The sequence below is a fragment of the Lutra lutra genome, chromosome 10 (genome assembly GCF_902655055.1).
Source record: "Lutra lutra chromosome 10, mLutLut1.2, whole genome shotgun sequence".
NCBI lineage: Eukaryota > Metazoa > Chordata > Mammalia > Carnivora > Mustelidae > Lutra > Lutra lutra.
In genome coordinates this window covers 19,403,688-19,475,776 of record NC_062287.1, presented here as the reverse complement: position 1 = coordinate 19,475,776, position 72,089 = coordinate 19,403,688, and the positions used below count along the sequence as shown (strand labels likewise).

The window sequence follows — 72,089 nt, the reverse complement described above, 5'->3', positions numbered from 1 at the left end:
AAAACAAAGGTCCAGGGAACAGGATAGTCAAAGACAAAATTCCTATAACAGGCGAAGCAACAAAAATATTGTGAATACTAATGCCTTATTTTTTATCTTCATATAAATGCATCTGTGTGTAAATGGATGGTTGAAGAGAGTGTTCACCCAAATATTAAAAATGGGTCATCCAATCTGGGGTGATTTTTACTTGCTTCTATATGGTTCTGCTCTACTCTTAACAATTTTACAATGAGAATGTAACATTTAATTTTTAGAACTATTTTCTTTCTTGTTTTACATTCAATTAGCCAACATATAGTACACCATTAGTTTTTGATGTAGTGTTCATTGATTCATTATTTGCACATAACATCCAGTGCTCATCATGTGATGTGCCCTCCTTAATGCCCATCACCCAGTTACCCAATCTCCTTACCCACTTCTCCTTCCACAACCCTCAGCTTGTTTCCCAGAGTCAGAGTGGTTTGTCTCCCTCTCTTCACATTCGGTTTTCCCTCCATGCCTCCATGATCCTCTGTGCTATTTCTTATATTCCACATACAAGTGAAACCATATGATAATTGTCTTTCTCTGATTGCCTTCTTTCATTTAGTATAAGACCCTCAAGTTCTATCCACATCAATGTAAATACTAGGTATTCATGCTTTCTGATGTCTGAATAATATTCCATTGTATATTATGAACCACATCTTCTTTATCCATTCATCTGTTGAAGGACATCTTGGCTCTTTCTACAGTTTGGGTATTGTGGACGTTGCTGCTATGAACATCGGGGTATATGTGCCCCTTCTTTTCATTACATCTGTATCTTCGAGGTAAATACCCAGTAGTGCAATTGCTGGGTCATAGTGTTAAAAGAGCTATTTTCAAGAGAAAAAAGAAAATAGACATCTCATTATGGGATCAAGAGAGGCTAATTATGCAAACTGGAAAGTTAAAAAAAGACAATTACTTTGGAGGAAAAACTGGACAGTCATTTCTAAAACCAATAGTGTAACGTGTATTATGTTGTTTATAAATTGTGTCTAACTGATTTGTAATAAAATGTCTTAATCCCATGGAGTGTGGTTCTGTGTTTCTCATCCTCATTAGTTTCTATCCTCAGTTGGCTCTAATTTTCTGAGTGTTCCCAGAAGATACCTGTGTGGGGGCTTTCCCTGAGTCGCAGAATCAAAGTCTGGTTCTCAGGATATGTTCAGGTATGGAAATTCAAACAGTAAAATATTAAGTTCAGTTCTGGTGTCATCAGATCAGGCCAAAGCAGGGCAATAATCTACATACATTCTCAGTAGCATCTCTCTGACCCAGTGACTGTCTTTTCTCCTTTTTTCCTGACCAAGTATCTCAAATTCTGTAGCCCAAAGATCTTCCTTATTTGTTGTCCTCAGTGTGTTCTAACTCGCTCCAACAGCTAGGATTATCTCTTCATATTCCCTCACTCTGATGACACACTCAAATGCAATGCTGCTGAAAACCTTCTTCACATTTCTTCAAGCTCCTCGTAGAGAGACCATCCATCACCTTTACAGTTACCGGCCGGACCCTGAATAATCATTTCCCATTCAGCCTCTCAAGCCTGATCTCACAATTCTCTTCCTCTCTTTCTTTGAGTTCTTTAAGTGGACTGTGCTCCCTTTCAAAGCATTTGCACATACTTTGCCCCCACCTAGAACATACTGTGCTTTCCCCCACCCTGCACCCTTACTCACTCGTAGGTCTCAGATCGGATGGCATTTTCCCAGGGAAGTCCTCCCTGACCTTCAGGGAACACCAGGTAGCTACAAATTATTATGTGCACCTATGTTCTGACAGGTAGGAGGAACATGAGCAAACACAAATACTCTCCCATTACAACTTTTCAATCCATTCAACTTTTCTTCCTAGTATTTGCCACATTAAATAATTATAAGTTATATATATAATTTGATTAATGTCTTTCTTCTTTAACTAGACTGTCAGCTCTTTGCAGGCAGAGACCAAGGACAATCCCTGTTCACCAGAACATAGCAGTGTTATTTTTTTATTTATGAGAGAGAGAGAGAGGGAGGGAGGGAGGGCAAGAGGGTGCACAAGTAGGAAGAGGGGCAGTGGGACAGCAGACTCCCTGATGAGCAGAGAGCCCAACATGGAACTTGATCCCAGGACCCTGATCACATGACCTGAGCCTAAGGCAGAAGCTTAATTGCAGAGCCACGGAGGAGCCCCAGAGATTTTATTTATTTATTTACGTATTTATTTATTTAGAGAGTGTGCACGTGAGCAGTGGGGAGGGGTGAGAAGAGGGGTAGAGGAAGAGGAAGAGAGGGAATCCCAAGCAGATTCCACGCTGAACATGGAGATTTGGGGGCTCTATCCCAAGACACTTAGCCAAAATCAAGAGTCAGATGCTCAACCAACTGAGCCACCCAAACATTCCTTAAACACTGAACCCTGAAGATCAGAAACCATATGGCCAAACGTCCTAAGGATAGACCAAGTCCCAGTTCCTTTAAGAGTGACCTCCATGATTTGTTCTTTTATCCTAACTTTCCTTGTCTATAGAAGACTTCATCAGAGTTTTATGAGGTTAAATTAAGACTATAAAAAACTCTGCCTCACAGACTCAAAAAACTTATTTTTGAGCAGAAGGACTATGACTAACCACAATTTCCCAGATTGTTCTGGTTCTCCTGGCAAATAATCAATGCCTTGCCTGTCATAACTGGTATTTGTTGGAACAAATGGATCCATGTATGCAAAATAAGCAACTGAATGAATGTATTTAATGAGGAATTTGGTAAGTCATTCCTTGCCAAAAAAAAAAAAAAATACTTCTAGAGTATATGAGGAATTTCACTTGGAAGCTTGAACAGATGTCAAGCAATATAAAACAGATGCTTCAAGTGATAGCTACATATTTTCTTGGCCTCTTAGCATGCTTCTTCTCTTTTTTTCCTGGCAATAAGCCTTTCCACTCTCTTTTGGAGAGCTGCCCATCTCCATTCCACTGTACCCTGTATGCTGGCCACAGAGGTAAGCATATGACCCAGCCAAGGAATTCAGATTTTAATCTGGAGCTGAGGCACATGGGAGCAAAAGGCAGCTGAGCCTGACTCATCTGGTGGTGGTGCTCAGGGAGGCCACTCCGTAAATTCCTACTGCTGAGGGCCCTAGAGCTGCCCTAGTTCCCACCCGTCCATGTGACTGGTTTTCCACTCATTTATTTAATTCTCTGGGTTACCCCAGTTACTGTTTGCAATAAATCAATCCTATCATACAGTGCAGTAAAATAATATAATTTGTTTATTATAATAACATACACATAACGTGGACATATATAGTAAATACATATATGTGCATATAAAATGTGTGATATATGCACCAAATGAATATTTCAAAATTATTATTCCACTGAAGTATATTTTACAATGGAAGTCAGAAAATATTTAGTCTTTAATCATTTTCCTCCCCTGCACTCTTTCTCTCTCTCTCTCTCTCTCTCTCTCTCTCTCTCATTTCTAAGGTCCAATTAGTCTAAGTCTCTAATTGCTCTTTTGCTCAATTAGGGTCCCTGACTTGGGGGATTAATACCCAAAGGAAGAGAAAGTTATTTAAAATCTTCCACATTTGGCAAGGATTACAGCTCCCAGAGTCAGAGAGGAGTCTGTGAAGGAATTAAAGTGCATTTAGATTTGTGATATTCTATTTGAAAGTGACTGAAAAGAGAAGAGTTCAGGATATCCACCTGCAGACTATAAGCTGATGGGGATTTAGCAGAGGAGGTCTCCTTCCTTCACTGGGGAAGGAAAGGAAAGCAGCATTCAGTAGCCCCAGCCAGTTACGTCCCCTGATTGCCATGTAAGTCCCGAAACCTTGCCCTTCACTTCTCTTACGTTGGCTCTCACTCCCCTCATAATCATCAAAAAAATAAAAAAATTAGAAGTAGAGATAGATAGATAGATAGATAAAGGGCTTAAGCAATAGCCTTCATGAGTTGATCTATAATTTAAGGATCTTAGTGTATTGGAAAAGTTAAAAGATATCAGCATTTTTCAAAATATGGAACTTGGACAGGAGCCTCCTCTACTACCACTGGGCCTTCTGCTGCCTTAAGATTAGGCTAGTACTTAGCTTGGGTCTGGTTAAACAATTATAGACTCTGGAGACTGAAATGGACACTACCAGTTACTCATTGTGCTAAATTCAGGAAAATGGAGGCTACCAGGTACTCACATGCACTAAAATGCAGAGCATATGGACCCTGTTAATGTAATCTCGTGTTCATGAAGAGCTTTCTGAGACCCTTCTTTGGAGAGTTTCCCATTGTTGACCTCATACCTAAGGAGACAATGTGGGAAGTATTCTGTATCTTTTGTACGTATGGCTTATAGGATCAAAAATGGTTTTTGGAGAGTTCATGTGGGCAAATGGTCTTAAGCAAATATAAGAAACTTGGATGGGTCCTTGTTTGTAACAAAAACATTGAGTCTTCATAGTTATCCTTTTAGAATCGCAAAGCAGCAACTGGAATCAATGTGATTTAATAGTGAACATGAAGATGGAAGATAGGAGACTGGTCATGTAGGACTTCTTGGTGAGATCGTAGTAAGGGGCATCTTTAAATAGGAACTGCACCTGCAGAGAGATACCCAGTATGGAAAGAAGCAAGCAGATGAAGACAAGTCTACTTTGTAGACATCTACATCATCTAGCTCCTTTTCCATTTCACTGGCTTAAGCATGGTTTATTTACATACATATTAAATTTAACCACAGATTTCTTTCCACAGACACCTTAGAGTTGGTTCTTCCATAGAAATGAGAAATCACACAATGGTGACTGAATTCATCCTGCTGGGAATCCCTGAGACAGAGGGCCTAGAGACAGTCCTCTTCTTCCTGTTCTCCTCATTCTATTTGTGTACTCTCTTGGGAAATGTGCTCATTCTTACAGCTATCATCTCTTCCTCTCGGCTGCACACCCCTATGTACTTTTTCTTGGGAAACCTCTCCATGTTTGAGCTGGGTTTCTCTTCAACAACTGTTCCCAAGATGCTGTTATACCTTTCAGGGCAGAGTCAAAGTATCTCTTTTCAGGGCTGCGTGGCCCAGGTCTTCTTCTACCATTTCCTGGGCTGTACTGAGTGCTTCCTATACACAGTGATGGCCTATGACCGTTTTGTCGCCATCTGTTATCCCCTGAGATACACGGTCATCATGAATCACAGGGTCTGCGCCATCTTGGCCACCGGGACCTGGATGGGTGGCTGTGTTCACACCATCATTCTAACTTCCCTCACCTTCCAGTTGTCCTACTGTGCCTCTAACGAGGTAGACTACTACTTCTGTGATATACCTGCTGTCTTACCTCTAGCCTGTGGGGACACATCTCTAGCCCAAAAGGTAGGTTTTACAAATGTTGGTCTTTTGTCTCTCATTTGCTTTGCTCTCATCCTTGTTTCCTACACTCGCATTGGGATCTCCATATCAAAAATTCGCTCAGCAGAGGGCAGACAGCGAGCCTTCTCTACCTGCAGTGCCCACATCACTGCAATTCTTTGTGCTTATGGGCCGGTAATCATCATCTATCTCCAGCCGAATCCTAGTGCCTTGCTCAGTGAGATAATTCAGATATTGAATAATCTTGTCACCCCCATGCTGAACCCACTAATCTACAGCCTTCGGAATAAGGATGTAAAATCAGCCCTGCGAAGTGCATTTCATAAGAGAGGTTTTGCTAACGAGAAAAAGTGAGAAAACCTACAGCTTTGCTGGGCAAAGTTTGAGTTTCTGTTTCTTAGGACAAATTCTCATTTGCAGCTTCCAAGATTTGAGATAAGTTTAAAAATATATGTCTTTTTTCTTGTTTCCCTCTGTTTTATCATGAAAGATGATTAATAGACTCACTTAGCAGACAGTGAACTGATTGTTATGCTGCATAGAACTTTCTCCCAGAACCACCATCCTCCCTAAAGCATTTCTTAGTTGTTTAAATCTCTGAAAGGTAAGAGAACATATTTTTTTCTCATAATCTCAGTTAAAAACACATGCACAAAAATCTAGAGAGAAAGGAGGATAGAAAAAATTTCAAGAATTCCAAGATTAATACAGAATACCAGAACTGAATATTCTTCCTTTTTGTAGAGCATAACCTCCAACTTTCTGTTGCTCAACACCAAAACTCAAACCAAATTAAGTAACATTTAGTTTAAAGTTAGATCTTTCTCATGCATAGTCAAGTGTGGTTCAAAGATTTTTCTAGTGTGTGCATTCTTCCAGGATCTGAATATTCTTCTTGCATTATTAGCTGCCCAAAAGGCTATGAACTTGAATCATTTTCTTGTTAGCTCCTAAAGGAATCCACTTTAGTTTTGTAAAAAAACAAGCAAGCTAATCAAGTTCAAATATGTTACTACATGTTTTTCCAAAACAAGGAACACTGATTTATCTTTGTTAGAGAAAGCCCATGTTAGAATTTTCACTCAAATTCATGTAGCAGTAATAGATTTCCTTCTCCAGGGCACCTAGGTGGCTCAGTCAGTTAAGCCACAGGCTCTTGATTTCAGCTCAGGTCATGATCTCAAGGTCCTGGGATCGACCAGTGTTAGGCTCTGCATTTGGCATGGATCCTGCTTAAGGTTATCTCTCCTTTTCCCCCTGTCCCTCCCCCTGCTCATGCTCTCTCTCTGTCTCCCTCTCTCAAATAAATAGATTAAAAAAAATTTTTTAAATAAATAAACGTCCCTTTCCATTGAAAAGAGCATATTTCTTTCTTTTCTCATAAGATCAATGTAATTTAGTTTGACTCCTTCAATTTCTATGTTCCATAATGCTAAGGGAAAAAATAGATAAATTTTATTTATAGAAGCAACATTAAATTTTGTATTTAAATTTGAAATTAAAAATCTTCTTTTCTTGATTTTTTTCTTTGTATATTTCACCTACCAGTTGTGTATGTCTTCTCTTATAAGCCACTTTAAATCCTTGGAAGGAAGCAGAGAATAAATAATGCACTAAAACAAAAAGAAAGAAGAAAGAGTGAGGGGCAGGAAGGAGGGAGGGAAGGGACGAAAAAGGGAAGGAAACAAGGAAGGAAGGGAGGGAGGAAGAAAGGAGGAAGAAGGAAGTTTTCTTTCATCAAGAATAGTTCCTGAGTCATGCTTTGTATTCCAAGATCTTAATGTTTTTTGAAGATTTTAGGCCTGGTATTTTATAAGACATCCATCAGTTTGAATTTTTCTGATGTTCCCTCCTAATTAGGGTTCAGGTTAGGCATTCTGGGAAGAACTAACTCAGAAATGATGTTTTGTTCTTCCCACTATATCTTACCAGGAGGCTCTTGCTGTGGCTTGGGCTCTTTGTCCTATTACTAGTGGTTAATTTTGAACATTTGGTTAAAGTGGTATCTGCCAGATTACTCAAGTGCAAAGTTGTTACTTTACCTTCCTCATTAATAGTGACCTTTTATGGGGAGGAGGGGTACTTTGAGATGATGTAAAGATTCTGTTAGTCCTTGAATTTTTATCTGCTAGTTTTATCATCCACGTATGGTTCTTGCCTGAATCAACTACTATGATGGTTGCCAAATAGTTATTTTCCAATTTAATCATTCCTACTACACTTACTAATTGGCTTTCTACTGTAAGGGAGAGTTTCTCATCTCCCTTATGTATTTATGGAAAAATGACTCTCTAACAAACTGAATAGAGCATATGATGCCTATCTTGTTGAGAATATGACAAAGGCTGTCAGCTAGAATCATAGGATAAGATGATCATACTAGGACCCTATCTTATTGAGGAGAAACATCTATTTTTTAAAAGAGGAGATATAAAAGCTATCAAAATAAGTTCCTTCCACTGGACTAAATGACTTCCAAATTCTGAAACACTAATTCTTTGATTTCATATAGCTATCTTGTAACTGTGGACCAACTTCTCTGGTTGGGGAAATGGGAGTATGGGTAGAGAAAGGAATGTAAATGGGTGACGAAAGTGGGACATGAAGAAATATTTCTTTCTTGATATGAAATCCTTGCTGAACTATTCAACAAATAAAAAAACAATTTCTCCTTCATTTGCTTGTTGCCAGCTAGTTGAAATATTAGTATGAAATACAAGTCAAGGACACCAATCAAACAAATAACCAGATTTATTTATGTAAAAGATGTAGAAGACAAGTGGCATAATCAGGATACATTCCAGAGACAACAGCAACATTTTTCGAGACAGAAAATGCAAGGTTCTTGAACCTCAATATCACCAATAAACACAGGGTTGTTCATGATAACATAGGAATAAAGCCCTGATGTCAAATGGCCTGGGGCCAGAAGACTTCTAAAACATGGTGGGTTTGTCCATTACCGAATTAACAATAAATCTTCATATTTTGCTTTAAACAGTCATCTTTGAGCAATGATATGTAAGAACCTTTCTAAAACTCACTTACATGGGGCAGAAAACAATGAAATGGCAAATCCCTAATATTTTGATACAATTGTAGAGAATGGGCATTGAGTATTATGTGATACAGTGTTCTGCAGCCAAACTTAGAGCAAACCACCTCTATAGAGGGAAGGCGATTTGGGCTGGGGAGAATACAAGGCCATTTTTGCTCAAGTTACAAATGTGGGGTACTCTGACCATAAGATGAGTTAGAATGACTATACTTCATTCATACATGACAAAACCACAGGCCTCAAAAGAAATGGAAATTAGTAGGTTAAGCATGTATTGGAGAATGTGTTATTAGTCAACAAATATTTATTGATTATTTATTATGTACAATAGTTAGGATCTATACAATCATTAGGAAGTGAATAAAATGAATGTGGGCCCAATCTTTGGAAAACTTGCATCAAAGGAAGGGAGACTTAAGTGAAACCTGGAAACTAGGAGGTCACCATTGTACATTTTTGAATATTGCAAGAAACAGGAATATCTGGAAATCCTCTATTAAAGAAGTATCTCTAGGTGAATCGTTCCCCGGGATATGGCAGCCTAATACAGTAATAAACCTTCCAGGAAGATAGTTCTCACAATTGAATATTGAGTCCAAATCCATGGTTCACAGGCTCCTGGCAACCTACACAGGCTGACGGGCATTCTGACAGCTAACATGAAGATTAATTCTCTTCTCTCACATTTCTCTGCCTACACTCCTCCCCCCTAGGACCACTAAGTCTCTTATGTAGTTTTCATTTAGAATAGCAGTTGGGTTATAACATGTACTGCGTCATGTGAATATTATTTTGTTTGGCATATTACTATATGGCTAGGAATTTGCTTTTGTTTTTAGTATTTTAGGTACTGTCCTGGTTTTGTGAAGATTAATTTCCACATGGAAAAATAGAAATTAATTGAAAGCCTCCATGGTAAGGCAATTCAAATCGGGAAGTCCAAAAGGAGGTTCACCCCATTCCATCAGCAAAGAGCCCAGATATGAGCCACAGAAGAAGGAACCATGACCCTAAATGAGGTCCCTCAACCTTAGAATAAGATGAATATGAAATTGAGAGAAGAATTTTATACCCTTAATTCTTTGCACTTTAATATACAACCAAAGGGTATTTCGTATTTATATTTTACTTTCTTTCTGAAATTTTAATAAGAAGATTCATATTCAGAATGGATACCCATATGCAGTTCAATTTTGTTGGCATTATATGATTTGGCATATTTTCACACTCTTAGGAGCGCTCATTTGACAGTGTCTTCTGTTGGGCTATATTGAAAAACGTGGCTAGACATAATGTGTGATGAGAAATAGATTAGAGAATGCATTTGTAGCTGAGGGTGGAGTGTGTCCTTGATATTGAATCAATTTATGTTCTGTTGTGAAGAGACTGGCAGGATAGTCTGCAGGTTGATCCAGGCAGACCTCTCTAGGTTGCCAGGCAACCAGCAGGTTGAAGTAGGTGTGCTGCCTGCCCCCAGCCAAAGGGGGAGGGCGGATCAAGATGCCTCTGGCCCCAAGGTTTTAGAGGGAGATAGACTATTCTCTTGCATGATCAATCCAGCTTTATTATTAATAAAATCAACATTTTATGTTTACTGTCTAGTGGATCCTTAGATTTATTCATCAGTTTTAGCCCTCAGACATGAGGAAGTGAGCAGAAAGATGATTGATAGACTCCCTTGATATACGTTATTCTATCCTCGGGTGGTTGTGATACTTCACACAGCCCAACTTGCTTACAGATGAATTCATGAATTTGTGCAATGTGATTCGATATTTCAAAATTCTGACGTCAGCCTAATATGTATAAAGAATCATCACAAATGCTTTTCAAGCGGATGCCAAGTAAGCTTTATACTGAGCACAAAACAAAGAAATTCTTTCTGTTTTAATTTATTTTTTATTTTTTATTAACATATAATATATTATTAGCCCCAGAGGTACAGGTCTGTGAATCACCAGGTTTACCCACTTCATAGCACTCACCATAGCAAATACCCTCCCCAATGTCCACAACCAAGAAAAGTAATTCTTTATCAATCACCAGCACCTTTTTAAGTGATTAAAATAGTAGACAAGAGAAATTATCAGCTCCGCTCTTTCCTTCCAATCTTTTGAGTGATGACATTACAACATGCCCAAATCCCCAAATCACAAGGAGCACAATCTACCTTCTCACACTCTCTCTCCGAATCACCCATGAAGTTCCACTACTCAATTTCTTAACTATGTTCTGCTAATTATCATCTGCTCTCCTTCCTAACTGCCACCACCTCTTTTCACACCCCCATCACACGGCATGCCCTCCTAAATGGAATCCTGAGCTTGCCCTAACCTGGGTCCAGCTTCCTGTCCACACTAATTCCTATTCCCCTTCTAGAACTCTGTCGGATCCCACCACTCACCAGCAGCACTCTAGAGTCCATGGTAGGAAGCACAGACCCTCTAGCACAGCATATAAAACCCTTCACAGCCTGACTTCCGCAGAACTTTCTATTCACATGACCACGTACGAAACTGAGTTGTGTTTTCTCGAACGCATGCTGTGGGGCCAAGAATGTTTGATGAATCACGACTAACCTCTTCAATCTAGACTTCTCTCAAATAGTATCTCTTTCTTGATGCCAACCTGGAGAAGCTTATTTTTCCCCAGTTTGTCTAGCATGGATGCACTTTTACTGCTGGGCTTCCTTCAGCATCATGCTTTAGCAAGGGTGAGAAATACAGACTTGGATTAAATTCTCACTCTCGCTGTGTGACATTGGATTTATTAAACTTTCCAGGCCTTAGTTTCCTCCCCTTCTGAATAATAACACCTCCCTCATGTGGACATAGGCAGGATTCAGTAATATTCTAAGCACCTTTCATGACCCATCATCATAGAGCTAACACCATAATTATTAAATTTTTTTTTGCTTTTCCTCTCCTTCCCACCTAAGTTGTAAAGGTTCCTTGATACAATTGTAAATCTTAAGCATCTCGCACAATACTTTCACAAGTATGTTCAGTAAGTGTTCAGAAACGAAATGTGTCATTAACCTGCATCTATAAACCAGAGTCAATGAACATTTAAAACATTTATTAACTATGATATCCAAGGAATTAATTTGCGTGCTTTCAGAGATACAAGGCAACTTAAAATTAGCCTCAGAGAAATAAGAAAGAATCATGTAAAATGGCTATGTGTGCCATGTTATGACACACAACTAAATTGTTCTGACAGCAATAGTCATGATCTTTAATTAAAACTGGTTCTACAAGGAAATCATTATTGGTTTTCATCCCAGAATTAAGTGTTTAATTATTACCAAAGTCTACATTAAGAACTATTTAATCAATCTTTCCACAATAAGAACTATGACTATACACAGAAAATAATCTCAAAGGAAGATCAAGACCACATTTATTTAAATTTTCATAAACTAGTAGAGATTTGTTTCTTACAAAGCAAAATAAACAGAAACTAGGATATCTATCAAAATCTGGATGAGATGTTTTGTGAGAGACTTTATGCTGTGTGGATCCTAAAAATGACACTTTCTGGCCACTCCGTATTTTTTTAGAGACAGTGCTCTTGTCTCCTCCATCATCTTTGATACTCACATGTAATGAGATGTGTTCTGACGTAGGATAAAATAAGCATCTTGTCCTTATGTGAAGACTTTTTAATTATTCTTAATGAAGGGTCTATAGTTTTAATGAAATCAGATAAGCACAGAGATGAGAGCAAAGCTGGAGTACAGGCAGGAGCTAATGGACACAGACTCTGCTGGTCTGCAGTGGGGGCAGGAGCTAATGGGCACAAACTGTACTGTCTTGAGTACTGGCAGGAGGTAATGGACACAGATTATATTGGTCCAGGGTAGGAAAAGGAGGGAGAAGAGGGAAGAATGGTATATGTTGGTTCTATGAATATTTAAAAGATGAAAACATATGGAAAAATGAATTCCAGACTACTCAGAGTCTCCACTTTAGGAATGTGCTAGTGAGGATTTCCTGAAATTAGAGGCCCAAACTTAAAGATGGATACTATAAAGAAGAATAGCCTATTAATCCAAACCATACATTAACAGTATTTTGTATGACTCTTCTATCTCTTACACCTTAAAGTGGTTTCTTTAACAGGATCTTATATATATTATATTATATTATATCATATGTTAATATATTTATATTAAGCAAAACTTTTCTTTCATTGATATTATTCTGTTGACTCTTGTCTAAAATGCAAAGTCACAGAGTGAAGTCTGAATTTATCCTACTGGGAATCACTAAGAGCTTGCAACTGTATTTTATTATCCTGCTCTTATCTTTTTTTTTTTTAATATGTTATTTATTTATTTGACAGACAGAGATCACAAGCAGGCAGAGAGGCAGGCAGAGAGAGAGGAGGAAGCAGGCTCCCTGCCAAGCAGAGAGCCCGATGTGGGGCTTGATCCCAGGACCCTGGGATCATGACCTAGCCGAAGGCAGAGGCTTTAACCCACTGAGCCACCCAGGTGCCCCCTGCTCTTATCTTTTAAATTATGTATCCTCTTGGCAAATGTTATATTCTGAGTTACTGTTTGTTCCTTTGGGCTTCAGCCCTTTTCTTAGCTTTGACAAATATCTCTCTTGTTTGACCTGAGTTTATTTTCAGGGATTGGCTCACCTTGCAAGCAGAGACAAGTCATCCATTGGAGGGGTTCTGCAGCCCATGTTTTCCTTCCTCACGTACATTTTCCCATCCATGCAATGCACTCCCACCGGTTTGCTGCCATTGGTTACCCACCACAATCTATGATCACCAGGAGGCATGAGCTCTATATGCTACTTGTCTCAGGGACCTGGCCAGAAAGCTGGTTATGTGTAAATCTCCTCACTGTTCACCTTACAGTTACCCTAATCCAGTGCTGAAGAGATGGGCTAGCATTGCTGGAACATTCCTGAAGCTAACCTGTGACCCATGCAAACAAGAGGAGAGGGTATGCTTTCCTAATGTTGGTCTTTTGTCCCTCTCTCTCCTGTTTCCATTAGTCTTATATTTGCAAAGGAACAGTAATACCAAAAATTCTCTCAGCAGAGGGCACACATGGAGCTTTCTCAGCCTGCATCGCCCACCAACCTGCAATTCCTTGTGGCCATGGGCAAAAGCCCAGATCCCAACCCTTCTTTTATTTTGAGATACAGCTACTGAATTTGTGTGACTGTCTCATTGAACTCCCTGATCTCTAGCTTGAGAAACAAAACTGTGAAACGAGTTCCAAATAAAATAGTTGAAAGACAAACTTTATTCATAAAGTAAATGAGATTTGGAGGAATCTTTATTCTTCTAGAGGAATCTTTATTCTTTTCTTAGCCATTTCCAAGAACTGTGCTTTAACTAGTACTGTCTTTAACTTTATTCCTAAGTCCAATTTTAAACTGTGGATATTTACTGGAACTTATGCTTTTAAAGTGAATATAGCTCATTATGAGAATGTCAGATATTCAATTGCTATTCACCATGTGATGTTCCCTCCCCAAAACTAAGTAAATTTTTTATTCTTTTCTCATTTGTGTGGAGAAAGCACAGGAAGGGAGACTATGTCACTGCAAAACATTCAGTAAATTGCATATCTCCTTATCTTAGAACATCGGTTTTGAAATGTTTTCTAGAAACCATCACTAAAAACTAAATCTTTTCCAATTCCTATACATGAAACAAAAATAGATAATGTAATTATATATATATATATGTATATATATATACATATATATATATCCCCACTTAATCTAGAGAAAAGCTCACCTCAGTTGGCACAATGGGGTAGTATCTCATTATATTCATGTGGGTGAGAATTATATTATCTCCCACCCAGCTCTTTTCTATTAAAAAGAGAAAAATTCAAGGACTCTTGATTATTTAAAGAAAATTATATTTTTCACGCACACTGACTCTATTACTGAAATAATTTAGCCACTGATGCCTGAGGATTTAATCATGTACTTTCAAAGCAGCCAGTATAAGACAATTGAAAATTGTATGACTCACTATTAAGGCTGTTGCTTATTTTTATAAAAATAATGAGGCAGAACTGAGAGGGAGAATGTAGGGGAAAAAACTGCTAGAATTCTGCCTAATAATGCAAAATACTAACTTCATTGTGAACGAGACAATCTTGCAAATTGTCACAGTTCAAAACATGTATTTCTTCCTTCTCATCAAAAGAGACTTCATTGAGCCTGAGAATTAATGTTTTCACATGGGAGGTTTGTCAGGCATGTGATTCAACAGTTAATTTACAGACATGAAAATAAACAAAGAGGAATATCTGAAAGGAAAAGGAGACAGGGCTCCTAGAGGTGGGGTGATGGAAGTGAGGTAGAAATTGGGCTTTTTAGACATTTGACGAGGAATTAAAAATTTAAAGAATTTTCAGAAGGATGGGGACCTGAAGGGAATGAAGGAAGACTGTGAACTGGGAACATCCAAAAGGAGAGAACTACTCTGCAAAAGGTTTACGTTTTTCAGTGAATTAACCATATCATATGAGAACACTAATATCGAAGTGGAGATTTCTATACTGGAAATCCTTTAAACATCTGGCATAGCTTCACAACTTTGTTGGAGAATATCATAAAGAATAAGGAAAAGAAAAAGGAAGAAGTGTGGCCTGCCCCACTGGAAGGAGGGGGCTTCCCAGCTAGACTTTCAAACTCCCTTCCAGCCCCAGAGATGAACAGGGATCATACTACTTACGAAAAGAATGAGCGTCAACTGATCATAAGTGAGGTGTATTTCTAAGGCTGCCTGCTTCTTTTCAGTGTTTCTCAGAGCAACCGGAACCTGGTTATTGAGATTCTCTATTGTAAAATATAATTCATGTGATCCAGCTGCAGGAAAACTGAGAGCAAGGGTCCATACGATGCCATCTTCCTTGGGTATCTTGCCTCACCTGTTATGTATGTGCATGGCGGGTGCAGTGATGCGGTCTGGAAGGTCTGCCTGGCTGGCAATTCTCACTAGGACGGCTGTGCTTCCTCTCTTGCATCAGTGTTTAAAACCAGATGAGGTTGATCCTGTGAGATCATCAAACTGCAAAGTCCTGAAATCTCTACAGGTGATAACTCCTTCATATTCTGTCCTCTGTGGACATCCAAGTAGAAAGTGAAACAGTCTCTCTAGGGACTCTGTCCAAGAGTTGCAGGTGTTGAAATGATCAGAGGCCATCACAGAAATTAGGAGCAACAGAAGATTCTTGGGGGATAACTTCCAGATGGATAACTGAGATGAGATACTAGCACAAGTCGGTCTTCCCTTGCTATGTACCTAACCCAACAAGAGAGAGGGATGGCTGATACCCAGGCCAGGCTGTGGCCCAAGGATCTCCGAACTACCATATAGTGAAAGAACTTCAAGATTACTCTTTCTATGCCCTTACCTGTCCCTTTTTCCTCTTCTTACTACCCAGTCAAAAAACTCGGGGAAGTTTCTCAGGGAAAACAAAGTTGCCTCCACTGAAGGTAGAGCGAAAAGTCAGATGCTGTCAAGGACTTGTGGATGTGTCAACGGTACAAATCACCAATGAACTCTTTATCATCATAGCAAAAATCTATATAGGAATAAAATAAACAGGGAGATGGTCAGAAAGGAGCATTTACCAAATCACAAGTGACATGAATGGCACAAAAAGTCCTCAGAGATAAATGATAATCTGATGGAGAGGACGATAATCTTGTCAAATAGTGAATGCTGATTTGACATGAAGATCAGTTTCCCCTTATCTCTTTGAGACACTCACCAGATTATTTTCACAGCGGTATGATGGAACATAGTTTGTGGTATTTTCCAGTACATGCCCTGGGGCACCCACACTGGCCTCCAACTCATTAGTACTGTCCTGTGCCCACCCTGGTATTGATATTGCTTGTTATACAACTTCTTTGAATTATTCAAAAGCCCTATAGAATCAACCTGCTGTCCACTTCTATTCCCAACTCCCACTTTTCACTTTTTCCCATCTGGGTTTTAGTCTCTTTAGGCAAAGAATGTGAAAAGACACAAACTTCCCAGTGTATTGAAGCTCCAGTGAGCCAAACCCTCTACTTCATTTTAATTCCAAAGGTTTTACCACAGATTGTTATAGAGTGTAAGCATAAGTATAAAAAGCTTACGAAGTTATAACATAAAAAATTACTTCTTGGGCATCTGATTCTAGAACAAAGAGTAAGTACACACCAAAATTTTGATCTCTTTCTCAAAACACAGAGAAATTATAGAACAACATAGTAAATATATAACTGCAGATGAAAACAAGTAAAAAGAATTCTCTAGGAACAAGAAATTGAAAATACTCAGCCAAGACACCCAGAGCACCCATCTGAAGCTGGGGACCAGAACTGCCCTGTCCAAGTTAGGCTCAGACCAGAGCTGCACAACCCAAGCCAGCTCCAGGCCAGGGCCACACCTACAAAATAATCACCTGTGGGGACTCTATTCAAGGAAACCAACATTCTAAAAAGACATACAAAAAAATAAAAAGAAAAAAAATCGGGGCGCCTGGGTGGCTCAGTGGGTTAAAACCTCTGCTTTCGGCTCAGGTCATGATCCCAGGGTCCTGGGATCAAGCCCCGCATCGGGCTCTCTACTCAGCGGGGAGCCTGCTTCCCCCTCTCTCTCTGTCTGCCTCTCTGCCTACTTGTGATTTCTGTCTGTCAAATAAATAAATAAATAATCTTTTAAAAAAGAAAAAAGAAAAAAGAAAAAAATCAGAAGCTGTAGGAAATTTAAAAATGAAGCATCTAAAAGAATTTAAAATATAAGTATAAAAGAGGCAACTAAAGCAAAAATATTATGAAACAAGAACAAGAAATCCTTCAATCAGGACAAGAAAAGTTATGAAGAAGTTATTTTTCATTATGTTCAGTAAGCCAACATATAGTACATTGTAAGTTTTGGTTGTAGTGTATGATTCATTAGTTGCACGTAACACCCAGTGCTCATCCCAACACGTGCTCTAATAATAAATAGTATTATTAAGTTTAAAAATACAATATGATATATGACTGAATAGTAGACAAAAGAGAATAAATTGCTAAACCAGAAGGCTTAACTCTGAAAATCACCCAGAATACAGCATATACACAAAAAGATTTAAAACAGAAAATGTAAAATCAGTAAGTCTTCTTTTGGTTTTATCACTTTTATTTTTGAGAGTGTGTTGAGAGCTCAATGAGCTTCCTTTCCTTTCATCTAGCTTTATGTAGTGGGCCCAGTAGATTCCATTCATATTAGGGGAGAACAGTTACTGGAAGATTCATTCAAGAGGATTGTTGTTGTATTTTTTTTCTTTTAAGAACTACATAATTTTTTAATAATAAGATGGTAATGATACCATAAACAAACAAACAAAAAACACAAGGAAAAAATGTTTTTTTTTTATCCACTAAAAATCTCACTACCCATTAAAAACCACTGATAATAGAGGTGTCTGGGTGGCTCAGTGGTTCAGCATCAGACTCTTGGTTTTGGCTCAGGTTGTGATCTCATGGGTTATAGCTCCTCAGTCTCCATGCTCAGCAAGAAGTCTGCTTGAAGATTCTCTCCCTCTGCCCCCCACTCCTCCACTCCCCCTATCACTCACATACGTGCATGCACACATGTGGGCTGTCTCTCAAATAAATTGTTAAAAAAAAAAACATAAAAGGACCACTAGTAATAATTTGGTGGACCTCTTCTCCCCAAACACACGTATACATGCCCACATATATACAAATTTAAACAAATGAAATAATATTGTATTATTATTTTATACGCTTATATTCCTACTTCCTAAACATTTTCCATATCAATAAATAAAGATAACCATCTCAAACACAGTAGGTGCCAAAAAAACAATGTTATGGCGTCAGAATGTATATAATCCACTAATGGAAATATTGTTTCTTAACTGTTCACTGTCATAAACCATCTTGTTTAATCCTGCCAACTGAGACACTTACTTTATAAGGCTATTTCATCCATCCATGTATAACCTAGTTCCTTCCCTGGTTTAGGAAGGCAATGTAACATAGCTATAGTCTCACATCTTTTCCCAGAATATTTTTGCATTTCTTAAAAGGGAAATCTCTAATTTTGTTACTTTTACAAAATTTTCTTTGGGTTATGAAATTTGGGAGTGAGCATTCTAAAACACAAAGAAAGGAAACTCAAATTTAAAAACCAAACAGTTCACATAGAGGACATTTAGAAGGACATCCTGAAAGGAAGAAAATTACAGATATCCTTTCCCACAGGGATATGCACCTGAGAAGATGTGGGAGGAAGGCAGAGTCTCGCCCCTCCTTCATTGCTTACACAGTTACTCATGGTCTTACAAGAGCAAAAGGAAAAGGATATAGGACCCTGGCCACCTATTATAATTTGCTTTAACTTCTAAGAGACAAAAACTTCCAAAGACTTTGTTTAAATAAGAAGCACATTGGGCTAATAGGTTTATATTATACCTTTATGAATACATGGAGGAAAGATGTTGGAGAGATCATGAAAAGGATGTGATACAGGTTGAACTTGAGCTGAACCTGGCAATCTGAGGCTCCTCGCCCCTCCCCTGTCCTTGGAATGTGCATCCCACTTGCCTTCCCCACTGCCAGAAGTTGCCCCAAGGTATTCAGCCTTGAGACAGTGATGTGGTAGGGGGCCCAGTTTCATATTATACTGGAAAGGTCCTGAGGTTTTGAACTAAGAAGAGGAAAATAATTCTGCTTGAAAATAAATTGTTGAAGTAGTGATACTTTCAGAAAAATACAAGTGTGAAGTGTGTTTAAGTACTAAAATTAATGCAGCAAATTATCCACCAAAGTAACCAAATGGGAAACCAGACATCTTAAGCAGCAAAAGTTACATTTCAGAGGACATGAAACAACTTCCCCAGTACAAGCGGGTGTCCTAAAAGTTCCCATTATTAAAGTAACACTTACAGAGGCAATTTTATAAAAATCAAAGACAGAAATACGGCACTATACATTTTCTCAAGACCTGGAGTTTTGTGTGTTTTCATTTTATCATTTAACTGAAAGGGACTTGACAATACTCAATGGTATAGATTGCTACAGTTACTATCAAGGAATGATGATAATACCTGGTAACTGAGAAATTCCCCCTGTTATTTCCTTATGTTGAAACTAAAATTATCATCATCACACAATTTCTGGGCTAAAATCAGTCCCTGGGGCTTCTTGATAAAGGAGATGAAGTCTCCATCTATGATAAAGAAAATGCCCAATTCTCTTCCTCCTTTAGTAGCTAAGAGGGGGAGTTAATGAAGGTATGGGCTAGAACAGATATGTGTATTAGCATCAAAGTAGTGTTTTTGCATTGTGTAGATGCAATGTAGATGCAAAAATGTAACCTTTGCCAGCCATATTCCCATCAAGACTTTCTCTCTTCTGACCTAAATTACATCTATGGCACACAGTACAATGCATACAGTGGCACCCACCAGTAAAAATGACAATAATTTGAAGCAGTTTCTCTAGGAAGAGATTTATACGCGGTAGTATCATCAGAAAACCATAAGCTTCCGGAACCTCTCTTGCACAGTTGTTGTCATCATTTCAACCATTCTTTGTCCTTTCAATTCAGTCCCAGGATCTTTTTTGCTGCCTCTCAGCATGCAGAAATGACTCTAGCTTGTCCATGTCCCAATGGTGCCATCTGCCGACCAATATGGGGCATTCACCTTGATTCAGAGGTCAATCTCAATGGCAGGATTCAAAAATCAAGTGTCTTAATTCAATGCATAATCGACTCTGAACATAACTTAAATCAGTTTATTAGGCGTAAAGGCAAATATGTATCATATAGGAATCTACACTAGGTAGAATTAAAAGGTACAAGAATTATTTTATGCCCTGAAATTCTTGATAACATTTCTAAAAGATTTTCATTATTATAATGATCCATTTCTCCTTTCTTCTTATTCAAAACCATGAAGATATATCATCCTGTCACAATGAAGAAATATCCCATCCTTCTTACCTCCTCTCTAGATTTATCACACGTAACTATGTTCAATAGGTTGTTCTTCTCTGTAGTAATTGTCAGGACAAATCTGTGATTTTAAATAGGACCCAGATAGTTATTTGGGGAGCATAACAAATAGCATGGAGGACATAGGGAGTTAGGAGAAGGGAGTTGGGGGAAATTGGAAAGGGAGGTGAACAATGAGAGACTGTGGACTCTGAAAAACAATCTGAAGGGTTTGAAGAGGTGGCGGGGGTGGGAGGTTGGGGGAACCAGGTGGTGGGTATTAGAGAGGGCACGGATTGCATGGAGCACTGGGTGTGGTACAAAAACAATGAATACTGTTATGCTGAAAATAAATTTTAAAAGAATGATTAAATTAAAAAAAAAAGATCCAAATAGTAGTCTCTGAGTTAGCCTTTACTGATTTCCCGTGAAGTATTTATGAAAAATCAGAAATAAAAAAATTCCTAGGAAGACTGAAATATAATAATGACATCCACATTATTTCATTTAGAAGAATATCTCTTAAATGTAAAATTTATGGCACTAAATTGTGAATCACAGCCCATGGCTGACCAGGGCAATCTTCCAAAGATGGTCATCATGCCCCCCCCCCAAGAATGGGGATCAGGATGTTACAAGGTCTACAGTTATTACATGTTACATAAAAGATAAGGTTAAAATATCACGTTTTCTGCAACTAGGGTATCATTGTGTTTATTATACATGGGTTATTAAATCCCAGAAATTTGCATTTTGCAATTTAATTTTGAAATGAAAATCTTTGCTTGGTCTTTAAAAAATTCCATAACATTATATATTATTGGGGGAATTTTGTAAGCTGTGAGAGCCTTCTCTTTACCCATATGAATTTTGCCCACATGAAATTGAGTTTGTCTGGGCTATACCTAGCTTTAAAACTTGACCTAGAAACACTACCAATGTACCATGGTGCAGCTACTCCCTGAAACTTTAAATGGTAACTATGACATAGAGCTGACTATGTAATTGGGAACCAATGAGTGTAATTCCAGAAACATAACCCTGGAATTGGGAGAATGTGGACAGATAGTTGAGTTATCCACAGTATTGCACGTGAGATCTAAGACTTTAGTCTGTTAACTAAGAGAAATGAGTTAGTATGAGTTGTGTAATTATGCTCATTAAACAAATTAATTTATTAAGAATAACATTAATGCTGACTATTGGACCTGAAAAAAAAATGGAAGTGGGAAAACAAAAAACTTGGAGCATTAGTTAAAGATACAGTTAACTCCATTTATTTCAAAAAATACAGTTAGCTCCTTCTATGTTCCTCTGTACCATGGTCTGTGCCTGAGATTTAGTCTCTGTCCATGCGCAGTTTATAGGCTAGTGTTTGTGTGAATGTGGGCTAGGGAGGGTTACATTAACAAATCTCAAATTACTACTTTAAGTTCAACAATAATAATGTATTAGACAAAGCAATAGCACAGAGCAAGGAGAAATCAGTACAGCTAAGCCGGATTAGGGAGAGCTTCCCAGAATAGAAGATAATTGAGTTGTGCTGGTAGAATGGGAAATAGAAAATTACATCTTTCTGAAAGCCTACCATGGTCCTGATATATGTAAGATGCTTTGTACACATTATCTCATTTAATTCTTACAACACAATCTTTCAGAAAGCTGTGAGGTTTGACTTTTTACACCATTTTGCAGATGATGACACTGGCACTCAAAGTGATGAGTCTAGAATCTGAAGCCAAGATCTCTGGTCTTCAAATCTCATACAATTGTTCCATCATTTCTATAATGCTGGAGCTTAGAAAGGGGAAGTGAAAGATGCTTATGGAATGATATAGAGACACAATTCTGTAAAGAGCTCTCTCAGAGTTTTAGTACGGTAAAATGGCTGAAATGTGGGTGTGAGTAAAAAGAATGATTGTGTATGAGAACAGACAAAAAGATAGGAGGCTGGTCTACTGAGAGGTTTGAACACTCAACCTTCAGTCCAAGTCTTCTTTGTGATATATTTATGAAGTTAGGGGAGAGCATGCTATAAAAAGATTAGGCTAAGGGAACCAGGATGATGGGAGTAGGCACCAAGAAACCTATCTGAACACAATAAAAAGGAGACACATGGGAGTGATATGTTCAAAGAAGAATAGAGAACAAGGTAAACGGAAGAGAAAACAGTGGGGGGAAATTATAGACAGGAGATTTCAGTGAGGTAGAAGTGAAAGTCTAGTGGGAGAATGGAGTGACAAATTTGAAAGAAAGGAGGTTATATTCAGAACAGGGTGTTCAATTGAAAGTTCAGAAATGGGGTAGGTAAGGGTGATGGCAGGTTCCAAGGAATGGCCCCAGGTTGGGATTCTGGAGTACAGTGGAGGTGAGGGAAACTGTGTAAGAGCTTTGAGGCTAAGATGATGAATGGTTCATCGTTGAAGACTTGAGACTGAATGTAGACTTCAGTTAGGAAAAGAAAGTTCTCTTGCTACCAAAGATTTCAGTGTTTAGGCATGACTATGAGAATAACTGATGATAAGGGTTGAGTCCAGAAGAACTTTCTGGACTTTTACAGGAGAAAAAGTTTTTGCAGGACAGGAGTAATGAACTGAAGAAGTTCAAACCTGACCTAGTGGGTAGGCTTTGGATAATAAATTTGGTTTTTTCTATTAAGTTGGTTGCAACATTTAAAAATTGTTAAGCTTTGCATAAATACCTGCATTTCTGGGTTATTTGAGAAATCAGAAGCACAATCAACAATTAACTTAATTACCAACATGGCGACTAACACAGCTGGCTTTTTGCGACATAAGGAATTTTCAGATAAAGCAAATACAAATTCTCCTGAAAGGAAGACTCTTCTTTCAGTTAAGACAGAAAGTGTAAGTAACATTCTAAAAAGATTTTTGCAGGAGACAATAGGAAGGGTTAAGGAAGAGGTCAGCGGTGCTTGGAGAATCACTGTGGAGAAAGCAATGCAGTTTGAATAGGTGAGCGAGGCAGAAGGTACAGTTTATGCATGGAGCTCAGTGATTGGGAATAACTAGGATGAGAGTCATGTAGGATTAAAGGGACCCAAGGCTTTATGCAGATGCAAAGAGGTGGTATTGGAGGATTGGTACAATTAGAAGAAAATAGCCTGATTTGTGAAAGACTGAGGTTAATAGAAGCTAAAACCTCCGCAGCACCTGGGTGACTCAGTCCTGAAGCAGCTCAGGTCCTAGGATTGGGTGGCGCTGGGCTTCAGCACAGAGTGTGCTCCTCCCTTGACCTTTACCCTGCATCCCCCCACCCCACTCATGCTCACTCTATCTCACACACATACTCTCTCTTTCCAATAAATAAATAAATCTTTAAAAGGAGAAAAAAAAAAAAAAACTAAAATCCCTGCAGTTTAAAACTCCAGGTGATTCCCAAAGGTAGAATTTCATGCATAAATACTATGAATTTTCAAATACTAATTGGTTTAAGAAAATACATTTGCTTTTATATAAAGTATCTGTTTTTGTTTATGATTACTTTAAAAAGGAAGGAAATAAGAAATTTTTATATAATTGCTAAAGAGTGAGAAATGGTTGAGATTCCTATTTATCTCACAATAGAAGCTTACAAATTGAGAGAGGGTAGCTAACCTAGCTAACATCACATGGCTCCTCCACTGTCATTTCCATCAAAATGGATCAACCACTTATAGTGAGTTTAATTTCATTTATTGTGTTTAATTCACTGATTATGTAGAAACGCAATCTTAAACACAGAGCAAAACTATCATTTTATTAAGGAAAGAGATTAATGAATTTTTTTCCATTTTCTTTACATGAACTGTGTGTGTGTGTGTGTGTGTGTGTGTGTGTGTGTGTGATCTAGTAGTGTGCTCAGGAAAGCTACCCTCTAAATATTCATAACAAGTTTTCTATATTCTGGCATGGGCAATTGACAAGTTCCCCACCAAAACCAATATGGAGTAAGTCTAACATTGTTAAGACAGGAAGTATAAATAACAAGTTTAAGTCCAAATCCAGTATAAAGTAAGTCCAGGAAGAGGAAGTACAATTTATAATTACATGTTTCCATTTGGAGAGGTTATAAATTGAGGTGGTGGCACAGTAGCCACATCTTATCTTCTAATTAAAATGCCCATAAGGATGTTCAGATCTTATAATCATCCCAGAAACCAAGGATATAAAATCATTTTGAAAAAGATGTCTTAGAATCTGGGGAAATTTTCCAATAATAGGAACACAGGTATTATCTGAAACAAAGAAAAGAGTAAAAAAGAGAGAGATTGGAAATCACAACCTAACCATGAACCAACTTCTAATAAATAAATAAACAAATAAATAAATAAATGTAGGTTAAAGAAGAAGAATGAGGAGGAGTAAGTCTTTGGTCTGGTACCAGTTCCATCATCATCATCTTTTTTTTTTTTAAAGATTTTATTTATTTATTTGATAGAGATTACAAGTAGTCAGAGAGGTAGGCGGGAGAGAGGAGGAAGCAGGCTCCCCGCTGAGCAGAGAGCCTGATGTGGCGCTCGATCCCAGGACCCGGAGGCCATGACCTGAGCTGAAGGCAGAGGCTTTAACCTACTGAGCCACCCAGGCACCCCTCCATCATTTTCTGACTCTAAGCCACCTTCCTGTACACTCTCTTCTCCATCAACATTCCTTTCTACAGCCCTGTGCAGAAAGCAATTTCTAATATGCAACATAGCTGGAGAGCTACAGTTAGAGGGAGAAAGGAGGGAGTTCTTTGGACATGTAGGCCAAATAAGGAGAAAAATCTGTAACTGATGTACTCTGAGTGATAAAAGTGAGAAAGACAGGGTCTCTAGTAAGAGAAAAACGGGAGTCAGAGAGATACCAAGTTTAGATCAAAAGAAATTTAGTCAAGGTAAAAAGAAAGTAAGAAAAATTCCCAGTTAGAAATCCAATGGTAAAATTTGAAGGCTTTTTCCCTGTCCTCAATTACAGTAGGAGTATTAATAATTGCTATGCCCCAGGTTGCATATTGTCATAATTTTGTATGCTAAAGCCATTAAACAGTATAGTATCAGGAAATATTAAAACAAGAAACAAGTGAAGTTTGAAAAAAAAATCTGATGCTTAAATTGATGTTAAAAAATTTGGTACATAACAAGCCTGTTTTTGATACTGGTATATGTAGACAGAGGTACAACTTGATTACTTGTGAGAATATAAAAATATCTTTAATCAATTCCAAAATGGAAAACATATCATTCGTATTTTCTAACAACTAATGTATAAAATAATAATTTTCAAAAAACAAAGTTTATAAAAACCCTACAGCTCTTTATAATTAACCTTGTGGGTAAAAGCATCATACACATATGTACAATTTTATACAAAGCAAGAGAAAAGACCAAAGTTAAAAAAAAAGATATATTAATGATATTGGAATGGATGAGTAACAAAGAGACAACCCAACATCCTTCACCTCAAAACCAAATGTCCAGACAACTAATAAATGAACATAAAAGTTTTTCATTCAGCACCTAACTGAATAAAAGACAAACTTTTGGCAAATCTAATTATGTAGATAGCAAGAAAGTGCAAACAAAAATTATAGTGAGGATGAGATTATAATAACAGATACAAGGGAAAAGTTAATGTAGTTATTCTGACAAACTTGAAAGCCCAAATTAATCCCCCCAAGTGTGCTTTTACAGATGGGGATTTCTGGTCCTCTCTTCAGACTTTATGAATCAGAATCTCTGGAGGATGACACACAGGAACTGTATTTTTAAATTATAATCTCTAATCTCACAGATTCAAGGTGATTTAAAGTAGCTAAAGTGTGAAAGTTACTGAATTGATAAAATGAAATTTTCATTAGGAAAGTATTCATCACAAGAACAACTCAAGAGAAAAATAGAAAATCTGAATAGATTAATGGTTATGAAGAAAAAGAAAAACATTTTCTAAGAATTATTTATAAAAATCACATTACAGCCAGATGATGTTATAGACTATTTTAAGAAAAAGATAATCCTCCTGTGTTCTCTTTTCTATAGCACACAAAATTTAATCAGTACCTTTACCTGATTTATTTTATAAAGGTAACAGATGAGACTAAAAATTAATTTTAAAAACATGCCACCAAATCCGTAGTTAAAATAGATGTGAATCTCTGAATAAAGTTCAAACAAATGAAACCTAAGCAAATACTGAAAAGCCAGTATCAATGACTATTTAGTTTATCCTAAGAGCTCACAGGTAGATTAATATTGGGAATGCATCCAAATAATATATAATAAGACAACAGGTTAGCTATCAGGAAGATAAACAGAAATTAAATTTCCAAATTTTAATCAAGTAAATTCCAAGCACATTAATGAATTTATTGTCTAAAAAGAACACCTAGAATTCATTATAAAACATTTATTTTAAAGGAGTACCAAAAACTTCTGGGTTTACACAAATAAGGAAAAAGAATAAAAAACAGAGAAAAAAGATTGAAAAATTTCATTACATATAAAATAGAGAATTCTGTACATAAAATACTGCAAATGAAAACAAAAGATAAATAACAAAATGAGTGAACATATGAAAAGTTAATATTCTCAATTTCTGAAAAACACAAAATAGTAAGAGAATTCCCCAAACCTATATTAAAAAGTTTTTTCACATAAATATATAAAATTATACTGCCCCATTTGAAATAACAATGAATATTCCAACAATGAATTACTAACTTAACAAATTTTGTGACAGAAAACTGAAAGGAATATTTATTTTGGGGGGTGGTTATAAGACATCTCTATAAAGTATTTTGACAGGGTGCATAAAACAAACAAAACAGCTTATATTCTTTGACCCAGTAATACCACAACTAAAAACACCTATGAAATGTGGGAAAAACTGTAAGCACAAAAGTATTCACGTAGGGTATTGGCTAATCGGGAAAAATAAATCATATTTTAAGATTGGTGGTACATGAATTATTATGATTATACTGATAAAATGGAATATCATGCAGCCTTTAAAAATATGCTTATTAACATTTTATTGTGAGGAGGGGTTTCTAGCAGGACAGTGGATCTCTGCCCAGCAAAACTGATAAAAATTATAATAAAGTATACAAAGTCTCTGAAAGTAGTCCTAAGGGTATATGGCAAAAATAATGATAATAATTTAAGAAACTGTACTATAAGTTGGTAATAACAGAGAATATCTGCAGTATTGGAATAGAGATCTGCTCTCCACCATCCCCTCCAATCCAGTGTGACAGAAAGTCTACTCCAGACTGGTGCAGCCAAGAACGGGTTCTTTCTTCCCAGCTCCCAGTAAGAGATTATCTTCCTAGGAGGGGCAGGATGTCAGCATTTTTCATCCTGTCACCAACTACCTGTTGCTGAGGCAAAGTTTCAGGTGAGTGTGGCCAAATATGACAGCTCCCTTCTTCTGCCCAGGCCCGCTGATGAAAATAGAGGCTCTATCTTGAGAATACTGGGGCCCTGACTGACTTTGCTGTAGGTCATAAGACAATGGTTCCACACAAAGAGGCACAAGATGAGATGATGTGAGGCTACTGCTCATCTCCCAGTTCCACTGAGTACGAATCTCTTGAAGTAGAGGTCTAAGAGAGAAGCACACCACTGTCTCCACTCCCAGCTCCGGAGCTCTGGTTCTGTGTGGGGAGAGAATCAAACAGGGGAAAGACAAGCAAAAGACGCCTGCCTGGGGTCAGGACAAATCTCAAACCCGCACCTCAGGGAACTACACCTTCGAGGAACTGAAATAAGATTGGATTCATTTTTAGAGAAATTTAGGTGCCCAGACCTTGTTGAAATACAATAAAACAATCAGTCAGAAATTAGTGGAGCTCTACAGCTGGGTGTGGCCAGGGAAAGAGACCATGAGAATGAGCCCTGACAACACCAGTGTAGTGTGAGGACAACTTTGGGCCCCCACAAGGCTATACCTTACCCTGAGGAACAACAGCAGAGGTTTCACAGTGCAGGCAGAAGAATAGACTTCACCAAAATTACCCAGCCGCTCCCTGAATAAACAAATACCAATAACATGCTCTGGACCCAGCATAGACAATAAAATCCATTAGCTAAAATGTCCAGTTTTCAACAACAAAAAAATTATGACAAAGAAACAGGAAAACGTGACCCATACACCAGAAAAAATAAAATTCTTCACAAATGCTTCCAAAAAATAGAAGAGGGAAGAACACTTCCTAACTCATTCCATGAAGCCTAGATGACCCTGATACCAAACCCAAAGATATCACCAAAAAAAAAACAAAAAAAAAAACTACAAGTCAACATTTCCTATAAATGTGAATATAAAAGTCCCCAAGAAAATACTCACAAGCCAAATCCATCAATGTGTCAAAAGAATTATACACTGTGATCAAATGAGGATTTATCCCAGGTATGCAACTTTGCAGTCATATCTGAAAATCAACTTATATAACGTTCCATATTAAAAAGCAAGTGAGAATAGTGCGGAGGACCACAGGGGAAGGGATGGAAAACTGAATGGGAAGAAATCAGAGAGGGAGACAAATGGGGGAGACTCTGGATTCCAGAAACCAGACTGAGGGTTACAGAAGGAAGGGGTATGGGGGATGGGGTTATCAGGGGATGGGTATTAAGGAGGGCACATGTGGTAAGGAGCACTGGGTGTTATGTACAGCTAATGAATCACTGAACACTGTATCAAAAACTAATGATGTATTCTATGCTGGCTAATTGAACATGATAAAAAAATATATTAAGAAAGTAACAAAAGTTCCAAAGTAATGTATTCTTAGGTGAATGTCCTATAGTCTGCCAAAAGCTTCATTCTTTTAAATCTATTGTCATTTATCATTCTAGTAAAATGTTATAAAATAAACAAGAAAGCAAAAAAAAAAAAAAACACAGAAATCACATGATCATGTCAATAGTTGCAGAAAAATCACTTGACAATAGCAAAACACTTCCATAATAAAAAACACTCAGCAAACTAAGAATAGAAGGAAACTTCCCCAATGGGATAACGAGCATGTATGAAAAACCCACAGCCAACAGCATACTTTATGGTAAAAGACTAGATACCTTCCTTCCATGTGAAGAACAAGACAAGGATGCTTACTATGAGCCCTTCTATTCAACATTGTACTAGAATTGCTAGCCAGGGAAATTAGGCAAGAAAAAGAACTAAAACACATCTGTATGAGAAAGGAAAAAGTAAAAGTGTCTCTATTTGCCCATGACATGATTGTATATATAGAAAATACAACAAAATCCACTAAAAATCTATTAGAACTAATGAAGGAGTTCAGGGAGATTGCAAGAAAGATCAATATACAAAATCAACTGTATTTCCATATACTGGCAATGAAAATTCCCAAATGAATATTGAATAAACAACCCCACTTATAACAGCATCCAAAAGAATAAAATACCTCAGGATCAATTTAGCCAAAGAAGTGAAAGACCTATACACTGAAAACTAATTGACAAGAAGTTCCTGGAAGAAATACATATTTATGCTATAATCCTTAAAATACAGAGGCAACATTAGCACCAGATAAGGACCATTCCTTTCACATCTTAGCTCAACATCTTTCTAATTTTGTGACACTGGAAGTATCTTACCTCTCAATGCCTTAAAATCCTCTTCAGTAAATTGGGATCATTTATCATAATCAATTATCTCCTCCATGTGATAATTATGGTAATTACATATATCAGTATTTGTAAAGTGCAGAGAATAGTGCTTGGCACCTAGTAAGCCTTATAAAAGATTTTGTTGAATAAATAATCAAACTATGGAAAGAACCTAGATGTCCATCAACAGATGAATGGATAAAGAAGATGTGGTATATATATATACATACATATGTATATACATATATCTACAATGGAATACTATGCAGCCATCAAAAGAAATGAAATCTTGCCATTTGCAACGACGTGGATGGAACTAGAGAGTATTATGCTTAGCAAAATAAGTCAGTCAGAGAAAGACAATTATCATATGATCTCCCTGATATGAGGAAGTGGAGATGCAATGTTGGGGGTTTGGAGGGTAGGAAAATAATAAATGAAACAAGATGGGATCGGGAGGGACACAAACCATAAGAGACTCTTAATCACACAAAACAAACTGAGGATTGCCAGGGGTAAGGGGGTAGGGAGAGGGTGGTTGGGTTATAGACACTGGGGAGGGTATGTGCTTTGGTGAGTGCTGTGAAGTGTGTAAGACTGACGATTCACAGACCTGTACCTCTGGGGCTAATAATACATCATATGTTTATAAAAAAATAAAAAATTTTAAAAAAAGAGAGACAAAAAAAGATTTTGTTGAATAAACAATTATATAAACATATATATGCACATAAATCATACCAGAATCTTTTCAACCTCACCTACTTATCCCAAACCTCACTTGGCAATCACTCCAACTCTAAGGGACAAGTTGCCCCAGATAAATGTAAGACCAAGTTGTAGGGACAGAGCATGACCTGAAAGGTTATGCCCAACAAGTAGGTACTCCTTGGAATAGTGCTTTTCTCAGAGCCAACTTCACATCCTTGTTTCTCAAGGTGTATATCAAAGGATTCAGGGAAGGGGTAACAATATTATTCAACACCTGAACCACAGAATCCAGCCAGGGGCTGGAGGCAGGCCGAAGATAAATGAGGACCACGGGTCCATAGAAGAGCAGGATGGAAGTCAGGTGGGCACTGCAGGTGGAGAAGGCTCTGCGCCGGCCTGCTGAGGAGCTGATTTTCAATATGGAGATAATAATGTGAGTATAAGAAGCGAAGATAAGAAGAAAACACAAGAGTGCCACAATACCTACATTGGTGAAACTCACTGTCTGAGCTAGAGAGGTGTCTGCACAGGCCAGGGGCAGCACCACCGGGATATCACAGAAGTAACTGTCCACCTCATTGGGGCCACAGTAGGGCAACTTAAAGATGAGGAACGTGAGGACAGATGCATGCAGACAGCTCCCCATCCAGGTGCCTAGTGTCACGACGGTGCACACCCTGGGGTTCATGATGACTGTGTATCTCAGGGGGTGGCAGATGGCTGCAAAACAGTCATAGGCCATCACGGTGTACAGGAAACACTCAGTGCAGCCTAGGAAGTGGTAGAAGAAGAGTTGGCAGGCACAGCCCTGGTAAGAGATGGTCCGGCTTTGCCCCATGAGGGAGAGCATCATTTGGGGGGAACTCACGGAAGGGAAAAATATGTCAAACACAGACAGGTTTCCCAGGAAGAAATACATGGGGGTGTGCAGGGTGGAGGAAGTGAGGATGGCCAGAAGAATGAGCAGGTTCCCCAGAAGAGTGAGCAGATAGAAGGCCAGAAAGAAGACAAAGAGCACATTTTCCAGCCTTTTTGTGTAAGGGATTCCCATCAGGAGGAACATGGTTGCAGGAGTGTGATTCCTCATCTCCATGCCTAGTCAGTCCTGAAAGAGCAAAGAATGGCCTTGCTGAGATGAACTTTTCCCCCAAAACTAATATCTTCAAAGAACTCACTGGAAACTGAGACTTCTGTTACTATAAAAGGGAGTCAATCCAAGTCTGTCACTAATCAATGTGTGACATTAGTTAAGTCTTTTGTTTATTTTTCCTGTTTCTTCAGAAGAAAAATAGAGATAACACTAGAGGCAGAATAGAATAGAGGGCTGAGAATATAGCTTACAGTGCCTATATCTGAGTTTAATCTACACCTTGCTCTGTGACTTTGGATAACTGAAAAGAAATCTCTGAATCTCTGTATCTGTATACATAGCATATATCTTACAATTCTTGTAAGGACTAATACTTTAATGTATATGAAGTCCCTAATCTGATCCTACCCATCCTTGTTTAAAAAAATCATTTCAGATCCTAATAGTCTGGTTTAATGAGTCTTTATTTCCACACATTCTATCTGTTCATTTGACTTGCAGAAGTTCTGACATGACCTATGGCTGTCAATGACTTGCAAAACTGCCTTCTCCATCATCAGCCAGATAACTGAAAACAGAATTGTGTAGTGAAAACACAGTAAAACAGGATGGGAAAGATAATGGTTAATGTAGGGAAATGCAATAGACGGTTACCAATATTCACAACAATCATCTTCTTTCAATACGAAATTTAATCTCGGAGTAGCAGTTATATCTGCAATATGACAGAACATACGCAATCACCGTTAAGGTTTTAAGGTTGAGATTCATTAATTAGAGACTATCTTAAGAAAGTACCATGGAGTCAACTAAGGCGGTATTAGCCCAGTCTCAAATAGAGCCAGTTCCCACATTCCCACCATTCCTCTGGTGTGTACAACCCAGCAGATGAGAAGAAGAAAGCACTCTAGGCAGAAAGCACTTACAGATCGGACTGAAGGGAAATGGCCAGCTTGGGCTGAAAGCCAGGCTCCACATCCACCCTCTATTTCCGTTGCTTTTAGATGCTGTGGAACTCAAGAGCCAGGTTCTGTGGCCAAGAAAGCCAAAACACTCCTCTTTCTTAGACTCATCCACTCAGGTCTGAAAATCTAGACCCAGTAGTTCTCTGTTCCCCGAGTGAAGGAACAGCATTCATACCCTCTAGAGAGAGTAAATGTCTTCGATATTCCTTTGGGACCCTCTTCCCTGGTGAGTCCTGACTAGAAGATTTGTAGAGCAGAGGGAGCCATTAAAGTAGGGACTCCTTTCCTCCCTCCCTCCTTCTTTCTCCCCAATGCTTCTACCTCATTAACTTCTTAGATGAAAATCCAAATAAGTAGCGGTATTTAGTTATATTCTGTTTTTAAATCTCTGATTAGCAGTAACTCTTGGACATGTTTTTCCTCTGGCAGAGAACCCTCCACTGGGGTCAGAGATTGTGTTGCTCAGTGACCCTGGGCTTGGAAGTCATGGGTTTGAAGAAGAGGCTATGGGTTAGCAAAGGAACCACTCAAAGAAAAGAGGCACCAAACCACTTGACATTAAAACAAACACACCTACAACTGCTGTTCCTATATTTAGTTTTATCATGCTTCATTATTACTTCCTCAAGATCTCTAAGATTTATATGCTTACCAGACTTGCTTAGTTTAGAACACTTTAGAACCTTAATTTCCATTAATTTTTTCCTTGCTTTTTTTTTTTAAGATTTTCTTTGTTTGAGAGAGAGAGAGAGCATGAAGAGGGGGAGAGGGAAAGGGAGAAGCAGGTGTCCCACTGAGCAGGGAGCCTACACAGGGCTGGATCCCAGGACCCTGGGATCATGACCTGAGCCAAAGGCAGACACAACTGACTGAGTCATCCAGGCGCCCTCCATTATTTTTTTCTTTTTAAAACCTATTTCTATTGATTTTATTTGTTTTTATTATATATAATAAATATATAATATTTAAGTAACTCCAAGAATTAATTATTTAAGGGGTTTATACATCTCATAATTATCATCACTATAACTCTTTAAAACAAACACATTAGGTTCCTTCTTTTTTAAAATTTTATTTAATTCAGTTACTTAACATATAATGTATTATTTGTTTCAGGAGTACAGGTCTGTGATTCATCAGTCTTATATATACTCAGTGATCATTACAACACATACCCTCCCCAATGTCCACCACCCAGGTACCCCATTCCTCCTTCCTCCTCCCCTCCAACAACCCTCAGTATGTTTCCTATAATTAAGAGTCTCTTATGGTTTGTCTCCCTCTTCATCTTGTTTCATTTTTTTCATCTGGTTTCATCTTGTTTCATTTTTTTCCTCTCTTCCCTTATGATCCTGTTTCGTTTCTTAAATTCTACATATCAGTGAGATCGTATGATAATTGTCTTTCTTTGATTGATCTACTTCACTTAGCATAGTACCCTCTAGTCCAGCCACATCGTTGCAAATGGCAAGATTTCATTTCCTCCTTTTTTTTTTTTAATTCAGTAGGCTCCACACCCAGCATGGAGCCCAAAGCTAGGCATGAACTCATGAACTTGTGATCAAGACTGGAGCTGATATCACAAGTCAGACACAACTGACTGATGCACCCAGGTGTCCCAAAATATACACATGTTAAGAAAAGATAAAGCTATAATGAGCCTCTGTGTATACCATCTCATTTTGATTTCCTAGAATTGTTTGTGACAAAATCTTAAGAGTCATTAAAGTAACAATTAACAAAATAGCCCAAGATTGTATCTTTATATTAAGTGTTTTTCCTATACTTCCTGTATCATTAATTCATTCAACAAGTATCTGTTGAAGAAATTCATTTGTCGGGGCGCCTGGGTGGCTCAGTGGGTTAAAGCCTCTGCCTTTGGCTCAGATCATGATCCCAGGGTCCTGGGATCAAGCCCTGCATTGGGCTCTCTGCTCAGTGGGGAGCCTGCTTCCTCCTCTCTCTCTCTGCCTACTTGTGATCTCTGTCTGTCAAATAAATAAATAAAATCTTTAAAAAAAAAAAAAAGGAAGTTCATTTGTCACCCAGTCAGTCAGTTTCAAAAGACTACCATACATATGGTTTTTACATGAGTTTATGAATATATGATTTACACATTACATATGAATATCAGCATATAAATTTGTAAGGAGAAATAAAACACCATATTTACTGGAAAGCATGTGTTAGTGAGTCAGCTTATTTGTTTCCAAAGTAATAATAATCTACATTCAAAGCAAAATCCTCTTTCAGGAGGGTTTTACTAAGTGTAGAGTTAAATCAGAGGGAACAGGATGATTATAACCAAGTGTTCTGCTACAGTAATTTGATGCACTTTTCTTTACCATATCAGCATACCTGTCAAGCAGGTCAAAATGTCCCTGTCAGATGTTCTTTCCTCCCCCCAGACACAGGAGATATACTATCCACTTGTTCAACATCTACTTATTTTCCAGTTTTATCAAGATATAGTTTACCTATTATAAAATTCAACAATTGTAAGTGTACAGTTTAAATATTTTTATTAAATTTATACAGTTGTACAGACATTGTCAAAATTAAGAATACTTCCATCACCCCCAAAATTTCCCTGGGGCCAACATGCAATCAATTCTCACTTCTATTCCCCTCCCCAGGAAACCAACCACTAATTTGCTTTTTGTCTCTACACATCTGTCTTTTTTAGAACTTTCATATAAATGAAATGAAATAATAGGTAGCCTTTTGAAGTTGGCTGTTTTCATTAGCCTAATGTTGTCAAGCTTCATCTAGGATGTAACATGTAAAAATAATTTGTCCTTTTTGTTGCCAACTAATATTCCAGAGTATGAAGATACCACATTTCATTTATCATTTCACTGGATGATGGGCATTTAGGGTTTTCTCAGATTTTTTTAAATTTAAATTCCAGTTAGTTAACAAACAACATAATATCATTTGCAGGTGTACAATATGATTCAACACTTCCATACAACACCTGGTGTTCACAACAGGTGCACTCCTGAATCCCCATCACCTATTTAACCCAGCCCTGGCCCACCTCCCCTCTGTTAACCATCAGTTTGTTCTCTAAAGTTACGAGTCTGTTTCTTGTTTTGCCTCTCTCTTTTCTTCCCCTATGATTGTTTTGTTTCTTAAATTCCACATATGAGTAAAATCATATAGTATTTATCTTTGTTTGACTGACTTATTTTGCTTAATAAAATACTCTCTAGTTCCATCCATGTCTTATATATAGACCACACCACATCTTCTTCATCAATTTATCAGTCACTGGACATTTGGTTTCTTTCCATAACTTGGCTCTTGTTGATAAGGTTGCTCTGAACATCAGGGTACATGTATCCTTTTGAATTAGTATTTTTGTATTGTTTGGGTAAACGCCCAGTACTGCAATTGCGGATTATAGGATTGTGCTATTTTTAACTTTTTGAGGAACCTCCATACTGTTGTCCAGAGTGGCTGCAACAGTTCTCATTCCCACCAAATCTCACCTTTCTCAACATCCTCACAACACCTATTGTTTCCTGTGTTGTTAATGTTCCCAGCTTTGATTATGAATAATATCTCTATGAAAATTCCCATACAAATCTTTTTGTGTATCCATTCCCTTTTCATCTATCCTCAAAGACTGTAAATTGTTTTTTGAGGTTTTGTTGAAATTCTCACAGTATCTTCTCTCTGATATTAGTGATAAGCCTCATAAAGTCTAAATGGTTGAATAATTTTGGTAGACATCCAATGTCACCACTCAAATGTTTATTCTTACAGCTTACTCTTTCAAAGAGAGCTCTTTTCCTGATTGTTTGGGTCAGCCTTGGGCAGAACTTTATACAAAGAGGTCACATATAAGGACTGTCTAATATATTTCCGACATAAGTTCTTTCAAAAGAGCTTGAAGCCACAACAGCTTTTTGGAAGTTGAAGTACTTCACTTTGAACTATCAGCTATCACTGTGATGAAATTTGGGGTCCTCTCTGCTTTCCTCCATAGTTACTCACACCACAGCAACAGATGAAGAAAGGGACCTCCATGCCTCACTCACTTGCTAACTGTTGAGCTATTATGGTACCACATGCCATAGAAACTGATAATCCCGCTAACACCTAGGGTAGGATGCATTACCCAAGTCAATATGTAAGCAAAAGGGAAACATAAACTAAATTCTTTGAGAAATATTCCAGAGACAGAACAAAGGGGGAACCAAATGCTTTCACTGGGAAAAAAAAAAATTAAGAAACATATTTGGCCACAGATCTGAGCCATATTTTTTTAAGGTTTATTTATTTATTTGAGAAAGAGAGAGCATGAGCTGGGAAAGGAAGAGGGGGAGAGGGAAAGAAGCAAGCAGACTCCCCACCAAATGGGAGCCAGACATGGGGCTCGATCCCAGGACCCCAGGTTCATGACCTGAGCCAAAGGGAGATGCTTAACCAACTGAGCCACCTAGGTGCCCCAAGCCATATTTCTTAACTTAGTAACTATATAACTTAATTATCAGTAATCAAGTTGCTATTTTTACATACTCAAACACCTTTGTCTTCATCTCAATTGTTTCTGGACTTGGGAGGGAAATCAAGAGTGTTGCCCCCCCCACATCAATAAGTAGATTACACCCCAGGTTGGCAATTGCAAAAGAAATGGATCAAATTGTGGCCAGCCTGGGGCATGGGGGATCAATGAGAGTATAAGATGAATTTGTGAAAACTTTTGGGTGACAGTGAACTGACTTAACACATCTCACACTGTGTGACTATACTGAGCGCATATAAAAGACTATGACTGAGGTGTCAAAAAATGAAAGGAGTCTCTAGTCCAGCCATTCAGAGACATCTATTCCTTCCATAGGTTTAAGTGAGCTGAATTTTCCCAAAGGTAAAGGAAATGGTTTTCTAGACTCTGATTCAGAGACAGTAGTTGCTAGCTCTTTCATGGGTTTGAATACAGATAGAATTTCTCAGGTTTAGAACAGATCGCAGAAAGGACCTACTCTGCAAGAGAACTATGTGAGGTGAAATAGAGAGATGGAGAGATATTAGGTATAAATTTTTACCTCAGAAAGATTGTAGACTATTTGAGAAGATAGGCCATTCATTAAAATTGTTTCTTTTCCTTTTTAAAATAACGTTTATTTCAGTGAGGTTCCCTGTCAATGGAGAGCCTTCTTTTTCCTGAAAAACAGGAACACCAAGTAACTCCTCAACTTGCTTTAAAATATTTTGAAGAATATTCATCAGATTTCATTTTCTAAAGGTCCATTCATTTCATTGCAAGGGCACCATTTCAGTTTATTTCACAGTGTCAGCTGGGAGGACTGGTAGTGTTCAAGTTCATCAAATGTGGCATTACAGAAACAGAAACTGAATAATATATAGCAATATAGTTAATATCCCTAGTCTCTGGGCAAATGCTAAGGGTTTCCTTTTTTGCTGAATTTTTTCTTTCTTTATTCCTTGGTCCTTGTACTTTCACCTAGACTTGAGTCTTCACAGTCTCTTCTTTTTTTATTCAAAGCCTTTATTCCAATCATGTATTGTTTGTTCCAAGTCTGTCTTGCCCAATATGTTTTGTCCTCTGTAAGGACAGGGATTGTATCTATCTAGCATACTATCCATCCTCTTTGGATAACACTATATCAATATATAAATAGTAAACTGCCAATAAATATTTGATGTTACCCTGATGGCCGTCCTTCTGACTTAATTGTATTCTGGACTAGTCACTGATTGAAATATTAAATAGTAACTTAGGAATCATGTAACTACCAAAATGATGATGATCTAAGAACTTTTATAATTTGTATTTCTTACTGATAAGTGAACAATTAAAGCAATAAGAACTATCTGCTGGTAGAAGAAATGGATCATTGTAGAATGGGATGTTTGGAGAAAGTATCACAGAAATGTTTGAGGATGAATAAGAACCCAAAATTTATGTGGTTCTCATAAAGGCAGAAAGAATTATAATGGACATTCTAAATCAGGAAAACCATGTAAAGAAATATGTATGGCAGGGTATGTCTTTAGCAAATGAAATAATCCCAAATGAAGAATTACAATAAGAAAAAAAGTTTATATAAGTTGGACATATAACTGTGAGGGAGCACTTTTTTTTGACATTCACTTCAAAAAGTAGAGCCTAATTTCCCCCTGGAGGTGGGCTAAATGTACTGACTCACTTCTAACAGAAAGAAAATAAAAGCAAGAATGTTGTACATGATTTGGGAAAGTTTGTCATAAAAAGCTTTGCAGCTTCCTGTTCAGACTCTCTCTTGGATCAGTCACTTTGGTAGAAGCCAGTTGCCATGTTGCGAAGACATGTAGATAACTATATATAGAAGACGCCCAGGTACTGACTAAGAGACCGTGGCCTTCTCCCAACAGCCATGTAATGAGCCATCTTGGAAGCATGTCCTTCAGCCCCAGTTGTACCTTCAGATGAGTGCAGCCCTACCCAACAGTGTGCCTACAACCTCATGAGAGATCCCAAGTCAAGACCACACACTAAGTTACTCCAGGATCCATGACCCTCAGGAACTGTATGAGACCATAAATGATTTTGTTTCAAACTGCTTAGTATCTGAGTAATTTGTTGTACTATAATGCAAATGGATACAATACACAGATAGTGCCATGGATTCAGGAACATTCAAATAAAGTAAATAAGGTGGCCCTGGACTAATAAAGTAGAGATATTAGCAACTGTTAGAGTAAATCAGCTAGTTTTATATAAATACTTGATTTCCATCATAGACAGGTAGATGTTGCTCCCACAAATACTTCTTCCCTTTTACTCTTTGCATAAGTAATTTAGTGGACACTCTGTTCTGATCCCATCTGACACTAGTCAGATACACAGTTTTAAGTTAATCAGGCCATGACCAACTGAATGGATATTACAATGGGGTGGAAAGGAGTTGAGGTTCTTATTTTCCCATCATTGTTTATTTCTACTTATATCACCCAGAGCACTTTCCTCATTATGTCCAATGTCTCACTGCTTGTCTCTCCTGCAGTTACTTAACGTCCTTGTGCCTCCATTTTTTCACATATAATTGAGGAGAGTAAATGTATCCACCTAATAGAGATGCTGCTCAGATTACATTAGTTAATATGTGCAAAATATTACATGTTAATGTGAAAAATATTAGAACCATAAATGGTATATAAAAAGCAAGATATAAGGGTTAGCTTGATTATACAGAATTTATGATTTTTCACTGCTTCTTATAAGGCAGTGAAGGTTTAGTTCCAGATTCAGACTCCTTTGTGACAATACTTCTCTGACTTCACTTCTTTGTGTCAATACTTATCTGATGAAGATAGGTTTCTTCATCTTTAAAAGAAGGATATCACAGTATTTACCTCTTGGGATTTTGTGAGTTAATTTAGTCAATACATGGAAAGCACTTAGAACACCATCATACACATGGTAAGATTTTTCAATGATAGCTTACTGTTCTAGATGTTTGAATGGATGACTGAACAGATAGGTAATTGGCCTGAAATTCATTTTATTAAATGTTAAAATTTAAGTGTTGAAAGATTTAAAATTAGTAAATATTGTTACTGGGTCAATTTCAATTAATTACAGATATATTTTCAAGAAACAAAAAGTATCTATAGTGTATAGAGAATTCTAGCTCAAAAAGCCTCTCCTCTAAAATTTACAGGAATCCACTCTTTTATCTTATAAGAATAGATTAATGGCCAACTTCTCACTTGAGATATAATGAGTAAATTTCAATGCCAGACATCTCTGAGGGCCAAAGGAATAAAGCTCCAAATGGAATTATTGTCTAATGGGAGCATATCATTAAAGACGAAGTTATAAATTAAGTTTAAACCTAAATTTACCAAATGGTACAATCCTGCTTTTAAGTTTTATAGCATGTCAACCATGAAATCTAGCTTTGTTGAATGGCCAGAGACAGACCGTAATAGAATAGAGTAAGGCATACATTTTGGAAGGAAGGATGAGAAGAAGAGGGAGAGAAGGAAGGAAGGAAGATAGGCCATGGCTTCTAGAACTTGAAGATTTGTGGTAATTGACCAAACCAGAGTTCCAACAAGTACAGCCTGTGTGAGTCAGAAAAAGTACATTGTTTTGGCAAATTAAAAAGAGATAAGGCTGGGTTAATCTGGAAAGTTTCCATGTAGGATTAAATCAGTGGCTCAGGGGACCCCTACCATGTGACTGTCAGGACTCCTAAGGAACTGGTGGTAACTTTGCCCAGTTCACTATTTGGCCACAATCCCATTCTAAGAGTAGTGGATCAGAAGCAACTTCACAAAGAATTTCGGAGAGGAATTGCCCCCATACCTTATGCCCCCGAAATGTGGACCATTTGAGTGAATACTTTTCTCAAAGCCAATCTCACATCCTTGTTTCTTAAGGTGTAAATCAAAGGGTTGAGAGAAGGAGTGACAATATTATTCAACACCTGAATAACAGAATCTAGCCAGGGGCTGGATGCAGGCCTGAGATAGATGAGCATCACCGGCCCATAGAACAAGAAGATTGAAATCAGGTGGGCACTGCAGGTTGAAAAAGCTCGGCGCCTGCCTTCAGAGGTGCTGATTTTCAATATGGAAAGGACGATGTGACCGTAGGAAGTAAGGATAAGGAAAAAACATGTAAGAGTCACAACATCCACATTAGTAAAACTCACCATCTGAGCTAGAGAGGTGTCTGCACAGGCCAGGGGCAGCACCACCGGGATATCACAGAAGAAATTGTCCACCTCACTGGGGCCACAGTAGGGTAACTTGAAGACCAGAAATGTGAGGATACTTCCATGTAGGCAGCCACCCAGCCAAGTGCCCATCGTCAAGCCAGTGCACACCCTAGGATTCATGATGATGGTGTATCGCAAAGGGTGACAAATAGCCATGAAACGGTCATAGGCCATTACGGTGTACAGGAAACACTCAGTGCCCCCCAGGAAGTGGTAGAAGAAGAGTTGGCAGGCACAGCCCTGGTAAGAGATGGTCCGGCTTTGCCCCATGAGGTAGAGCATCATTTTGGGGGAACTCACGGAAGGGAAAAAGATGTCAAACACAGACAGGTTTCCCAGGAAGAAATACATGGGGGTGTGCAGGGTGGAGGAGACCAGAATAGTGAGGAAGATGAGCAGATTTCCCAGCAAGGTGAAGAGATAGAAGGCCAAAAATAAGACAAAAAGCACGTTCTCCAACCCTTCAGTATTGGGAACTCCCAATAAGGTGAACTCTGTCACAGAAGTGTAGTTCTGCATGTTCGCACACTGGGGCATCCTGGAGAAGTAAAGCAATAGTCGTGACAGATCACAAATGACTGTGGAAGTACCTTCTGAGTAGAATTATTTCCGAGGCAAGGGCTACAAGCAACAGGGGTCCAAAAAAGGAAAAGGAAACCAACACTAATCTGGCCCTGAAGCTAAGTCATGTGTCACCTCCAGCCTGTTTTTTCATGTGTTAAATTAAATCACAGAGTAATATTTCTTTATAGTTGGCAAACCTCTTGCAGGAAGCAACTCTTATTATCAACTTTATAATAGTTTCTCCCAATCTGATTTATCATCACACAATCTGGTGCATTTCAGAGTCATCTTCTCCAAGGAAAATTTGTCATCAGATAGCTGTCTTATTTTAATATCAGCGAAATTGTAATCAGTTGGTGGTAAATAGGCCCTACTTATTTTTACCTTCAACAATACTCTTTCCATTCTCCAGTGTTTATATTCAAGAAGAAAACTAGACCATTCATATTTATAAGCTACCCACCACTAGAAATGTATCTTTCTGAAGCTAGATTTATTTATTTACTACAGAGCTCATAAATCTAAATTTCAATAACATTAATATCATTAGCTTTATTAATGTCAGCAGATAAACCTAAAAAAAAAAAAACCTTGATTATATTTTCAGAAGGACAATATCTCCTTCTGTTCATTTGTATCCAATTTTATGTTATCCTTCCATATTTGTCATTGGATATAACTGATTTCCCTCTGTGATCAATATTTGTTCATAGGAAATCATCTGATAAATATATTCATACCAGCTTATAAATTGCTGATATGTTACTATCTCCTGCATTATCTTCATTTTAACAAGGATAAAGTCTCATGGACAAAAGTCTCAATAAGTAGAATTTCTAGCAAGAATAAGAAAGTAGAGAAAATAAGAGCTCAGCAGACCATTCTTGAAATCAATCTATAGAGCCACACCCCTATATAAAGCTTGTCCTGCTCAAAGTGTTTGAAAAGAATTTGATCCCAGCAAAGATAGACAGGAAGACAAAAAGACTCTTTTTCAGCCCAAAATGCAGTTTAAATATTGAGTTTAAGCCATGACAAGTGATTTAAGCTCAAAAACATTCATTTTTTGTCAACTTGCAAGAAATATAAAGATGAATAAAATGAAGTATTCTTCTTGTAAAATCTTACTCAAGAGGTACATAAAATTGGTTTATAAACCTGACCCTATCTCTGCCTTTCACTAACACGGGGCCATAAACTATTTAATATCTCTGGGCCTCAAACCCTGCAAAAGAGTAATGGGTCATAATACTGTCTGCCTCATAAGGTCTTTGTGAGGATTGAATGAGATAATGAACATGAAATGGTTACCTCAGTGCTTGGCACTTTGTAGTAAATGTTTGATATTAGTTGAACAACCAACCTTATGCATGTAAGACTGTGAAAGCAGATGTGATGGAGATATAATTAGAAATATATTTGAAAAAGATCTGTGAGATTTGAAAAAGCAGGCAAAGCATAAACATGGTCAACTGATCTTTGAACAAGGAGCAAAGGCAATACAATGGAGAAAATATGGTCTTCTTAACAAATGTATCTGAAACAACAGGGCATCCATAGGCAAACAGATAAATCTAGACACAAACTTTACACCCTTCACAAATGAATCACAGAGATAAATGTGAAATACAAAAGTATATATAAGATTCCTAAAAGATAACATAGAAGAAAATCTAGAAGACCTTGGGTATGGCGATGACCTTTTAGATATAGCACCAAAAGCACCATCCATTAAGGAAAAAGTTGATAAGATGAACTTCATCATAATTTTCAAAAATTCTGCTTTGCAAAAGACAGTCAAGAGAATGAGAGGACAAGCCACAGACTGGGATAAAATATTTTACAAAAGATATATCTGATAGAGGACCATTATCCGAATTGTACAAAGAACCCTTAAAACTCAATAATAAGAAAACAAACAACCCAATTAAAAATTGGGCCAAAGTCCTTAATAGACACCTTACCAAAGAAGATGTACAGATGTCAAATAAGCATATGAAAAGATGTTTTACATCATATGTCCACCAGGGAAATGCAAATTAAAACAATAATGAAATATTGCTACAAACTTAATAGAATCAGCCAGAATCCAGAACACTGGCAGCACCAGATACTGGTGAGACTGTGAAGCAGTGGGATCTCTCACTCATTTCTGGTGGGCATGTAAAATGGTACAGCTGCTTTAGAAGACAGTTTGATGGTTTTTCACAAAACTAAACATAATCTTACCATACAATCCAGCAGTCTGCTCCTTGGTATTTACTCAAAGGAGTTGAAAACTTATATCTACACAAAACCCTACACATGGATATTTATAGAAGCTTTAGTCATAATTATCAAAACTTGGAAACAACTAAGACATCCTTCAGTAGGGGCATGAGTTAATAAACTATGGTACATCCAGAAGTGGAATATTATTCACCACTAGAAAGAAATGAGCTATCAAGCCATGCAAAGATATGGGGGAAACTTAAATGCATATTACTAAGTGAAGGAATCCAATCTGAAAAGGCTACATACTGTGTAATTCCAACTTTATGACATTCTGGAGACAATAAAGAAACTAGTGGTTACCCGGGTTTAAGGGCAAGGGTAGGATTATTAAGAAGAGTACGGATTTTTAGGGCAGTGAAAACACTGTGTGATACTAAAATGGTGGACATATGTCATTATATATTTTCCAAACCCATAGAATGTACAACACTGAAGGTGGGCCCTAATATAAACTATGGACTTTGAAAAATTATAATATGTTGATACAGGTTCATCATTTAACAAAGTACCACCTGGTGGGGAATGTTTGATAATGCAGCAGGCTGTACATATGCCAGTGACTGCAGTATATGAGAAATCTCTCTTTTCTGTTCACTTGTGCTGGGAACCTAAAATTCCTCTATAAAAAAAAATAAGTCTTTCCTTGAGAAAAAGGAGAGAAAGACACTCAGGTTAGGAAAATGTTATTTTCATTAGATCCACAGAGAGTATTAGATAAATAATACCGGCAGAATTAAAAGATCTCTTTGTTGACTAGAAGTGCATAAACTCTCCCTTTAATCTGAACCTTTCTGTTTCTAGATCAACAACCGAATTCACAAAGGTTTGCCCCAGGAAAAAGTGTAAATTTCACAAATTACCTTAGATCCACTTTTGAAATATTTCTCAGTCCTCCCCTGCTGTCCGCACTCAATGACTCTTCTCCATCCAAAGTTATTTTCAAGAAGAATGTAACATCAGTCCAAAAAAAAAGGGTTTTTTAAGACCACATGTTGCATAATCATAAAGTCATTTGGAAAAGGACTAAATTTCCATCACAGAAGATTTTCAAGCAGAATGTATAGGCTCATCTCTCGGGGAAATGAATGAAGGAATTAATTCTCCTGCAAAGGAAGGTAGACAGCATGTTTTCCTCCAACTGGAAATTCTAAAACCTAATATTATTAGCTTTTTATAAATTTTGTGTTTCACTATCACCACATTCACTGAAATTTTCCTTTTATGCCTTCATTTTCAATGAAGGAATGAAAATATGCCCCTGTTATAGGAAATTCTCTTATTAATAAGAAGAGTGGATTGATATTGATAAGATGTCAAGAGTGGGTATAATTTCCAATTTTTGTACCATCTGCAAAATAGATTCACAAAGAATCCATCCCCTTCAATATCACCACCTACTCCTACAAACCACTTTCCTGCCCCACAAGCACACTTTAATCTGACTTCACCCCTTCATTTCTTTCTGAGGGCACACTTACTATGGGTCGCTGAACTCAGCCACATCTAAGAATTTTCTTAAGTTCCAGGATTCTCCTTCTTCGGTTGGTTGAGGAGGGGAATGAGCAGGACAAATACAGAGTAGAAATAGGACAGTGAGAGAGACAAGAATCGTATAAGCAGAACAAACGTTAAAGAGAAGCAGGCAAAGTTTTAGACACATACCAGCTAATGAAAAACACATCTAACATGGTAGAGAGATTTTTCTAGTTTCTAGGCAAGAAGAATGTGTTCATAAGGCTAAAACCCTATTTTGGTGTAGGATGCCACACACAGAGCCAAGGTTTTGCACTCTCTGCTCTCAAACCTAAGACACATAGATTCCACACTCAGCCCTGCTGTGTAGTCTGACCCTGAAATTCAGGATTTATGTTTTCAAGCTGGAGAGTTTCTTTTGAGACATATCCCCAGTGGCCCAATACTCAGACTTACAAAGCATGAATGAGCAAAGGGAATAATTAGAGAACTTTCTCTCCTTCCTCATACCCCTCTTCCATTATTTACCTCATTGTTTCATAATGACATACACTCATCATAAAAGTAGCATTGCAACTTTATATGCTTTTTGGTAAATATCCAATAAAGCAAGAAAATATACCACAGTTCCTCTGCCTTACCATTACCAATGTTAACAGTATGGTGTTTTCTTTCCAATCACTGAACCACATGGTTATGGTATATTTTGAACTACATACAATCATACCACATATGTAGTTTTGCATGTCTCCCTTTTAATTTCAATTTTTAAATTAGCAGGTTTCCTTATATTTCCCAAAATAAATTAAGCAGGTAGGTAGATAAATAGATAAGTATATATATAAATTACACTGTGATAAACCTCTTAGCTCATACAGTTATCCATATTTGAGACCTCATTAAAAATAAGCTAACCTATGGGGTGCTGGGGTGGCTCAGGAGGTTAAGTGAATGACTCTTGGTTTCAGCTTAGAACATGGTCGCAGGGTCATGAGGTCGAGCCCCATGTCAGGCTCCTCAGTGTGGAGTCTGCCTGGGATTCTCTGTCTCCTTCTCCTTCTGCTCGTACCCCTGCTCACTAGCTCTCTCTCGCTCTCTCTGGTTAAATAGATAAAATCTTTAGAAAAAAAATAAGCTAACCTAAATAGAAATGCCATAAGAATTAATGAATATTGTTTTTTTAAGATTATTGGCAAATTACTTTGTTGGCAGCAGTGCTTATGAGGGCCAATTTTACCAGCATTATGTAATAACATATTTAAAAGTTGCAGTTTTTATCATAAGCAATTGACAACCAACTATTTTTAGATATTAATTTTTGGTAACTCTTAAGGCTAAACATGTTTACAAATGTCTATTATTTTTCCTTATAGCAGCTAAAACAATGTGTTGATGTTAGATTAGACTAACAGAGAAATGGAATAGAAGAGAAAACATAAAAACATTTTCCCTGAATATACAGATAATTGACTTTAAGTCAAAGCTGATATGGAAGATCTTGGAGAAATTTTTTTTTCAATAAATGATGCTTGGGCAACTCAGTCAATAAGGAAAAGATACATTTAATCTCTTGCCACATACCCTCTACAAAATCAATTCCAGGATTTTCTAAATTCTAATCTGTAAGACAAACAATACAACTTTGTAAGTTAAACTGAGAAAAGTATTTCTGACCCTGATACAGAAACTAGTAACAATAAAGTAAACATTGATAATTTTGGTTGCTTTCAAACTGAGAACAACATTAAAAGAATGAAAAGGAAAATCAAAAAGAAAAAGTGAAAATCAGAGGTGTTATTTATAGTACATATTACTCATAATGACTCATATCACAATATGTAAAGAACGCCAATAGTGTATATTTTATTTTATTATTTTTTTATTTTTAGTATGTATATTTTAAAAACAAGCAATTCAGTATGAAAGCAGGCAAATGACCTGACTGGTCTTCACCAAAGAAAAATAGAAATAGTCAATGAACAATAACAAAAAAATCTGCTCCATCTCTTAAAGAAATAGGGAAATGAAAATTTATATTGCAATAAAATTTGCTTAAATATCAAAATCATCAATTACTAGAACTTTCACATTGTTGAGGGGACTATAAATTTATAGAACCACTTTAGAAAATAGTTAATCATTTTTGTATAAGGTGGGAGATATTTCCCTCATAAGACAGAAATTTCTTCGTAGAAACCCATGCACATGTGGATCAAAATAATGTATGCATATTCAAGTCAGAATTTTTGCCATAGCTAAAATTTGAACACACAAATGTCTACCAAGAACATGCTTTGCAATGTAATAATACACATCAATATAAAGAATGAATTTATAACTATGACGTAGTTATAATGTAAAGCACAATTTTAAATAATAGAAACTAGAAATTAAGTAGTAGCACATGATCCCACAAATATAAATTCTAAAAAGACAAAGTTTAGCAATTGTTTAGTAGTGACTTCAAAATTAATAAGAAATCAGAATTACAGTAGAAGTCATGATAGTTGAATGGGAGAGGACTGACTTCAAGGAAGGGATATGTGAGGGCTTCAAGATTATGAGCAACATTTAATTTCTTAATTTGTGTGGTGGTGACATTGTTTGCTTTATAATGAAGTTTAACTGTACATTTATGCTTATGAGCTTTTATCTAGATAAGTTATATTTCACAACACAAGCAAATGACTAAACTAGAAATTAAATAAAATTTTATAAAAGTTTAAACAAATTAAAAATAAAAACAGTTAAATTATCTGTTTTCTATAGATGATATGCTATGGACATATCATATCCTATGATATGATAACAGGGACTGGATTTATTCTCCTGCCATAAATATAAAACTAGAGCAAAAAGTATAAAAACAGGTATTTTCAGCTATGAGACAATAGGCAGAACAAGACTGTAACCCCATACAGAAGAAAAACAAATGGCATGAATACTTCTGCTGGGAGGCACATTCCAGACTGTGATAGGTGAAGAAGATATGCCAATTGTCTTTCAGAAAACTGAATAAGTAAGAAACTTTCCTACACATCCTATAACCCCAACATTACCTTGATACAAAAAACTAGTGAAAGACATTGCAAGAATAGAGCTATTCATTAATATCCTTTATAAACACAAATACAAAAATTCTTTTTTTTTTCAAATACAAAAATTCTTAACAAATTTTATCAAATCAAGTCCTTGATATTTGAAAAATAACTATACATCATGATCAAGTGAGGTTGATTCCAAGAAGGTAGGTTTGGTCTAACATTTAAAACTCAAGCAATATAATTTATCATATTAATAAACTAAATGATTGTCGCAATAGATCCAGAAAATGCATTTGACAAATTCCCAAATGCATCCCTGATAAACACGGTAGCAATTAAGAATACAAGGAATCATTCTCAACTTATTAAAAGAGAAAAACAAAACCAAAAAAGCTACAAAAAACACACCTACCTTCATACTTCATGTCAAAAATACACAACATTTTCTGCCTAAAATCAGGAGCAAGGTGAGGACAATTAGGCAAGAAAGAGAAATAAAAGACATCCAGATTATAAAGAAGAAGTAGACTGTCTACATGTGTAGACAACATGATCATCTATATACAAAGTCTGGTGAAATGTCTAAAAAAGCTACAAGAACAAATAAATGAGTTTAGCCAAGTTGTAGAACATAACCATTATACAAAATCAACTGTATTTCTATTTATTAGCAATGAATAATTAGAAATTGAAAATGCTAAAACTACCATTTAAAATAGCATCAAAATAGAAGATAGTGATAAATCTGACAAAAGATGTGCTAGAAACCTGAACATGGAAATGATACAACCAATAAATTATTGAGAGAAAGGAAAGAGACTCAGTATTCATGGTCAGATATTGTTAAGGGGCCAATTCTCTCAAATTGATCTATAGATTCAGTGCAGTTCTTTTTTTTATGATTTTATTTATTTATTTGACAGAAAGAAACACAATAAGAAGGGAACACAAGCAGGGGGAGTGGGAGAGGGAGAAGTGGGTTTCCTGCTGAATAGGGAGCCCGATGCCGTGCTGGATTCCAGGACCCTGGGATCATGATCTGAGCTGAAGGCATATGTGCAGGGACCAAGCCATCCAGGCGCCCCTGGTTCCTTCCTTCCTTTCTTTTTTTTTTTTTTTTAAGATTTTATTTATTAAAGAGAGGAAAAAATATGAATGGGGGGCGGCTGAGGGAGAGGGAGAAGCAGGATTCCCGCTGAGCAGAGAGCCTGATGCGGGGCTTGAAACCAGTACCCCAAGATCATGACCTGAGTTGAAGGCAGATGCTTAACCAACTGAGCCACCCCTGTGCCCCTAGATCAAGTTTTCTTTGTTTCACAAAGCCCTTTTCCTGCTAATTAAGACATACATTAGTTCTAGTAGGAAAGTGTATTTTCCCTTTCTTTAGTTATATTAATTCAAGCTTTAAAAAATCAACTTTCACAGAAAATCTAGATGTGTTCTAACAAGGTACAAAGGCAGAAGTCCCTGAGAAAAAAGAAAATCTCTGAATCAGACAAGTGAGGTGGCATCCATACTTGAAAAACTTACAGTCTGCCAAGCCCTGGAGGGAGAAAGTTTAATTAGTAAGATGTTTATCTCAGGGGAGGAATACTCAGGTGGTCTCTGGGGTAAAGAAGTTCCAGAGCTCCTGTTCATATGGGCCATAATCACCAGAAAGGAAAAGATTCATCAAGGAGACTATGAACCTCACCAGAGAACTGTTCCTTTGGGGATGAAAACCCTATTTTCTACCTTTGAATTTCAGGAATAAATCAGAGGAAAGAACAAAACAAAACATAACATAACTATATCTTCCCAAGACAAGGCATTTTCTAACCCAGAGTGTCATGATTATTTGAAATAAACTAATTAATAAATAAATAAACTTGAAATAAACTAATAAATAATATAATTAATAATAATAAATTAATTTTTTGCTAAATAAAATGTTTTCTGGAATATTGGCCTGTCATATATAAAACCAAGCTAAACAAAGCATTTGGAAAACATTCTGAGTATTTATCATCATGGAGAAGCATGATCCTCATCCAGAAAAACTCAAGGGTCAAGGCAATATCTCCTGAGGTGTCAAATCCATTTTAAACTCTATTATTTAAAATATTTGTTTTAGTGGCTCAGTCGTTAAGCATCTGTCTTCACCTCAGGTCATAATCCCAGGGTCCTGGGTTCGAGCACAATATTGGGCTCCCTGCTCAGCAGGAAGCCTGCTTCTCCCTCTCCCACTCCCTTTGCTTCTGTTCCCTCTCTCACGGTGTCTCTCTCTGTCAAATAAATAAATAAACAAACAAACAAACAAACAAACAAACAGACAGCATGGTACTGGCATAAAAACAGACACATAGACCAGTGGAACAGAGTAGAGAGCCCAGATATGGACCCTCAACTCTATGGTCAAATAATCTTCAACAAAACAGGAAAAAATATACAGTGGAAAAAAGACAGTCTCTTCAATCAATGGTGCTGGGAAAATTGGACAGCTATATGTAGAAGAATGAAATTCGACCATTCTCTTACACCATACACAAAGATAAATTTGAAATGGATAAAAGACCTCAACGTGAGCCAGGAATCCATCAGAATCATAGAGGAGAACATAGGCAGTAACCTCTTCATATCAGCCACAGCAACTTCTTTCAAGATATGTCTCCAAAGGCAAAGGAAACAAAAGCCAAAATGAACTTTGGGGACTTCATCAAGATCAAAATCTTCTGCACAGCAAAGGAAACCATCAACAAAACAAAAAGGCAACCCACAGAATGGAAGAAGATATTTGCAAATGACAGTACAGACAAAAGATTGATATCCAGGATCTATAAAGAACTCCTCAAACTCAACACACACAAAACAGATAATCATGTCAAAAAATGGGCAGAAGACATGAACAGACACCTCTCCAAAGAAGACATACAAATGGCTAACAGACACATAAAAAAATGTTCATCATCACTAGCCATCAGGGAGATTCAAATCAAAACCACATTGAGATACCACCTTACACCAGTTAGAATGGCCAAAATTAACAAGACAGGAAACAACATGTGTTGGAGAGGATGTGGAGAAGGGAACCCTCTTACACTGTTGGTGGGAATGCAAGTTGGTGCAGCCAATTTGGAGAACAGTGTGGAGATTCCTTAAGAAATTAAAAATAGAGCTTCCCTATGACCCTGCAATTGCACTACCGGATATTTACCCCAAAGATACAGATGTAGTGAAAAGAAGGGCCATCTGTACCCCAAAGTTCATAGCAGCAATGGCCACAGTCACCAAACTGTGGAAAGATCCAAGATGCCCTTCAACGGACGAATGGATAAGGAAGAAGTGGTCCATATACACTATGGAGTATTATGCCTCCATCAGAAAGGATGAATACCCAACTTTTGTATCAACATGGACAGGACTGGAAGAGATTATGCTGAGTGAAATAAGTCAAGCAGAGAGAGTCAATTATCATATGGTTTCACTTATTTGTGGAGCATAAGAAATAACGCGGAGGACATGGGGAGTTGGAGAGAAGGGAGTTGAGGGAAATTGGAGGGGGAGATGACCCCCCATGAGAGACTATGGACTCTGAAAAACAATCTGAGGGTTTTGAAGGGGCGGGGGGTGGGAAGTTGGGCCAGCCTGATGGTGGGTATTGTGGAAGGCACGTATTGCATGGAGCACTGGGTGTGGTGCATAAACAATGAATTCTAGTACACTGAAAAGTAATTAAAAAAATAAAAATTTTTTAAAAAAAAATAAATTAAATAAATAAATAAATAAAATCTTTTTTAAAAAAGTAAAATAAAATGTTTGTTTCTATCGCTTGTTCTTCCTGTGGTTTTGTCTATGCAAGAAGAACAAGCATCTTACTTGTCAAAAACTGAGTTTCTTTAAATTTTGAATTTTACCTTATGACCCAAACTTAGTTCTTAAATTGGTAAGTAGCAAAAATTAGCAAAACCTTAGCACTTTTCATTGATGAGAATTCATCATTTTGCTTTTATTCTTCTTCGGCTTTGGCTTATACTGCTTAGTCATGGCTGCAGGGTGAGCTTTACATGGTTTTATGAAACATTCAAATTTCTACAAAATCACAGTAAATAGAGTGCTTTCTTGATAAAACGTAACATTTACAACTCTGAGCTGAACAACAGAAAAAGCCTGTTTTTATCAGATACACCAGAATGGAGACATGTCGCTGCCATTACTCTATATGGCAGAAGAATCTTAGAAATTGGTAAAGAAATGCTCTTTTTCTATCAGAGAGTTCCAAGTGTTGAACCAGATTCCTCTTCATTTCTTCATCCCTCTTTATGTGTTTTCTCATTCAATGTATATTTTCGAGGACCTTCAGATCACTCAAAAGAAAGAGAGAAAGAGAAAGGAGAGAGGAGGGAGGAAGGAAGAAAACTGCTGAGCCCTGGAATAATGGAAATCCTAGAAAAAATAAACATTATTTCAGACTACATATTTTTCCTTTATTTTTTTTTAAGATTTTATTTATTTGACAGACAGAGATCACAAGGAGGCACAGAGGCAGGCGGAGAGAGAGGGGGAAGCAGGCTCTCCACTGAGCAGAGAGCCCGATGCAGGGCTCGATCCCAGGACCCTGAGATCATGACCTGAGCCGAAGGCAGAGGCTTAACCCACTGAGCCACCCAGGCGCCCCAGCCTTTATTTTTAAAAGAACATTGGTGTTTGTTTTATAGCAAATATAAATATTCTGTCTTGGAACTCAAAACCCAAGCATGTGGTTTGGATTTCTTTACTAATTAAGCAGATGTAATGCTTCATGGCCCCTCAAAATACATTCTGACATGATCTGATGATACTTCAGAAGGAGGATGAGGAATAATAAAATTTATAAATAGAAATGAACATAGGATGAGAGGAGGTGGGGAAAAGGACAGTACTCTGACCATTATTCTTGAGGCTGAGGTCAGATTTCACAACTGGTTAGGGGGCTATGATCATTGCTTCGCATCAAACAGATGAATCCGTGAGGGTAAGCCCTTGCTGAGGTCCCACCCTGACACAGCTGCTGCTTCTCAGGGAGCTTCATGAGGGCAGTTTTCTCAGCCATTATGGATGAAGCTTTCTTTAGAAATCTGTATTTATAGTGGAAATCCTCTGATGATGACAGACTGCATCTGTATATAGGGCTGTGGTTTGTACACATGTGTGCATGTGCTTGTGTGTACTTTGTGTGGGGAGGATGGTTAGAGAGGAAAAGGGAGAGAGAGAGAGAAGTCTGGGTAAAGACTTACCCATGGAAGAGCATGCCAACTCTGAAGAGTTGTTGCTTCTGGTATAACTTTTCTAATTCTACAGAAAATAAAATATGCAATTTACCCCTCTTTTCTACTTGGCTGATTGGGGTACTATGATAAGGAAGTGACCAATCCTCCTCAAAGCCCCATGAAAGTGAAAATGCCATGTAACACATAAATGACAATTACATCTTGTGTTTTCTATCAGTGAAAATGCAGTTACCATGATATATGATCTCAGTAAATGTTGTGTTTGCTTTCTTTCCAGTAAGGACAGAGCTCCATATATGAAAAGAAATGACCAACATGAGCATAGTGACAACATTCTTCCTCATGGGTCATCCCCATGCATCAGCACTGGACATCTCCCTCTTGGGAATCTTCTTGGTGATTTATGTACTCACTGTGGTGGGAAACCTCCTCATTCTGCTGGTGATCAAGGTGGATTCCCACCTCCACACCCCCATGTACTACTTCCTGACCAACCTGTCCTTCATTAACATGTGGTTCTCCACCATCACTGTACCCAAAATGCTGATGACCTTGCCCAGGAGGCAGGGCCATCTCCTTTCCCAGCTGTGTGGCCCAGATCTACTCCTTCCACTTCCTGGGGAGCACCGAGTGTTTCCTCTACACAGTCATGTCCTATGACTGCTACCTGGCCATCAGTCACCCACTCAGGTATGCCAGCATGATGAGTGGGAGGACGTGTACCCTCCTGGCCATCAGCACGTGGCTCAGTGGCTCTTTGCACTCTGCTGTCCAGACCATACTGACATTCCGTCTGCCCTACTGTGGGCCCAGCCAGATCCAGCATTACTTCTGTATGATTGAATGCTGAGTAACTGTCAAATATGAGTGTGAAATAATAACATTTAGAGACATTAAAAAATGGAAAGTTTCTACCACTACGACAACCATATCAAGTAACTTCAAAATATACAACACAATAATAAAACTCATCAAGAAATGAGCATTTGAGATATAGGAAGGAATAGAAAGTTGAAAAAATCAGACCTATAAGCAAATCTGAATAACTATTGCATCATTAAAAATAATGTTCTGTTCTTAAACTTAAGAAGTCATGATTTGTAACTTCTGGTTTTATCTCCAACATATAAAGAGTTGAAAGCTGTCCCTTGCCTGATTAAAACAAGGCAAATTGGGATATACTGAAAATCAAGGCTTTTCTTGGACCCATCAGAGAGCTGAGGTCACAGGGCAAACTGGCCTGGGACGGTGATGTGTAATTAACATACAGCAGACTGCCCATTGTGACCTTCTCTTCTGTGTTGGTTTTAGAATGTGGTCCACCTATGAATGGTTGTCAAACTTTGTTACTGATTTCAAATACTCTCATATCACATTGTCTCACATATTAATATCCTGCCAGCAGACAGCCTTTGGAGGAGAACTAAATAGAATTCCTCCCATGTCTCACCCACTAACAACTCACTCCATGAGAGCCCTGTGCCTTCTGTTTCTATCTAATGATCTGAAGCACTATCAGTAGGTCATCTGACTCCCTCACACTTGTCACACAAATTCCACAATTTTCAAAATTCTAATATGGCTTTCCATGGCCCCTGCTGAGTGGGTGAACTAGAGGAATAGAGTGATAACGAGTCTGTAGGGTTTCACCATCTCCTTTGATCTAATATGTATGCCCCCTGGTCATTGTGATAATATGGGCATCCAAACACGGAAACAAGGTCCCTCAAAATACTTTGATAATGACAACTTTGAAGAAGGATAAGACCCTTATTATACCCATTTTGAAAATGTTCTCCCATCCTGACTTTCATTCTCTCAATTGAATGAATGAATTAATGAATAAAATCTCAAAAAATGTTTATTATGAATCACTATCACTCAAACCATTTCTATACATTCATTTAATCCTCATAACAGTATTTTGAGAGAGTGTCATTTTTGAGATGGTAAATTGAGGTACAAGTCAGAGAATTATTTCAAAACTAGTTTGAGACAATATTTGCTTCTGTTTGGGTGCAAGTATAGCATTTCTTTCTAATTTGTAAAAGAAATGTTGAAATCCCATGAACAGGTTACTTAAAGATATTTTCATTTTTCTACCTTCCACATTGGAAACATCATTGGCCCCAGGCTGCAGTGTGGGTGTTCCATCCTAGACCAGGTTGTAGTTTGGTACAGCAGGATTTCCAAGACTCTAAGAGGGTAGGAGCAGGAGCTCCCTGGGCAGACGACCCTCTGGCACCAGCTGCGGTAAAAGAATCCAGTGTTGAATGGTTTGGTGCTAACAGTGGACATCTGGTCAGATAGCATAGGAAATCAAGGTCAGAATATGTGGTGGAGACCAATGGCTTCTGTCCTTACTTTCCTCTTGATCTGCCTCACCAAACCTGGGAAACTGCAGGACCCTGGTAAGTTGGCAGTTGTTGGCAGTTCCTGAGAGGAGCATGTCATCACCACAGCCTGTCCCGACAGACCCACCTGGAGAGTTAAGGAGCTGCTCAGAGCTTAGAGCTCTTTCAGTGTGAGAGCAATGAACATGGTCACGATGTGCCAGGTGGAGGGGTGGTCACACTGAGATCCACACACAAACACAGATGTGATGGAGAAGGCAGTCACACAGCTGCAACCATGAATCAGTGACTCTGATATTTGCTTCTGTCCTTGGACACTATGCTCAGGAGTATAATTCCCAAGTTGTATACATAAACCTCAAGCAAAAATTTTTTTAAAAAGCATATTACAAAGTTAGGTATATGACTAAAACAACCCTGGTGTCTGAGTTTCAAGCAGAATACAGAATTTTTAAGAAGGCAAAACTATGTTATATGTCAACTGTAGCTCAACAAAATGAAACGAAAGATAGAGAAAAAATTCACAGAGAAAAATTTGATAGACCAAAACTTAGGCAAGTTCATCATCAATAAATTTTAATTCTGATTTTTAAAAATTCCTCAGACAAACCCGTGAAACAAATATTTCTGAGTGGATGGTTTTGGAGAACATTTAACACTGAGAACTACACATGTATATGTTGCATCTTGGTGACTGAATTATATTAGTATTTTTTTAGAAAAATGATGATATCTACTTTCCAGTGTTTATTTGCTCCCGGAAAATGTTACTATGTTTATAAGCTTCCATAGAGCTTTCTTCACTTCCTTGTTCCTCAGAGTGTACACCACAGGGTTTAGAAGGGGTGTCAGCACCGTGTAGAAAACTGCCACAACCCCATCCACAGCATCCCGGGAGCCTGGCCTCAGGTAAATGAAAACACAGGGAACAAAGAAACAAAGGACCACAATGCAGTGGGAGGCACAGGTCTGAAAGGCTCTGTGTCTCCCCTCTGAGGTGCGGATCTTCAGGATGGACCAGACGATGGACACATAGGACAGCACTATCAGGAGAAAGCAGCCCAAGGCCACGACCCCGATGTTGACAAAGATCACCATCTCATTGACAGAGGTGTCTGCACAGGCCAGCTTGAGGATGGGAGGGGCATCACAGAAGTAATGCTGGATCTGGCTGGCCCCGCAGTAGGGCAAACGGAATGTCAGTGTGGTCTGGACAGCAGAGTGCAGAGAGCCACTGAGCCACGTGCTGGTGGCCAGGAGGGCACAAGTCCTCCCACTCATCATGCTGGCATACCTGAGTGGGTGACTGATGGCCAGGTAGCGGTCATAGGACATGACTGTGTAGAGGAAACACTCAGTGCTCCCCAGGAAGTGGAAGGAGTAGAGCTGGGCCACGCAGCTCGGAAGAGAGATGGCCCTGCCTCTTGGCAATGCCAAGGTCATCAGCATTTTGGGCACAGTGACGGTGGAGAACCACATGTCAATGAAGGACAGGTTGGTCAGGAAGAAGTACATGGGGGTGTGGAGGTGGGAATCCACCTTGATCACCAGCAGGATGAGGAGGTTCCCCACCACAGTGAGTACATAAATCACCAAGAAGATTCCCAAGAGGGGAATGTCCATTGCTGGAGCATGGGGAAGACCCATGAGGAAGAACGTTGTGACGAGGCTCACGTTTGTCATTTTCCACGCCTTTGGTACCTCTCCCTATGGGAATAGAGAGAGCACCTAGCATTTAATTGAAAACTGAAAACCCATTTTCGTGTGTCAACTTCATCATTCCTGGAAGATAATGCAAGAGTTATACTCAACTTGCTTCATCATCATCCTCTCTTTCGCTCTCTTTTTCTCTGTCTCTTGCACACCCACAAACACATGCACACACCAATGGGGCGCACACAGATCTATGCAGTAGAAAGCCATAGAAATCCATTGTATAACTTCTGGTTATGTGTCATAAATGATGACAAATTTAGCAACACAAAACAATGCAAATTTCCATTCTTACAGTGTTTGAGTCAGGTGAGCTGGGTGTTCTGCTCAAGGGTGAAATCAGGATGTCATCTGAGTCTGGAATTTCATCTGAGGCTTGGGACTGAGGTGTCTGGCTTTCTAGCTGTTAGTAGGAATCTTCGCCCTCAGCTGTAGAGCCCACCCCCAGGTCCTAACCCCCCGGCCATCTGATACCATGGCAGCTTACTGCTTCAAGGCCAGTAGAAGAATCTGTCTCCAGTTTTCTGTGACAAAGTGTGATGTAACAAAATGCATCACAAGTGATATCCTGGTGCAGTCTCAGGTCTCGCTCGCACCCAAGGGGAGGTGATTTATCAAGGAGTGTTCACCAGGGGGCAGCAATCAGGGGGACCTCTTGGAACTCTATTTTCTCTCCAGAGTTTATGTGGAAACTTAAGAACCAAGAATTTAATTGCTGATAGGGCTGCACACTTCAAAAGTCTACAGAACAGCTGAATAATTCTCTGGGGTCCTCATAGGTAACTCAGCAGTAGTAATATCAGATGAGACATTATAAGTATTAAATAAGACAATAGATGTGAAGTCCTTAATAAAGTGTCTGGCACTTGATAGCTGCTCAACAAATGATAATGAATCATACAAAATTGCCTTGTGATACAGAACTGGCTTCCTATCTGTATCTACCAATATCTATCTACCAATCTACCAGAGTGGGGGGAATGAGAGGGAGAATAAATTGTCTTTGCGTCATAGAAACATCTCAATTTCAAAACTAGACCTTTTTTAAAGATTTTATTTATTTATTTGACTAACAGAGATCACAAGGAGTCAGGGAGGGCGGCAGGAGGTGGGGGAAGCAGGCTCCCCACTGAGCAGAGAGCCCAATGCAGGGCTCAATCCCAAGACCCTGGGATCATGACCTGAGCCAAAGGCAGAGGCTTTAACCCAGTGAACCACCCAGCACCCCTCAAAACTAGATCTTTGAGGAAGGGTTCATCACTGGTATTTGACTGATGTCTCACTACAGCCATCACCAGCTTATAAAGGGAGTTCCCTCAGGGGAGTTTGAGAAACTCAATGCTGTGACATGATTCCTGCAATCTTCTGTCTGATCCAGAAAATACCAAGCCTTGTACACTGTTGGCTCCATACTCCGTTTACAATAGGCTATCCTTTATAAGGTTCTAGGAACATATAATTTATACCTGTTCTCCCAAAACATAATTCACTGGCAGTTTTCTAACATATAACCTTCTGTCATAAATATCTAGATATTTAGATGAATATGGCTTTGTTAGAGATAATATCCCTCTCTCCATCTTCCACTCTCATACTCATAAATTCAGGCAATGCCCTTATAGGAGAAGACATCTCCATCAAGGATATGGCTCTTATTTAAGACCTACTACCTGAGACAGGAAGAACAGAACCAACACCAGAGGAAAGGATGTTGCCAGCTTGATGTAAAGAAATGTCAAGAAAAGGCAGGCTGAATTGATTTTTAATCCAAATTAGCTTTGAGTTCAGAATTGTTGTTAATTAGTCCTTTTTTTTTAAGATTTTATTTATTTATTTATTTATTTGACAGAGAGAGAGAGAGATCACAAGTAGGCAGAGAGAGAGGGGGAAGGAGGCTCCCTGCTGAGCAGAGAGCCCAATGCGGGACTTGATCCCAGGACTCCAAGACGATGACCCAAGCCGAAGGCAGAGATTTAACCCACTGAGCCACCCAGGTGCCCTATTAATTATTCTTTGAGGGATGACTATGAAACTGGCTCCACAATATGAGAGAAGCCACGATCTCTGATCCCAGCAAAGCTTAGACAAAATGTTTCCCATGTCTAGACAATGTGGCTTAAGCTACATCTAAACTGTAATTTTTATGGGTGAAGGAGAGTGGGAGGTTCAGGTTTCCAGGTATGGAATGAATAAGCCATGGGAGTAAAGGCACAGCATAGGAAATAGAGTCAATGGTAATGTCACAGTGTTGTATGGTGACAGATTGTAGCTGCCCTTGTGGTAAGCAGAGCATAAAGTACAGAGAAGCTGAGTCAGTATATTATATACCTGAAAATAGAGCAACAATGTATCAACTACACACAAAAAGATTTTGAAATCATATTTTTCAAATAAGAGAATAAATAAGAGAGACAGAATTATCATAATCATAGCTGTATGGATATCAGAATTGAAATAATGATACAAATAATGATAAAAATAGGTATCTGACATTTCTATTTTACCATTGGGATCCCATATCCAGGATATCTTCGTATTCAGATTAATTGAAATATGAGCCTTTTCATCAGGTAAATTGCAAAGTAGACTAAGATTTAACACAGGACTATCAATTATGGTGTCACTGTGTGTGTGTGTGTGTGTAGCGAGGAGAAAAAGACAGATGGAGACAGAAAGACTGAGTAACACAATGTAGAGGCATGTCTAACAATGCCCAAACATCTTACCTCCCAGGGGAAGTTCAAAAAGGAAAGCAGGAAGACTAAGAGAAATCTACCATTTTAAGAACTCACCTTACAGTATGATTCATTTTAATATAAAACTCAGCTGGGTTTTTTTCTTCCAATTTTTTACTATCATTGTCAAGGTAGTAGTTTGCAAGTTATCACTCAAAGAACAGATATATCTATGATTCTTTGGTGAGAGTGGCTCATTTCTATCCAAGGACTCAAGTAGTTGAAGTTCGGGGAATGAAAGGAAGATGGCTAGATGGATAGGAGCTTAACTTGATTTGGCGACCCAGGGGAAGGTTTCCTCTTGAGTCTTCAGGTTCCTTAATGAGCAGAAAAACAAGAGCAAGAGACTAATGAAAGGTTTTTAATAATCATGCATAGATGTCCCACTGTGTTTGCTTTTTGAACCCTCCTGAGAAAATTTCATGTCTTTCTGAAACTTGTGTTTATACCTAAGAGGAAGGAAGAGGGACCTAGTTACCCTGTTCCCTCAACAGTGATGCAGATAAAGACACAACTGTGGGCTCTCAACTTAAACTTGTCCAGAATCCATACATGGTCACCACCTGTCCCCACTCTCCATCTCAAGGCAACTCTCTCTTCCACTACTTTTTTAAGCTGAGTTTAAAATACCTAAATTCCTAAAAATTTTTGTTGCTTAGAGTTTTAGAGTGACTCTGCATAAGAAATACCTAAGGATACATAACTATTTCCCAGCTGTATACATAATAGGTTGCATTGCTCTCATAACTTTTATGGTCTTATAAGCAAGTATAAACACTTGATATATTAAATTAGTTGTTCTTAATTTGTAAATAAGCTTTTCATGAACAATATTGATTTCTTTGTTTTGAGGAAATAGTCTTTTCTTATTGGTTTGTCAGGACATTTACTAATTAAGGTAAATAATCCAGTTACTAATATCAACATTTATTGCTGACTTGGATGAAGAAGAAAGCTTCCTCGCACATAGTGTTTGTACAAATCTATGCAGTTACAGAGCCTTCTTTAGGAAAGCAATAGGACAGTAGTTGAAGTTAAGAATACATATACACTTAATTCCAGTAATTCATTTCAGGAATCTATTCATGATTATAAAAGCACCAGTCATAAGTGTCTTTATTCAAACATGTGCTTTGGGGAGCCTTGCTGGCTCAGTCGGATGAGTCTGTGACACTTGATCTGGGTCATGAGTTCAAGCCGCATGTTGGGTGTAGAGATTAAAATAATATAAATAAATAAATACATAATTAAATAAGTGAATGAAGTCTGTGTTCATACATGGTTTCTAGTGACAAAACAACTGAAAAGCAAGTGAATATTGTTACAGAGAGGGTTTAAATATCCTTACAGAGAAAGGGTTGAATAAATCATCATGCTGCTACATCATGAAATATTAAGCAGTTATAACTGTACCAGTTAACTCTGAGTGGCTTTTGCAGGATATTTTCAATAATGCACAGAAGTGATGTTAGCCTTGTGCCATCTTTATAAAGAAAACAATGACAATTTGTACATTGTAGGAGTATAGATAAAGGAGAAGAAGGATAAAAATGAGATTATTAAATTGACAGTTGAGAGGTAGTATTGAAAAAAGGACAAAAAAATTTAAAGATGAGAACAGAAGTATAGCATATATGATATAAACTGGTCGATTTAAATTATACACATTGTTATATACCTAAAGAAACCAGAAAATTAAAGATTTGGATATTGATCTATTGACTTGCATTGATGTCCACAATAGCTTAAAAAAAAAAGTAAGCTAAACAAAAATTTACATGTCAGTGGAAACACGTTCCCCCCCACCCCACACACACACTCATGTAACAAAGCCCTGGAAAAACCAATGAATCAAACTTGGAGGAGGAACAGGAAACAGGAACAGGCAGAATTATTGCAAAATCATGCCTAATATGTGACGACGGCCCACTGACGTTTCATGGAGGACTCCAGTCCACAGTGGCTTACCATCACCCCAGGCATGAACCCCTTACCACCCTGCCTTTCCAATCTCTGTGTTATTAACCCTGTCATGGCCATCCTCTGAATCATCCTCTCTCGCATGTACCTTTTACTGCCCTTGCTTCTGACCCAAAGTCTAAGTTGACATATCTATTGCTTAAGTCTAGATCCCATGTCTGTGTCTCTATTTGCTGGAGGGAATGGGAAAGCATCTGGTATTGCTGTTTCTATAGCAAAATGCAGCCCCAATTACAGGAAGAGGGTCTAAATGATACACAGCCAACCTGTGAACAAATAAGTATGCCAGTAAAGATCCATGGCTGTCCACTGCAATGACTGCACACCATCTGTATACATCCTTCCCTGCCTACTTACACACACACGTTGTCAGCACCAACTACAGCATGACTGTATGCCTCGCGTCACTCCCTTCACACATGGAGCCGTTCTGAAAAATCACCATTTATTCCATCCAGATCCAACTCTATCATTGGTTCTGGGGCAAGTCTAGTTCAACATCGTGTGCCCTATGGACAAAACAGTAAAATTACCATGAACACATCCTAGATATAATAATGGACTGAATGGGGGGAGGAAAATAAAATATGGAAACACGCACATACCAAAGCAATGTAGAAATACATGTCAAAGGTACAAGACTTATTTTGCAACTGGTTATGAGGGAATAGCTAACATTAAGGACTTCTGTCTTCTTCCACACATTGTCTCATCAGGACGCTCAGCATGTCAGTGTCGTCAATGGGATAAACCACAACATTGTTTCTGCGAGACAAAACACTCATGATCTTGCCAATTTATGCTGCACTCTTATGATTAATTTTTACATCTAGATGTAGTTATATGCAGGAACTCTCAAAGAATTACCTGGATTCACTGACTGGGTAAGGAAGAGGGCAGAGTAGAAAAATTACTGCCTTATATGTTAGTGCAAGTATTTTTTCAGCAGGGGGATAAAATCCTGTAATTTGACAGTTTCGTGTTGTATGACAGCCAGATACCTTTCATCACATAATGTGCCAAGGAAATGAAACCTTGGAGAGCTCCCACCCACCGTGGAAGTAGGGACACCAGGGGAAGTCAAGTCCTTTACCCTATGTCAGTCTGTCACATAAATCTTTTGAACTACTTATTTGGTATTTCAGGAGTAAATGAAATAAAAAGAAACTTGAGCACAGTATGAGCTGACATTGCTGAACATTGTCAAATTGGACCAGATTTGTCAACTAGCCTAACTCACCGCAAGGCAACTAGATGACCAGAAATGTCACTAAGGTGGCAGTTTTTTTCTGTAGGCTCGACTCCCACAATGCAGTTCACATATGAATTTCTAGGGCATCTGGGCTATGTTCTATTTCCCACACACCAGCTCCTATTAGCATGATGTCACCAGTATAGTCAACACATAATACCCTGTGTGTTCATGGGTGGGCAAGTCACTACAGCTAAATCGTTACACAAAAAGAGAGATCCAAAATTGTACCTGTCACATATGTGATAAAAATTAGCTTTGAATAAATAAAATTGTTGTGTAGAAAAATTCTCTTTAAAAGACAAATATTCCGGGGTACCTGGGTGGCTCAGTGGGTTAAAGCCTCTGCCTTCAGCTCAAGTCATGATCCCAGGGTCCTGGGATCAAGCCCCACATCAGGCTCTCTGCTCCGTGGGGAGCCTGCTTCCTCCTCTCTCTCTTTGCCTGCCTCTCTGCCTACTTGTGATCTCTGTCAAATAAATAAATAAAATCTTTTAAAAAAATTAAAAAATAAAAAAAATAAAAGACAAATATTACTGGTGATTCACAGACCTGTACCCCTGGGGCTAATAATATATTATACGTTAATAATAAATAAATAAATAGTTAAATAAAAGACAAATATTTCATTGCTTTTTATGACTGAGTAATATATATATGTGTATATATATATATATGTGTATATATATATATATATATATATATCACATCTTTTTCTATTCATCAGTCAATGGACATTTGGGCTCTTTCCATAATTTGGTTATTTTTGATAATGCTATTAGAAATATCAGGGTACATGTGCCCTTTTGAATCAGTATTTTTATACCCTCTGGGTAGTACAATAGCTAGATCATAAGGTGATGGGGATTGAGGAGGGCACTTGTGATGAGCACTGGGTGTTGTATGTAGGTGTTGAATCACTAAATTGTACACCTGAAACTATTACACTGTATGTTAACTAGCTGAAATTTAGATAAACACTTAAAAAGACACAAAAAGATTTGAGTAGAAATTCTTCATCTTGATTTGGTCAAATTATCAAAAACATTCTAAAGACAGAGAAAGGATAAGTTGTGCATTGAGGGAAAATGCTTACTATGCATAAACTAAAGAGAAAATAGAAAGTATTAGTTGCAGTTCAGGAATGTTCCCTCTATCCCTGTACTTTGAAGCGTTTTAATCAGGAACGGATGCTGGATTTTGTCAAATGCTTTTTCTGCATCAATTGAGAGGACCATGTGGTTCTTCTCTCTTCTCCTATTGATTTGTTCTATCACATTGATTGATTTGCAAATGTTGAACCATCCTTGTAACACAGGGATGAATCCCACCTGGTCATGGTGTATCCACCATGACCATGTGCTGTTGGATCCTGTTTGCTAGGATCTTGTTGAGAATCTTAGCATCCATATTCATCAGTGATATTGTTCTGAAATTCTCCTTTTTGGTAGGTTCTTTGCCTGGTTTGGAGATCAGGGTAATGCTGGCTTCATAAAAAGGGTCTGGAAGTTTTCCTTCTGCTTCAATTTTTTTGAAACAGCTTCAGGAGAATAGGCGTTATTTCTTCTTTGAAAGTTTGTAGAATTCACCAGGGAATCCGTCGTGTGCTGGGCTCTTGTTTTTTGGGAGGTTTTTGATCACTGCTTCAATCTCGTTACTAGATATTGGTCTATTCAGGTTGTCGATTTCTTCCTGCTTCAATTTTGGGAGTTTATAGTTTTCCAGGAATGCATCCATTTCATCTAGGTTGCTTAGCTTATTGGCATATAACTGTTGATAATAACTCCTGATGATTGTTTCTACTTCCTTGGTGTTAGTTGTGATCTCTCCCTTGTCATTCATAATTTTATTAATTTGGGCTTTCTCTCTTTTCTTTTGGATTAGTGTGGCCAATGGTTTATCGATCTTATTGATTCTTTCAAAAAAACAGCTTCTAGTTTCATTGATACGTTCTACTGTATCTCTGGTTTCTACCTCATTGATCTCAGCTCTAATCTTGATTATTTCCCTTCTTATGTGTGGAGTTGGTTTGATTTGTTGTTGATTCTCCAGTTCTTTAAGGTGTAGAGACAGCTGGTGTGTTCTGGATTTTTCAATTTTTTTAAGGGAGGCTTGGATGGCTATGTATTTCCCCCTTAGGACCGCCTTTGCTGTATCCCATAGCTTTTGGACCGAAGTGTCTTCATTCTCATTGGTTTTCATGAATTGTTTAAGTTCTTCTTTGATCTCCTGGTTGATCCAAGCATTCTTAAGCAAGGTGGTCTTTAGCTTCCAGGTGTTTGAGTTCCTTCTGAACTTTTCCTTGTGATTGAGCTCCAGTTTCAAAGCATTGTGATCTGAGAATATGCAGGGAATAATCTCAGTCTTTTGGTATCGGTTGAGTCCTGATTTGTGACCCAGTATGTGGTCTATTCTTGAGAAGGTTCCATGTGCACTTGAGAAGAATGAATATTCTGTTGTTTTAGGGTGGAATGTTCTGTATATATCTCTGAGGTCCATCTGGTCCAATGTGTCATTCAATGCTCTTGTTTCTTTATTGATTTTCTGCTTCAATGATCTGTCTATTTCTGAGAGAGGTGTGTTGAGATCTCCTACTATTAATGTATGCATATCAATATGACTCTTTATCTTGATTAATAGTTTTCTTATCTAATTGGCTGCTCCCATATTGGGGGCATAGATACTTACAATTGTTAGATCATCTTGGTGGATAGTCCCTTTAAGAATGATGTAGTGTCCTTCTGTATCTCTGACTACAGTCTTTAGTTTAAAATCTAATTTATCTGATATGAGAATCGCTACCCCAGCCTTCTTTTGAGGCCCATTAGCATGAAAGATGCTTCTCCATCCCTTCACTTTCAGTCTGGGTGTATCTTTAGGTTCAAAATGGGTCTCTTGTAGACAACATATGGATGGGTCCTGTCGTTTTATCCAATCTGCAACCCTGTGCCATTTTATGGACGCTTTTAGGCCATTCACATTGAGAGTGATTATTGATAGATACGTTTTTATTGACATCGTGTTACCTTTGAAGTCTTTCTTTCTGTAGATTATCTCTATATTTCTGTTCAATGCTATTCTTAGGATTTTTCCTCTTTTATAGAACCCCCCTTAATATTTCCTGCATTCCTGAACTTCATCAAATCTATCTATGAAAAACCCAAAGCAAATATCATCCTCAATGGGAAAAAGCTTGCAGCCTTCCCATTGAGATCAGGAACACGACAAGGATGCCCACTCTCGCCACTCTTGTTCAACATAGTATTAGAAGTCCTAGCAACAGCAATCAGACAACACAGAGAAATAAAAGGTATCCAAATTGGCAATGAAGAAGTCAAACTCTCTCTCTTTGCAAATGACATGATTCTTTATATGGAAAACCCAAAAGACTCCACCCCCAAACTACTAGAACTCATACAGCAATTCAGTAACATGGCAGGATACAAAGTCAATGTACAGAAATCAGTGGCTTTCTTATACACTAACAATGAAAATACAGAAAGGGAAATTAGAGAATCAATTCCATTTACTATAGCATCAAGAACCATAAGATACCTGGGAATAAACTAACCAAAGAGGTAAAGGATCTGTACTCAAGGAACTACAGAACACTCATGCAAGAAATTGAAGAAGACACAAAAAGATGGAAGACCATTCCATGCTCTTGGATTGGAAGAATAAACATTGTTAAAATGTCTATACTGCCTAGAGCAATCTATACTTTTAATGCCATTCCGATCAAAATTCTACCAGTATTTTTCAAAGAGCTGGATCAAATAATCCAAAAATTTGTATGGAACCCGAAGAGACCCCGAATCGCTAAGGAAATGTTGAAAAACAAAAATAAAACTGGGGCATCACGTTACCTGATTTCAAGCTTTACTACAAAGCTGTGATCACCAAGACAGCATGGTACTGGCATAAAAACACACACATAGACCAGTGGAACAGAATAGAGAGCCCATTATGGACCCTCAACTCTATGGTCAGTTAATCCTCGACAAAACAGGAAAAAATATACAGTGGAAAAGACAGTCTCTTCAATAAATGGTGCTGGGAAAACTGGACAGCTATATGTAGAAGAATGAAACTCGACCATTCTCTTACACCGTACACAAAGATAAACTCAAAATGGATAAAAGACCTCAACGTGAGACAGGAATCTATCAGAATCCTAGAGGAGAACATAGGCAGTAACCTCTTCATATCAGCCACAGCAACTTCTTTCAAGATATGTCTCCAAAGGCAAAGGAAACAAAAGCCAAAATAAACTTTTGGGACTTCATCAAAATCAAAAGCTTCTGCACAGCAAAGGAAACAGTCAAGAAAACAAAGAGGCAACCCAGGAATGGGAGAAGATATTTGCAAATGACAGTACAGACAAAAGATTGATATCCAGGATCTATAAAGAACTCCTCAAACTCAACACACACAAAACAGATAATCATGTCAAAAAATGGGCAGAAGATATGAACAGACACTTCTCCAGTGAAGACATACAAATGGCTATCAGACACATGAAAAAATGTTCATCATCACTAGCCATTAGGGAGATTCAAATTAAAACCACATTGAGATATCACCTTACACCAGTTAGAATGGCCAAAATTAGCAAGATAGGAAACAACATGTGGTGGAGGGGATGTGGTGAAAGGGGAACCCTCTTACACTGTTGGTGGGAATGCAAGTTGGTACAGCCTCTTTGGAGAACAGTGTGGAGATTCCTCAAGAAATTAAAAATAGAACTTCCCTATGACCCTGCAATTGCACTACTGGGGATTTACCCCAAAGATACAGATGTCATGAAAAGAAGGGCCATCTGTACCCCAATGTTTATAGCAGCAATGGCCACGGTTGCCAAACTGTGGAAAGAACCAAGATGCCCTTCAACGGATGAATGGATAAGGAAGATGTGGTCCATATACACTATGGAGTATTATGCCTCCATCAGAAAGGATGAATACCCAACTTTTGTAGCAACATGGACAGGACTGGAAGAGATTATGCTGAGTGAAGTAAGTCAAGCAGAGAGAGTCAATAATCATATGGTTTCACTTATTTGTGGAGCATAACAAATAGCATGGAGGACTTGGGGAGTTAGGAGAAGGGAGTTGGGGGAAATTGGAAGGGGAGGTGAACAATGAGAGACTATGGACTCTGAAAAACAATCTGAAGGGTTTGAAGAGGTGGGGGGTGGGAGGTTGGGGGAACCAGGTGGTGGGTATTAGAGAGGGCACGGATTGCATGGAGCACTGGGTGTGGTACAAAAACAATGAATACTGTTATGCTGAAAATAAATTTTTAAAAAATGATTAAAAAAAAGAAAGTATTAGTTGCAGTATAGAAAAATATATAAATCAAAAAGTAAAAAGAAATAAATATAATAGGCAAAAGTCAGATAATAGAGTTTTCAGAGAAATGGAAAGCCAGAAATGTTGAAAAAGTAAAAAAAAAAAACTATGCTCAACCTCTTTGGAAATCTTGGAAATGCATATTAAAACTACAATAATAGGAGTGTCTAGGTAGCTCAGTCGGTTAAGCATCCAACTCTTGATTTTTGCTTAGGTCATGATCTCAGGGTCATGAGATCACGACCCCGGTCAGGCTCCATGGTCAGTGTGGCATCTGCTTGAGATTCTCTCTCTCCCTCTGCCTCTACCTCTCCTTCCTACTCTCTCTCTTTCTCAAGTAGATAAATAAATCTTTTTTTAAAAACCTACAATAATACATAAATTTATGCTTTCAAGATTGGAGAAAAATGTGTCATCTGTGAATATACAAAGTCCTAGCAAGAATGGGGACTACAAGGGCTCTCTTATGCTCATAGTTAATGTGAACATTGGTGCAAACACTAGATCTCCAATACAGTTATAGATCTGCATATTCAATAACTACTCTTATATTGCTTTCCTAAAGAAGGCACTGTAACTATACAGATTTGTACCAACACTATGTGGGAGAGAGCACTGTTACCTCAAAACAAAGAAATCAATACTGTTTGTGAAAAGCTTATTTGCAAATTAAGAATGACTTTACTATATCAAGTGTTTACCCTTGCTTATAAGACCATAAAAGTTATGACAGCAATGCAACCTATTATATATACAGCTGGGAAATAGTTATATATCCTTAGATATTTCCTTCAGCAAAGTCACTCTGAAACTCTAAACAATGGGTGCCTGGGTGGCTCAATTGGTTGAGCAACTGCCTTCGGCTCAGGTCATGATCCCAGAGTCCCGGGATTGAGTCCCGCATCAGGCTCTAGTCCCACATCCCCACATTGGGCTCCCAGCTCCACGGGGAGTCTGCTTCCCACTCAGACCTTCTCCCCTCTCAAGCTCTCTCTCTCTCTCAAATAAATAAAGTCTCTAAAAAAAAAAACTCTAAACAACAAAATTTTTTAGGAATTTAGATGGTTTTAACACAGCTTAAAAAGGTGTTGGAAGAGAGAGTTGCATTGAGATGGAGCATGGGGACAGGTGGTGACTGTTTATGGATTCTGGACAAGTTTAAGTTGAGAGCCAGCAGTTTTGTGTTTATCTGCATCACTGTTGAGGGAAAAGGGAAGTGGGTCCTTCTTCCTTCCTCTTAGGTGTAAATACAAGTATCAGAAAGACATGAGCTCCTCTCAGGAGGGTTCAAAAAGCAAACACAGTGGGACATCTATGCATGATTATTAAAAACCTTTCATCAGTCTCTTCTTGTTTTTCTGCTCATCAAGGAACCTGAAGACTCAAGAGGAATCTATCCCCTGAGACACTACATCAAGTTAAGCTCCTATCCATCTGGCTGAGTGTGTTCTATTCCCTGGACTTCAGCTAGTTGGGTCTTTGACTAGAAAAGAGCCACTCTCACCAAAGAATCACAGGTAACTGTTCTTTGAGTAATAACGTGCAAACTACTGCCTCGACATAAATAGTGAAAAATTGGAGGAAAAAAATACAGATGAGTTTTATACTGAAATGAATCACATACTGTAGGTGAGTTCTTAAAAATGTAGATTTTTCTTAGTCTTCCTGCTTTCCCTCTTCAACTTCCACTGAGAGGTAAGATGCTTGGGCATTGTTAGACATCGTCTTACATTGGGTTATCAAGTCTCAGGTTGTCACTATCTCTGTCTATGTCTCTGTATCCCATCTCTGTCTGTCTGCCTGTTTCTCTCTTTACACACACAGACACACACACAATTATTAATTAAAAACCTACAAAGAAGCACAAAATTGTTGCAACATGGACAACAAATGAAACATTGACACCTCTAATTGATAAATCTTAGTCTACTTTGCAGTTCACCTGATGAAAAGGTTCGTATTTCATCTAATGTGAATATGAAGATGCCTTGGGTATGGGATCCCACTGGTAAAGTAGAAACTTCAGATACATTTGTATCAGTTTTTGAATTATGATATCCATATAGGTGATTATGATAATTCTGTCTCTGTTATTTATTCTCCTATTGGAAAAATATAGCTTAACATTTTTTATGTGTGCTTGTATGTTTGACACACAACGCCACACAATTTTCAGGTGTACAACATAGTAATTGACATTCTCTGTACTTTATGCTCTGCTCACCACAAGTGCGGCTACCATCTGTCACTATACAATACCATCGACTCTATTTCCTAAGCTGGGCCTTCATTCCCATGGCTTATTCATTCCATAACTGGAAGCCTGAACCTCCCACTCTCCTTCACCCATGAAAATTTTAGCTTAGATGTAGCTTAAGCCACATTGTCTAGACATGGGATACATTTTGTCTAAGCTTTGCTGGGATCAGAGATCCTGGCTTCTCTCATATTGTGGAGCTGGTTTCACAATTTTCCTCAGAGAATAATTAATAATGATCATGAACTCAACACAAATTTGGGTTAAATTTTTAAAATATCAATTCTGTCTCAATTTTC

At 38.0% G+C, this 72,089-nt stretch overlaps 4 protein-coding genes and 1 pseudogene across 4 annotated transcripts; 2 read left to right on the top strand and 3 right to left on the bottom strand.

Moving 5' to 3' along the window:
- The first annotated feature begins 4,796 nt into the window (after nt 1-4,796).
- On the top strand, nt 4,797-5,735 carry LOC125079166 (putative olfactory receptor 10D4). Its single transcript, XM_047692628.1, has one exon. It carries the CDS (start codon nt 4,800-4,802, stop codon nt 5,733-5,735), a length of 936 nt encoding a protein of 311 aa, XP_047548584.1. The 5' UTR covers nt 4,797-4,799.
- Nucleotides 5,736-30,908: 25,173 nt separating this feature from the next.
- On the bottom strand, nt 30,909-31,847 carry LOC125079670 (putative olfactory receptor 10D4). The gene has a single exon (XM_047693475.1). It carries the CDS (start codon nt 31,845-31,847, stop codon nt 30,909-30,911), a length of 939 nt encoding a protein of 312 aa, XP_047549431.1.
- A 9,286-nt stretch (nt 31,848-41,133) lies between these two features.
- LOC125079669 (putative olfactory receptor 10D3) lies at nt 41,134-42,066 on the bottom strand. The gene has a single exon (XM_047693474.1). The coding sequence runs from the start codon at nt 42,064-42,066 to the stop codon at nt 41,134-41,136; it is 933 nt and encodes a 310-aa protein (XP_047549430.1).
- A 12,388-nt stretch (nt 42,067-54,454) lies between these two features.
- On the top strand, nt 54,455-54,998 carry LOC125079668 (olfactory receptor 10G4-like; annotated as a pseudogene).
- Nucleotides 54,999-57,249: 2,251 nt separating this feature from the next.
- LOC125079529 (olfactory receptor 10G9-like) lies at nt 57,250-58,185 on the bottom strand. Its single transcript, XM_047693205.1, has one exon. It carries the CDS (start codon nt 58,183-58,185, stop codon nt 57,250-57,252), a length of 936 nt encoding a protein of 311 aa, XP_047549161.1.
- Nucleotides 58,186-72,089: the final 13,904 nt, after the last annotated feature.

Bases quoted from the DNA above. Each gene is read 5' to 3' on its own strand.
- LOC125079529 (XM_047693205.1), bottom strand. From the start codon at position 58,185: ATGACAAACGTGAGCCTCGTCACAACGTTCTTCCTCATGGGTCTTCCC.
- LOC125079166 (XM_047692628.1), top strand. From the start codon at position 4,800: ATGAGAAATCACACAATGGTGACTGAATTCATCCTGCTGGGAATCCCT.
- LOC125079670 (XM_047693475.1), bottom strand. From the start codon at position 31,847: ATGGAGATGAGGAATCACACTCCTGCAACCATGTTCCTCCTGATGGGA.
- LOC125079669 (XM_047693474.1), bottom strand. From the start codon at position 42,066: ATGCAGAACTACACTTCTGTGACAGAGTTCACCTTATTGGGAGTTCCC.